The sequence below is a fragment of the Sciurus carolinensis genome (genome assembly GCF_902686445.1).
Source record: "Sciurus carolinensis chromosome 19 unlocalized genomic scaffold, mSciCar1.2 SUPER_34, whole genome shotgun sequence".
NCBI lineage: Eukaryota > Metazoa > Chordata > Mammalia > Rodentia > Sciuridae > Sciurus > Sciurus carolinensis.
In genome coordinates, this window is record NW_025920112.1 from 5,524,713 (window position 1) to 5,596,801 (window position 72,089).

At 38.7% G+C, this 72,089-nt stretch overlaps 3 pseudogenes; all 3 read right to left on the minus strand.

Moving 5' to 3' along the window:
• Positions 1-13,631: 13,631 nt before the first annotated feature.
• Positions 13,632-15,894, minus strand: LOC124973530 (protein FAM3A-like; annotated as a pseudogene).
• Positions 15,895-23,003: 7,109 nt separating this feature from the next.
• LOC124973531 (olfactory receptor 14C36-like) lies at positions 23,004-23,930 on the minus strand (annotated as a pseudogene).
• Positions 23,931-28,711: 4,781 nt separating this feature from the next.
• LOC124973532 (transportin-1-like) lies at positions 28,712-37,596 on the minus strand (annotated as a pseudogene).
• Positions 37,597-72,089: the final 34,493 nt, after the last annotated feature.

The following is a 72,089-nucleotide window of genomic DNA, read 5'->3' on the forward strand; positions in this document are numbered from 1 at the left end:
TCCACATAACTACAGGGTATTGCATTATTTGACATAAAATCTGAGTTGTTATGAGGTACTTATATCATATTTAGTTTTTTTCAACTCCTTTGCTACCAAGTATTTCAATAAGAAAGAGAAATTAAATGTCCAAAACTATGCTCCAGAGAGACACCTCTCAATAGGACTGGGGGTTGCAACTCAATTGCTTTCTAACTTTATCCATTGAATTTAAACTTAATTTACCGGGCTACCTCAACTCCTGAAAAATTCATGAATTAGGATTCAATGAGCTTTACTTGTAGAGGAAATGCATGTCAAGGTGGAGTGTGCAGAACTCACTGGGGTTCTCTGAAGGTCCTTCTGCTCTAGCAGGGAATGTGGAGCAGTGAGAACCAGAAGCCGTGGAACACAGTTGGTGGACGAGACTTGTGTTCTGGGTTGGATTCTATTAAGCAAGCTAAGGCTTCCTGCATCATCTAGCACTGGGTGTTCATTGATTCCTCTTAAACGTGTTCCCTTGTCAGCAAACTTTTTAAGAAATGCATCAATTAATTAATTACATATATTTAAGTTTTCCTAGGTAATAAATACATTCATGCTTTTCACCATTCTTTCCTATTAGTGTACTGATGAACAAAATTATCTTTTATTTTTTCTTCTATTTTATTATTTATTCACTTTTATATGTATAGATCATTTTATTTTTAAAATATATTGTCATAAATAAAAATAAAATGTTTAAGTGCATTACCATCTACAGTAGTGTTAACTGATCTTGTTTTCTTTTTGTTTACTTTTACACACTTGCATTTTGATTCATTGTATACAAGTCAGGTACAAATTTTTGTTTCTACAGTTGTACATGATGTAGAGTCACACCATTCATGTAGTCATACATATACATAGGGTAATGATGTCTGCCTCATTCCATCATCTTTCATACTCCCACCCCATCATTGCTCTCATTTCCCTCTACCTAAAGTTTCACCATTCTTCTCTTGCCTCCCACTTGCTGCATCCCCAATATGTATCATCGTTCACTTATGAGGGAAACATTCAGCTCTTGGTTTTTTGGGATTGGCTTATTTCTCTTAGCATAATATTTTCCAATTCAATCCATTTATTTGCAAATGCCATTATTCTTCTTTATGACTGAATAATATTCCATTTAGTATATATACCACAGTTTCTTTATGCAGTCATCTGTTGAAGGGCATCTAGGTTGGTTCCACAATCTAGCTATTGTGAATTGATCTACTTTAAACATGTATGTGGCTTCATTAGTATAGTATGCTAATTTTAAGTCCTTGGGTATAAATCAAGGAATAGGATAACTGGGTTAAAAGGTGGGTCCATTCCAAGTTTTCTGAGGTATATTCATACTGCTTTCCAGAGTGACTGCACCAATTTGCAACTCCACCAGCAATTTGAAAGTGTGCATTTTCCCCCACAAACACACCTATACCTATTATTGTTTTATTCTTAATAATAGCCATTCTAATTGGGGTAAGATAAAATCTTAGAGTTGTTTTAATTTACATTTCTCTAATTACTATAGATGTTGAACACTTTTTCATATATTTGATAATCACCTGTATATCTTCTTCTGTAAAGTGTCTATCCTGTTTCTTGTCCCTTTTATTGATTTGGTTCTTTGTATTTTGTATAAAGTTTTGTGAGTTCTTTATAAATTTTGGAGATTAGTGCTGTATCTGAAGTGCATGTGGAAAAGATTTTCTCCCACTCTATAAGCTCCCTTTTCAAATTATTAAATGTCTCTTTTGCTGAGAAAAAGTCTTTTAGTTTGAATCCATCTCACTTATTGAGTCTTACTTTGATTATTTGTATTTCAAAAGTCTTGTTAAGGAAGTCTGTCCTAAGGTAACATGATGAAGATTTGGGCCTACTTTGTCTACTATTTGGTGCAGCATCTCTGGTCTAATTCCTAGGTCCTTGATCCATTTCGAGTTGAGTTTTGTTCAGGGTGAGAGGCAGGGTTTTAATTTCATTTTGCTACATATTGATTTCCAGTTTTCCAGCACCATTTGTTGAACAGGCTATCTTTTCTCCATATTATATTTTTGTTACCTTTGTCTACTATAAGATAACTGTACTTATGTGGGTTTGTTTCTGTGTCTTCTATTCTGTACCATTGGTCTGCCTGTTTTTTTTGTGTGTGTGCCAATACCATGTCATTTTTGTTACTATAGCTCTATAGTATAGTTTAACATCTGGTATTGTGATACATCCTTCATCACTATTCTTGCTCAGGATTGCTTTGACTCTTATTCTTCCAGATGAATTTCATGATTGCTTTCTCTATTTCTATGAGGAACGTCATTGGAATTTTAATTGGAATTGCATTGAATCTGTATAATGCCTTTGGAAGTATGGGCATTTTGACAATATTAATTCTGCCTATTCAAGAACATGGAGATCTTTCCATATTCTAAAGTTTTCATTAATTTCTTTCTGTAGGGTTCTGTAGTTCTCATTGTAGAGGTCTTTCACCTCTTTTCCTAGATTAATTCCCAAGTATTTCCTTTTTTTGAAGTGATTGTGAATGAAGTGGTTTTCCTAATTTCTCTTTCAGAGGATCCATCACTTATGAATAGAAATGCATTAGATTTATGTGTATTGATTTTATATCCTGCTACTTTGCTGAATTCATTTATTAGTTCAATAAATTTTCCGTGGAAGTTTTTGGGATCCTCTAAATATAGAATGATGTCATCAGTAAATAGTAATAGCTTGAGTTCTTTATCTATTCAAATCCTTTTATTTTATTTTTTTATTATTGTAAACAAATGGGATACATGTTGTTTCTCTGTCTGTACATGGCGTAAAGGCATACCATTTGTGTAATAAATTTACATAGGGTAATGTTTGACTCATTCTGCCATTTTTTCCCTTCAACCCCACCCCTCCCACCCCTCCCCTCCCTCTATACAGTCCTTCCTTCCTCCATTCCTGCCCCCCTCCCTAAACCCAACTCCAACCCCAACACTAACCCCTCCCACCCCCCATTATGTGTCATCATCCACTTATTAGCAATATCATTCTTCCTTTGGTTTTTTGAGATTGGCTTATTTCACTTAGCATGATATTCTCCAGTTTCATCCATTTGCCTGCAAATGCCATAATTTTATCATTCTTTATGGCTGAGTAATATTCCATTGTGTATATATACCACATTTTCTTTATCCATTCATCAATTGAAGGACATCTAGGTTGGTTCCACAATCTGGCTATTGTGAACTGAGCAGCTATGAATATTGATGTGGCTGTATCTCTGTAATATGCTGATTTTAAGTCCTTTGGGTATAGGCCAAGGAGTGGGATAGCTGGGTCAAATGGTGGTTCCATTCCAAGTTTTCTAAGGAGTCTCCATACTGCTTTCCAGAGTGGCTGCACTAATTTGCAGCCCCACCAGTAATGTATGAGTGTACCTTTTTCCCCACATCTTCGCCAACACCTGTTGTTGCTTGTATTCTTGATAATCACCATTCTAATTGGGGTGAGATGGAATATTAGGGTGGTTTTGATTTGCATTTCTCTTATTACTAGAGATGTTGAACATTTGTCCATATGTTTGTTGATTGCTTGTACATCTTCTTCTGTGAAGTGTCTATTCATTTCCTCAGTCCATTTGTCGATTGGATTATTTGCATTCTTGGTGTAGAGTTTTTTGAGTTCTTTATAGATTCTGGAGATTAGTGCTCTATCTGAATTATGATGATTGGCAAAGATTTTCTCCCACTCTGTAGGCTCTTTCTTCGCATTGCTGATAGTTTCCTTTGCTGAGAGAAAACTTTTTAGTTTGAATCTATCCCAGTTATTAATTCTTGCTTTTATTTCTTGTGCTATGGGAGTCCTGTTGAGGAAGTCTGGTCCTAAGCCGACATGTTGAAGCTCTGGACCTACTTTTTCTTCCATAAGATGCAAGGTCTCTGGTCTGATTCCAAGATCCTTAATCCATTTTGAGTTTAGTTTCGTGCATGGTGAGAGATATGGATTTAGTTTCATTCTGTTGCATATGGATTTCCAATTCTCCCAGCACCATTTGTTGAAGAGGCTATCTTTTCTCCATTGCATATTTTTGGCCCCTTTGTCTAGTATGAGAAAATTGTATTTATTTGGGTTTGTGTCTGTGACCTCTATTCTGTACCATTGATCCACCTTTCTATTTTGGTACCAATACCATGCCGTTTTTGTTACTATTGCTTTGTAGTAGAGTTGAAGATCTGGTATTGCGATACCCCCTGCTTCACTCTTTCTGCCAAGGATTGCTTTAGCTATTCTGGGTTTTTTATTCTTCCAGATGAATTTCATAATTTCTTCCTCTATTTCTGTAAGGTACATCATTGGGATTTTAATTGGAATTGCATTGAATCTGTATAGCACTTCTGGTAGTATGGCCATTTTGACAATATTAATTCTGCCTATCCAAGAACATGGGAGATCTTTCCATCTTCTAAGGTTTTCTTTAATTTCTTTCTTTAGTGTTCTGTAGTTCTCATTGTAGAGGTCTTTCACCTCTTTTGTGAGATTGATTCCCAAATATTTTATTTTTTTCGAAGCTATTGTGAATGGTGTAGTTTTCCTAATTTCTCTTTCTGAAGATTCATCGCTTGTGTATAAAAATGCCTTAGATTTATGTGCATTGATCTTATATCCCGCTACTTTACTGAATTCACTTATGAGATCTAAAAGTTTTCTGGTGGAATTTCCTGATTCCTCTAAGTATACAATCATATCATCAGGAAATAGGGATAGTTTCAGTTCTTCTTTTCCTATTCGTGTCCCTTTAATTTCTTTGGTCTGTCTAATTGCTCTGGCTAGAGTTTCAAGGACGATATTGAATAGAAGTGGTGAAAGAGGGCATCCCTGCCTTGTTCCAGTTTTTAGAGGGAATGCTTTCAGTTTTTCACCATTTAGAATGATATTAGCCATGGGCTTAGCGTAGATGGCCTTTACAATGTTAAGGAATGTTCCCACTATCCCTATTTTTTCTAGTGTTTTGAGCATGAAGGGGTGCTGTATTTTATCAAATGCTTTTTCTGCATCTATCAAAATAATCATGTGATTCTTGACTTTAAGTCTATTGATATGGTGAATGACATTTATTGATTTCCTGATGTTGAACCAACCTTGCATCCCTGGGATGAAACCCACTTGATCATGGTGCACTATCTTTTTAATATGCTTTTGTATGCGATTTTTAATTTCTTTGGCCTCTCTGATTGCTTTGGCTAGTGTTTCAAGGACAATGTTGAACAGAAGTGATGAAAGAGCACATCTCTCTTGTTCCAGTTTTCAGAGGTAATGCTTTCAGTTTTTCTCCATTTAGAGTGATGTTGTCCATGGGTTTAGCATAGATAGCCAGTAAAATGTTGAGGTATGTTCCTACTGTCCTTATTTTTATTAGTGTTTTGAGCATAAAGGGGTGCTGTATTTTATCAATGCTTTCTCAGCCTCTATTGAAATAATCATTTGATTCTTAACTTTAAGTCTGTTGATGTGATGAATTACATTTATTGATTTCCAGATGTTGAATCAACCTTGCATCCTTTGGATAAAACCCACTTGATCATGGCGCATATCTTTTTAATATGTTTTTCTATGTGATTTGCTAGGATTTTGTTAAGGACTTTTTCATCTAGGTTCATCAGGGATATTACTCTAATGTTTTCTTTCCTCAATGTATCTTTGTGTGGTTTGGTATCAGAGTGATAATAGCTTCATAGGATGAGTTTGGAAAGCTTCCCTTCTTTTCTATTTCATGGGATACTTCGCTGAGTACTGGAATGAGTTCTTCCTTGAAGGTATTGTAGAACTTGGCTGAGAATCCAGCTGGTTCTGGGCTTTTCTTGATTGGTAGGCTTTTGATGGCTTCTATTTTGATACTTGAAATTGATATGTTTAAATTGTGTATTTCTCTAGAAATGTGTCGATGTCTTTGAGATTTTCTATTTTGTTGTAGTATAGATTTTCAAAGTAACTTCTAATGATATGTAATTCAATGGTGTCTGTCATGATATTTCCTTTTTCATCACAAATTATAGCAATTTGAGTTTTCTCTCTCCTTCTCTTCATTAGTGTGGCTAAGAGTTTATCACTTTTGTTTGCTTTTTCTAAGAACCAACTATGTGTTTCATCAATATTCTGAATTGATTCACTTGTTTCAATTTCATTGATTTCAGCTCTAATTTTAATTATTTCCTGTCTTCTACTACTTTTAATGTTGATCTGTTCTTCTTTTTCAAGGGCTTTGAGATGTAATATTAGGTCATTTAGTTGCTGGTTTTTTATTCTTTTAATGTATGAACTCAATGCAATGAACTTTCCTCTTAGGACTGCTTTCAGAGTGTCCCAGAGATTTTGATATGTTGTGTCATTGTTCTCATTTATCTCTAAGAATTTTTCTATTTCCTCCCTGATGTATTCTGTTATCATTGTATCATTCAATAGCATATTTAGTCTCCAGGTGTTAGAGATATTTTGTTTTTTATTTTATCATTGAATTCTAATTATATTCTATTATGATCTATTAGAATACAAGGTAGTATCTCTATTTTTTGATACTTACTAATGGCTGCCTTGTGGCATAGCATATTGTCTATTTTGCAGAAGGATAAAAGAGTTGCTGAGAAGAAAGTTTATTCACTTGATGATGAATGAAATACTCTATATATGTCTGTTAATTCTAAATCACTGATTGTATTATTTAATTCTATAGTTTCTTTGTTTAGTTTTTGTTTGAAGGATCTGTCCAGCAGTAACAGTGGTGTGTTAAAGTCACCCAGTATTACTGTGTTGCAGTCTATATTTTCTCTGGAATTGAGAAAGGATTTGTTTGATGTACATGGATGCACCATAGTTTGGGGCATAAATATTTACAATCATTATTTCTTGCTGATTTATGGTTCTCTTAAGCAGTATGAAATGTCCTTCTTTATCCCTTCTGCCTAACTTAGGTTTGATGTCCACTTTATTTGACATGAGGATGGAGACCCCTGCTTTTTTATTGAGTCGTGTGCGTAGGTTTTTTTCCCATCCTTTCACCTTCAGTCTGTGGATCTCTTTTTCTATGAGATGAGTCTCTTGAAGGCAGGCTGTTGTTGGGTCTTTCTTTTTAATTCAATCTGCTAGTCTATGTTTATTAATGAGTTTAGACCATTAATATCCAGTGTTATTATTGAGATATGATTTGGGCTTAATTTTGGTTTTTAACTTGGCTTAGTTTCTCCTTTGAATAGATTTTCCTTTAAGGTAGTTTCTCCCTTTGCTGACTTACATTGTTGTTTACACTTCCTCCTCATAAAATAGTTTGCTGAGAATGTTTTGTAGTGTAGGCTTTCTATTTGTAAATTCTTTCAACTTTTGTTTATTGAGGAAAGATATTATTTCATCTTCAAATCTGAAGGTTAGTTTTTCTGGGATTAAGATTCTTGGTTGGCATCCATGTTCTTTCAGACCCTTCTAGCTTTTAGGGTCTGGGCTGAGAAATCTGCTGATATCAGTATTGGTTTTTCCCTGTATGTAATCTGATGCTTTTCTCTCACAGTCTTTAAAATCTTATATTTATTTCATATGTGAGGTATTTTCTTTATAATGTGCCTTGTTGTGGATCTGTTGTAATTTTGTATATGTGGTATTCTGTAAGCTTCTTGTTTTTGATTTTCCATTTCATTCTTCATGTTTGGGAAATTTTTTGATATTATTTTGTTGAACAGATTGTTCATTCCTTTGATTTGTATCTCTGTGCCTTCTTCAATTCTGATAATTCTTAAATTTCAACTTTTCATGGTATACTTGATTTCTTACAATCTTTTCATTTTGGTCAACTTTATTTTCAAGATTAATTCTTTTGTCTTCATCATCTTAGATTCTGTTTTCCATGAGATTTATTCTTTTCTTGATGCTTTGTATTGAGTTATTTGGTTTATTGTTTTATTCATTTCAAGTATTTCTGTTTTTTTTTCAGAATCTCTATCTTTTTATTGAAATGGTCTTTTGCTTCCTGATTTTGCCTTTTTAAGTGTTTATTGGAGTGATCATGCATTGCCTGCACTTTCTCTTATCTCATTCTTTGCTTCATGGAGCATTTCAATTATATACATTCTAAACTCATTTTCTGTCATTTCTACTGCCATATCATCATTGGATTCTATCACAATAGCATCTTGGTTTTTAAGGGACAATTTCTTCCACTGTTTTTTCATGTTGTTCCTGTATCTTCCCCTCTAGCAGTGAAGATCTGAGGTATTGCAACTTCCTCCCTGTAGGCTTAATGTGACCCTGCAGGTTTCCAACACCTCTACTTAGAGGGGGAGATCAATATTAGCAACACCCAAAGCAGTCAATATAGCCCTTAACCAGAGAGCCCCCATGAAGGCACTAACAGTATTGTAATAAACAGGATGAGTTTGATTTTTATCTACAGTATAACCAATAGGCTTGCAATGAGCACTACAATTTCTAATGAGGGGTGTAGGATGTAACTGTTAATGGAATAAGAAGTGAGTATACAGAAGTACAATATCAAGGGAAGATTGAGAGCGGGATCTAAAGAAGTTGGTCTTTAGCATGAGAAAATGGAGAAAGAGACTCAGAGGAAACAGGTAAATTAAAGAAAAATAGAATGAGAAAAAAATAAAAATTAAAAATTAAAAAAATCTATAGTACACAGTCATCCACCACTCAGACCTCCCAGTCCTCAGTATCTCGATGTGAGCATGGTACCTGTCAAAAAACCGCCAGTCTCTTGCAGGCATCTCAGGGCAGGAACCACCCCTCCAAAAGAGGGTGGCCACACCCTTAGTGATAATTCAAAATGCATGCACCAGCCTCCAAACATGCTGTGGAGCCAGAGTACAGGTGTCGAGTCCATCAGTGGTGGGCAGGCAGTCAAGATCTGACTTGGAAGCCCAAAATTATCTTTTATGATTTGGAATTTACTGTATTGATTGTGATATTGTATAAACATTTTTTTCTCATTTTTTTATACAGGTACTTCTAGTAACTTGACATTGAGCAAATGTCAGTTATAAGTAATGATTAGCATGGCATATGCCAGCAAGGATACTAAAACGTTTTGAGAGAAATAACTTGTGTGAGATGATGAGCTGCCACAAACTGGACACAGGGGTGCATTCCTGCATTTCTAGGGGTTGGGGAGGTTGAAGAATGAGGATCTCACATTGGAAGCCAGGCTCAGCAACTTAGGGAGGTCCTGAGAAACTTGGAAAGACCCTGTTTTCTGTGATAAAACTGAAATAGGGCTGGGGATGCACCCTCCTGTTAAATCTCTGCTAAAAACAACAACAACAAAGATGGTCACAAGTACAGATAGGAGTTTACTTTATGAACTCCAGTCTACTGAGAGAAGTTGTGAAATTGACATATGTCGGATACTGAGACCAGACAATTACAGTCCATCTTGTCATCATTATCAGGCATGATTTTTTAGCATAATCATTGCAGAAGTAAGGTGTGGGGAAGGAAAACACTCAAAAGCTGACTTGTAACTCAGACCCGAGGAATGGTTCCTGACACTGGGTCCCTCCTGGACATAATCAGACCAGCAACCTTAACAGCTGGGAAATGCAGGGTGCTCTTCTCCAGGGGATGGATTTGACTTGTGGGACACAAGGAATGTAAGCTTTGTTTTCTGCTTTCTTCATGGATGAGGAGATTTTTTTCCTTCCTAATATTCCTGAAGGAGAATAATATTGTTGTGATTCTTTCTACATTTTTTAATATATATAGTAATTATTTAATATATAATAATATTGTGATTTTCTACATTTTCTACATTTTTTATAATTTTTAGAAATTATTTAGGATTTGATTTTATATGTTTTTAAGTAATTAAGTGGACTCAATTATGCAGCACAGTGCTTATGAATGACACTGCTCTGAAAAAGAGCAGATTATGTGACTCTATGTTCTCTCCATGTTTTATTTGTAAAGTTTTCCTCTGTGACAGACACAAGAACTGTGATGTATTTGAAGAAACTTTGATATTTATATCCACAAATGAATTACAAAATGCAATGAAATATATTTACACATTTAAATGCAGTGACAAAGTTATACATTTTATGAAGTAACTGTAGCATAATATGGTAAATGACAAAAAATTATTTTATAAAATAAGTGAACTAATAATGTAAATGTAGGGTAGGCAGATAACTTATAAAACCCAGATCAGAAGTGCATTCGATTTCATTTAAATCCACTCACTGAAATTAGGATAATGCCAAAATGAATTTTTATCATTTCCCTGTCTTTGTACTATTGCTCCTCACAGCTTCTTTATCTGTTTGTTTCTGAGACTGTAGATGAGAGAATTCAAGAAGGGAGAAGGCATGGTATTAAAGGCAGAGGGAACCATGTCCTGGAGTGTGTCAGGGTTACTGAAGGCCTCAGTTACACATGTGCGATGGAACTAAGGAAGAGGGACACCATGACATGTGAAGGGTGCAGGTGGCAAAGCCCTTCACTGAGGTTCTCATGGGAAATTTCAGAACAGTAGGAAATATGGGAATATATAACATGGCAATAAAATAATGCAACCACCACACACAAACCCCACAGAAACAAGAACAAGGATCACGTTGCTGGTTGTGGCCGAGCCAAAGAGACTCAGCAGAAAGGGAACATCACAGAAAAACTGTTGGACCACGTTTGACTGGCAGAAGGACAGTCAGAATGTGTTCCCAGTGTGCACACCTGCATACACCAGGCCACTGAGCAGGAAGCCAGGGTCATGTGGACACAAAACTGAGGGTTCATAATGGTAGGGTACTGGAAGGGTTGGCAGATGGCCACATAGTGATCCCAGGCATGATGGTGAGAAACAGAAGTTCAACACATTCACAAAAAATGACCAAGAAGATCTGGGTTGCATATCCTGTCACTGAAATGGCCCTATTGCCAGTGAGAGAGTTGACACAGGCTTTTGGGACAGTGATGGAAATGAAGCACATGTCCAAGATGGACAGGTTCCTGAGGAAGAAGTACATGGGTGTGTGCAGGTTCTGGTCAGCAGAGGTGACAGTGATGATGAGAAGGTTCCCTAACAAGGTACCCAGGCAGGTCAGTGTGAATACCATGAAATAGAGGAAACTCAGTTTCCAGACATGAGGAGAGACCAGGAGGAGAAATTTTGTTACTATGGTGGATTTGGCCATGTTCTGGAATGATAAAGTCATAAAAGAGAGGAAACAAATCATGATTAATGCAATTAGAGTACAAATTCATGTACAGAGTGTTTTCTTGTATTTTGGAATTGCTTTCTCCACAGAGGAAAGGTCATTCTCTGTTTTCTGATTATTTAATCATTTCTAAGCAGAGTGCACCTCCCAGGGCAGGTGTGGAGGTCTGCAGCCCAGGGTCTGGGTGTGACCTGCAGGGTTGTCCTCAGCTGCTCCATCATGCCTCCCGTGACCTCCTGAATCTCCCATGCAGACACTTGCAGGGTCTGCTCAACTCCGCTCCTGCATGACTACATTTTTGATAGTGTGTTCTTCAATGCTCTGTAATTTAGTTACCTTCATTATCTTCCATGGACCACAACTGACATTATATACTATCTAGTCAGTGTTAATACAGTTTTTCCTTACTGTTTTTACTCATGGGATTGGATTCCTTTTTATGTAAGATAATTTGCCTTTGCTTGCTTACACTTTACATTATCATCCATTCTTCTCAAATGCATCATGGCAGCAGCTCAGATCAGCTCATTCCTGAGTCAACTACATTGTCATTTTCTCTGCCGTTTGCAGACCTAGGTTCTGCTCAGCACCTGGTCAGGCTAAACACACTCACCCTTGAAAAAGAGATCTTCCTTTTGAGCCTGCCTGGGCTCCTCTGTAAATGTGTGTCTTCCCCAGGGTCAGGGGTGGGTGACTAATTGGAGGCAGATTGCTGTTAAGTACACAGTGAGGGTGAAGTTCAAGGGGTCCTACAGAGTCTACCTGTAATCTGTTTCTTGTCTCCATCCCCCATTCCTTCCTGACACAAAGCTCTCCATACTCCTGAGTGACATCTTTGTTCACACCTGAAAGACTCCCTTTTCTACTACGACGTAATATTTTATTTTTCCCATAAGCATTTATTGGACCTGAAAGGAGGCTCAAATGCAACTTTTGCTCTGAAACTTTCTTCATTTTTCTAAGTTTTCCACTTTTGTATTTTGATTAAAAATCACCATAGCATAAAAATTGCAGTTCATCAGTACATGTCACCCTCCAAAATACTAGTGCATGTACTTGAATTTTGCACCATGTAATATTCATTTTTTTACAAGTTTAGTAGTAATTACATAACTTCCTGCAAAGTAGTTATTAAACAAATATATGGTAACACTAACTAGTAATGTGGACTGACTTTATTTTACTGATTTACCAATGAATAGCACCCAAGTAGACATTGGACCCCCAGACTTGTAACATACACAGTGAATGCTGATCTGAAATAATTCAAGAAAACATCTCCCACCCCCATGCCTTTGCAAGGCAAGATCTAAAACAGTGGTCACTCAAAAAATATTTAATGTAATTTTTTTTTTAATTCTCTGAGATCGTAGAGTACTGCTCCATCCTAATGTGTACCATGACAAAATAAGTACAGGAACCATCTCCTAATTTCTGTAGAGAACCTCAGTCAATCTCAGTAGGCTTCAGATCTACAGTTTCTTCAGGAAGATAGATTTTTTTAAAGTAACAAACCTGCTTTAGTCCATATATTGGCACCACAATAATTTCAGTGGGACTCGGGACTGCCTCCACATTAGGGGATGAGAAATGCGTACTGAAAATTCCCTTGCACAAACAGTTAGAAGAAGGTAAAACAACACAAAGTTCAGGTGAAAATGGGAGGCAGGGAAATTCATGTGGGGAGAGGTGAGCAAGTCCTAATGCAGGAACATGAGGAGGGACTGCCCAAGGGTTTCCTTCGAGAGAGGAGAAAGCTGAGCCTTTCCACATCTCATATTTTTCTTGATAGTGGTTTTTTTGGTGGGGCATCAATTTATTAAGAAGTCACCTAGAAGATGGGCCCTTTGACAAACCACCCATTGCCATGTGCTGCATTAGGGGCTGTGACCAGGCTCTGGCTCCCTCACTACCCAAGGCCAGTCTGCCCCAAGAGGACCCTCTCCTGCTGAGAGTGAGGCTGGAGGCAGTCAGGCATGTGGAAGTGGGCACTAGGTTTGGCTCACTGAAGCACTCACACTGTAAGCAAGTTTGGACCACAAGATAGTGAGTGGGTCCAGCAGGGAGAGGTTCTGGAAGATGCCCAACCTGTGAAGTGGCTGCTACAGTGAGAAGGATGGGCACCGAGAGCCTCTGCAGCCAGGGCTCTTGGAAATGTGGAAGGAGAGGCCAGGAGTAGAGGAAGAAAGGGCAGAGTGGGAGCTGACTGTGGGGCCAGCTTTAGGAAAAGGACATGGGTACCTGGGCTCCTAGGACAAAGTACGATGGCCAGCTCCACCATCTCCATCACCTTGGGGACTTGTGGTCACTGCCTCAGAGCCCTGCTGTGTTGGGGCTGGGGACACCTCCTGCTTGGGCAGGGGCAAGGCTCGACCCTGTGCTGGCATCAGGCAGCCTCCCTCAGCCTGGTCCTGGTGCATGGCTGTGCTATCTGGCCACGATTCTCTGTGGGATGCAGCCTTCCATCCCCAGTGCCTCAGGCCAGCCCTCGTGCTTGTTGGTGTGCTTACTGTTCTTCACGTGCTGCTTGAAGGGACTGCTGTTCTGCACACCCTGGGCCCCCACAAACACCCAGTTGTCATGGAAAGCTAGCTCCTTGGCATTCCTGCTGCCCAGCTCACTGAAAAGCTTCCTGGTCTCTTCATTCATCTTGGTGACTGGGTCATTACAGGATGCCACACATACCAAGGTGCCTTCATGCAGTGGCCGAATGATCTTCAACAGATCATTGACATCTCCAGTCCACATGTCGGAGGCACGGGCCTCAATGAGCTCACAGCTGACGCCATTCACCAGGGCAATATTCAGCCCAGGGCCCACGTTGTCCTTGACAGGGCTCATGAGCATCCTGTCCTCAAGGCAGATCTTGGGTTCAATGACGTTGGCAGCCCCACTGACCATGCAGAAGGCCAGGTGCTCCTCAGGACATGGCTGGGGCAGGCCACACTTGTACTTGCAGGCCCCTGGTCTGCAGTCACAGAACTTTCTGAGTTGTTGAGGAATTGCTGGATGCAAGGAAATCCACTGCCAGGCCCACCCAGGAGATCCTGACTACCATCCAGGTGAGACACACAGTGACAACTAGGGCCACGATGTGAAGTGGGCCTGCCAACCTTATGTCCACTTCTCCTGCTGGGTTGGGACCACCGGCAGGTGCACTGTTGGAGGCCAGTGTGCTCTGGCTGTGGGGAAATATGGGCCAGGTCAGGGAATGCCTTGTTGGGCTGAAGCCCAGCTCAACCCAGCCAGGAGAGGGAGCTCCACAGAACAACCCAGCAGGTCCCCCAGTGGCCACCGGGGGAGCAGCCAATAGGGTTTAAATAAGGACATGAATGAGAAATAAAGCATTTCAAAACTGCAAAGAATTATTTGGGTTGGAATAAAAAGTATTATTTATTTTTTAAATCACAATTTTTCAGTTTAAAATTTATTAATCACTATAATTAATTACACCACAGAAAAATATTATGGTGACATTCATATATATGTGATATTGAATAATTTATTTTGTACAGTTATTGATATATTTGAATGTGTATCATTTATACAGATAAGTTCCTATCTACCTACATATCACCTATCAAGTATTTTTCATGTTATATTTCTTTCTTAATTTGAGTGTATTTATTTGCCTTCTCTGGAATTTCTGTACAGACTATTTTGTGCATTTTCTACATATATTGTAAGAATAATTTGAAAACAAGAATTTTAAAGCAGTAGGAGGCAGGATGGAGAACTATCACATACTTTATATGCATACACTTCAGATGTCCCCAATGGTCCCTGTGTTCCTATAGTACCCCCGGCTGTCACAGCAATTATCATAAAGCAGTTTTATGGACTCTCTGGTCTTGCTGTGCTCTTCACAGAATTAATCAATCATTTCCTGGGCTAGCTGACTCTTTGGATGAGATTGCAATTTGCTGAGGAGAATAAATGTGAGGCTCAGACATGCTTTTGGACTCTAACTGCCAAGTACTCACTCCTGAGTGTTGCTTGTTCTCAACATGGAACAGAAGTGAGTCTCTCCTTGGTTCTCCCATCTCTGCCTTGGTTTCACTCACCCTGTGTCTGCAGTCAGGGTGGATCTGTCCAGCCAGCACAGTGCCATGTGGGATGTGGGGAGCTCAGTCTCCTCGGCTTTGTGTAAACCTGGTGCCTTGCCAGTGGGAGTAGGACCCCTGGGCACCCAGAGCTCAATCTGCAATGTACTCATTTTAATTTCTGGGTATGCCATTTCAACTTTGGATTCACCTTCACAGTTTTTCCTGTTACCCTGTCAGGACCACAGACCCTGCCAGTTTGCCTGGCCTGTCAGGTCTTTTTTTGAGACAATGGTGGAAAACTCCATGACCCATTAACTTGAGCACCCTGCATTCCTGCAGAGCCAGCACAATGTAAATAATGTTAATATCACCTCTCTGGGAGGCGGGGTGCAGCTGCCCCTGAGCCCGCTATCCCAGAGGTGTTTTCTTGGCTACCACCAGGGGCAAATGCAGATCACTTTTCTGGGCCCTGCTGTCACAGGCACAGCTGCCATGGCCCAGAGGTTTTGTCTTGCAGCTCACCTGTCCCCAGATGCTGCTGCCACAGGTGCCAGAGGTCTTTTTTCCAGGTGCTGCTGCTGATGTTGATGCCAATGCTCAGAGGTCTGCTGCCCTAGACGCTGCCTCAGAAGCCCGGCTGCCATCTACACTGCTGTCACCTCTGCTGCTACTGTTGACACTGCTGCTGCCAAAGCTGTTGCTGCTCCCAGGAGATCTCCTCTCTGGGTGCTGCTGCAGCTGCAGGCACAGCTGACTCTGCTGCCAGGTCTGCCAATCCCCCTACCTGCTGCCAATGCCCCTGCCTATAGCTGCTGCTGAACCCCCCACCAGCTGCCACTGACTCCTGCCACTACCACTTCTACCACTGCCCAGAGGTCTGCTGCCAGGGAGACTCAAGGTTTGGTCACATGTGGCCACATCCACTTTGAGATGTCAGCCAAAGCCTGGGGTTTGTTTGGGGTTCCAATGGGTTTGCTGCCACTGCCATCTTTGGGCACAATTGCCCCTGCATGGGGACACTGGAAAGGACCACGAGACTGAACCGGGGATCTCCTCCTGGGAGTGTGGGTTACCACCATCTAGGTACTGTCTCTCAGGATTGCTCACCCCTGATGGTCTCTCTCCAAACTCCAGTGGCATTGAGATCTTGGAATTGCAACATGACTGAACACAGGACATATGAGGCCCAGATTGGTGAGATAGTGACTGGGTCTGCCAAGACCCTGTCTGGGCCAGGAAGTCTTGTGGGAAGTCAGAGACAGGAGTAAGAAGCTTTTGGATGCTGGTATAGACACTTGCTCAACTTTCCACTGACATTTATTTTATTATTACTTTTTCTTCTCTGCCACCTTTGTTCAAATTTAGAGCACATTTTTTGTGCATCAGTTTGTTTAAGATGGTGATATATGCATAGTCTGTTGCACTTCTGCTGTACATGCTTATATTTTTAATTTTTTCTCTTCACATGTGTTCTTCCTCTCAGTTGTCTGCCTTCCTAGATTCCCCTTCTACCTTTTCTCCACCTAAGAGCCAATGACTGTTGATTCCTCTTCCAATCCTCCTGTGGATTTTTGCTTATGGCTTCTCTCTTTCTCACTCATGAACACCATGTCCTACACTGTTTCTGTTCTTTCTTTGTCCACTATTTGAGATTGCAAATCCATTTAGCAAATTTACTGTTTTTATTGTGAACAGTCAACTCATCAATGCTGTTTATAGCAAAAGGGCAGTGGACACCTTGCTGGAGCTATTAGATTTGAGATGTAAATTGTTTGCACTGGGTGCTGTTGATATTGGTCTCCCTCTTAGAGGCAGGGTACATGACTTCTTCAGTGACAATATAGGTCTACAGGGTAGAAGCTGAATTGCCTCAGATCTATACAACTAGATGGGAAAACACACAGGCAACATAAAAAAACAAGGAAACAAAGGCCACAAACAAATCAAGCTAGCCCCAATAAGAGAAGCCACTGACAAAACAGAAGAAATGTCCAAGAAGGAGTTTAGAATGTACATAGTTAATCTGATCTGTGAAGTAAAGGATGGTATAAAGAGTAAAACTGAAGAGAAAATACAGGAAGTGAAAGATCATTTGAATAAAGAGTTAGAGATTGTGAAAACACAAAACAAGCAGGAATCCTTGAAATGAAGGAATGACTAAATCAAATTATAAATTCAAAGGAAAGAATCACCAACAGGCAAGACCATTTGGAAGAGAGAACCTCAGACCATGAAGACAAAATATTTAATATTGAAAATAATGTTGACCAGGCAGAGAAGATGGTATGAATCCATGAACAGAAATTCCAAGAATTATGGAATAACATAAAAATTTGAAATTTAAGAATTATTGGGATAGAAGAAGGAACAAACAAAAGGAATGCACAATCTTTTCAATGACATATCAAAAAATTTCCTAAACCTAAAGAATGAAATGAAAAATCAAATACAGGAGACTTGCAGGACCCCTAATATCCCAAACTGCAGCAGAACAACACCAAGACACATTATAATGAAAATGACTAAAATACAAAATAAGAATGAAACCTTGAAGGCCATGAGAGAAAAAAGGAAATTACATATAGGGGAAAACCAATTTGGATCTCAACTGATTTCTCAACCCAGACCCTCAAACTAGGAGGTCATGGGACAACATATTTCAAACTTCAAGAGAAAATGGATGCCACCCAAGAATTTTATATCTATCAAAATTAAGCTTCAGATTTGAAGATGAAATAAAAACATTGCATGATGAAGAAAAGTTGAAGGAATTGACAGTTAAAAAACCTGCCCTTTTGAACCTTCTCAACAAAATATTCCATGAGGATGAAGTGAAACAAAAAGTGAAAACCAGCAAAGGGAAGAATTACATGAAAGGTATAGTTAAAGGAGAAACTAAATTAAATTAAAAGCCAGAAATAAACCAAAATGACTTGGTATATGAGTCACATCTCAGTAATAACCTTGGCTATTAATGGCCTAAGCTTATCAACCAAAGGACATACACTGGTAGATTGTATTAAAAAACAAGACCCAACAATATTCTGTCTCCAAGAGTCACCTCATAGGCAAAGACATTCACAGACTGAAGATGAAAGAATGGGAAAACCCTATCACTCATATGGATTGCTTACACACGCAGGGGGTATATCCTCATATAAGATAAAGTGAGCTTCAAGCCAAAGTTAACCAGAAGGGACAAAGAAGGTCATTTCATTCTACTGAAGGGAATTATACAACAGCAAGACATAACAAGTGTAAATTTTTATGCCCCCAAAATGGAGCACCTATGCACATCAAACGAACACTTCTCAGTTTCAAGAATCAAATAGATCACAACACAATAATACTGGGTGACTTTAACATACCTCTCTCACTACTGGACAGCTCCTCTAAACAAAAACTAAATAAAGAAACTATAGAAATATATAACACAATAAATAGTTTAGATTTAACAGACATATACAGAATATTTCATTCATCAAAGAGTGAATAAAGATTGACATAAATCCTTCTCTAAAACAGACCATATCTTATGGCACAAAGCAACACTTGCACTAGAAAAAGAAGAAAAAATAAATGCCAAAAACAGGAAATAATTAAAATAAGAGCTTGAAAACAATGAAATTAAAAGTGTCAATTGAAAAGATTGAGAAAACAAAAGTTGGTTCTTTGAAAAAAAATCAATAAAATTGATAAACCCCTCACAACACTAACAAAGAGAAAAATAGAGAAAACCCAAATTGTTAAAATACATGATGAAAAAGGAAATATCACAACAGACACCATTGAAATACAGAAGATAATTAGAAACTATCATGAAAATTTATGCTTCAACAAAATAGAAAATATTGAAGATATTGACCAATTTCTAGAGTCATATGACCTACCTAAATTGAATAAGGAGGTCATACAAGTTTTAAACAGAACAATTCCAAGTAATGGAATAGAAAGTGCCATTAAGAGCCTACCAGTTAATAAAAACATAGGACCAGACATATTCTCAGTCAAGTTCTACAAGACCTTCAAAGAAGAATTAGCATCAATACTCCTCAAATTATTCCATGAAGTAGAGAAGGAGGGAACCCTTTCGAACTCATACTATGAGGCTAATGTCACTCTGATACCTAAACCAGACAAAGACACATCAAGGAAAGAAACCTTCAGGCCAATATCCATAATGAACATAGATGCTAAAATTCTCAATAAAATTCTGGAAAATTCTATGAAAACATATTAAGAAGAAAGTGCAGGGCTGGACTTGTGACTCAGTGGTATCATGTGCATTCCTATACATCAGTAATGAATCCACCGAAAGAGAAATAAAGAACACTACCACATTCACAACTGCCTCAAAAAAAAAAAAAGTACTCTACAATGAGAACTAAAGAACACTAAAGAAAGAAATGCTCCTGGATAGGCAATATTGATATTGTCAGAATGGCTATAGTACCAAAATTTACACAAACTTAATGCAATTCCTTTTAAAATCCCAATGACATTTTTCATGGAACAAGAGAAAGTAATCAAGAAAATTCATTTGTAAAAATAAGAGAACCAGAATGGCCGAAGAAAAACTTAGCAAGAAGAGTGAAGCAGCAGGAGTTCGTCACAATACCAGACCTCAAACTATGCTACAGAATTATCGTTATTAAAACAGGATGGTATTGGCACAGAAACAGACATGTAGACCAATGGTACAGAATAGACACACAGAGACAAACCCACATAAATACAGGTATCTCACACTAGACAAAGGTGCCAAACACATTCACTGGAGAAAAGATAGCTTATTCAACAAATGGGAGTGGAAGAAAAATAGAAACCCACATGAAATAAAATGAAATTAAACACTTATCTCTCACTCTGCATGAAACTCAGCTCACTGTGGATGAGAGATTTAGGCACTACAACAGAGACCCTGTGACTACTACATGGAAAAGCAGGCCCAAGTCTTCACCATGTGGGCCTAGGTCCTGACTTCCTTAACAAGATCCCTAAAGCCCAAGAGGTTAAATCAAGAATCAATAAATGGGACAGATGCAAACTAAAAAGCTTCTTTTCAGCAAAAGAAACAAAAATAATGTGAAGAAAGATTTTACAGATTGGGAGAAAATCTTTACTTTATGCACTGCAGATAAAGCATTAATCTCTAGGATATATGAAGAACTCAAAAAATTTAACACAAAAAAACCTAAAAACACAATCAATAAATGGGCTAAGGAAATGAACAGACACTTCACAGAAGATACACAATCTATCAATGAATATATGAAAAAATGTTCACCATCTCTAGCAATTAGAGAAATGCAAATTAAAACTATCCTAAGACTTCATCTCACTCCAGTTAGAATGGCAATTATCAAGAATACAAGCAACAATAAATGTTGGTGAGAATGGGTAGAAAAAGGTACACTCATACGTTGCTGGTGGGAATGCAAAAAGGCGCAACCTTTATGGAAAGCAGTGTGGAGATTCCTCAGATCTTGGAATGGAATCATGATTTCACTCATTATTCCACTCCTTAGTTTATACCCAAAGGATTTAAAATCAGCTTACTACAGTAATCCAGTCACATCAATTTTATAGCAGTTCAATTTACAATAGCTAAACCATGGAAACAACCTAGATGCCCTTTGACAAATGAATGGATAAAGAAAATGTGGTATATATATGCAATGGAATATTACTCAGCTCTAAAGAAGAACGAAATTCTGGAATTTGCTGTTAAATGGATGGAGTTAGAGAATATCATGCTAAGTGAAATAAACCAAACTCAAAAAAACCAAAGGTCAAATGTTTACTCTGATATGTGGATGTTAATTCACAATAAAGGAGTGGATAGGGAAGAATAGAGTTACATTATATTAGGTAGTGGGGAGTGAAGGAAGGGGAGGGGGTATGGGGAAGGAATGATAGTACAGGGAAACAGACATTATTACATCATGTGCATGTATGACTGCATGACCAATGTGATCCTGCAATATGTATAATCAGAAAAAAGAGAGATTAGACTCTATTTATGAATAATCTATCAAAATGTATAAATGCATTCTATTGTCATGTACAATTAATTAGAACAAATTAAATTAAATTTAAAAAATAATGTTAATGTCTTCTGCCAGGTGACACCATAGTTTGATCCCTGAAATTACTGCCATGTGGTTTCTGAATGTCTTCATTGCTGAGCATGGTAAAACAACTTCTTGGACCCCTGTGCAAGCAGGGTGGCCCCAAGACACTTCTCAAGAGAATTTTCCCTTCTACATCCTTCAGTGTTTAATAAGTGTGGTCTTTCAAATTCTTTAGCTGTCCTCAATCTCTTTTCTATTGTGTCTTTTTGAAATACTTGGCATCTCTTAAGGGACTAAAGTGGGTTTGTCACCACACCTTTCTTGGCCTCAGTTTTTTAAATGAACACTTTAAAATCTTATCAAATCTGTGTTTTAATTCTACTAATATAAATAACTGCTCTTTTTACAAAGCTATATGTCTCTGTCATTGATATAAATATTCTAAAGTTTTTATTAAACTTGGAAAAGTCTGATGGTTCTGACATAATGTTGTCTATCATGAATATCACCTCGAAACACTTAATAGATTAAGTTACTGTATTGTCTTGTTGGTGGTTAAACTCTCATCAAATTTGTAACTATGGGCTGTGTTAAGTCTTTGTCTTTTGCAATTTTGATTCTACAAAGCACTGACAAACCTAATCACAGAAAAGCTCTAACAAGTACTCTTAAATATAGTTTCCTCATGAGCACAGACCTATTATTCAAAAAGCTGTGTTTCCAATATATATCTTTGATAGAATTGATATTACCATGAAAAAATTGTTTTCTTGGTTCATGACTAATACACAAAGTAAATGTTTTTACTAAATTTTGCAAAAGTTCTATACCACACCCACATACTTTACAGGGCTTTTTTGCATTATTTGACACAAAATGTGAGATACCATGAAGTCCTTACATCTATATTTCCTTTTTTCATCTCCTTTGCCACCATGCTTTCAAAAAAAAATAAGTAAAATGTCTGAAAATATTCATCAAAGTGACTCATCTCCATTGGACTGGTGGTTGTAATTCTCGTCATCATTATCAGGCATGACTCATTATCTTAATCACTAGAGAAGCAAGATATGTGGGAGGAAAAACCGCAGGAAGCTGACCTATAGTTCATCCCAGAAGTTTGGTCCCCCCACAGTGGGTCACTCCTGGACAATAAAAGATTGGCAGCTGTCACAGGTGGGGAAACCCAGGTTGCTCTTCCCCGGGGGATGGATTTGGATGTCAGGACATGAGGGTTGTAACCTGTGTTCTCTCTTTCCTTCATGGACAAGGAGAATCTTCCTTTGTCATGTTCCAAATACAGAGTAATATTACTGTGATTTTTTCTACATTTTTGGATAAAAATTCTTTAGGATTTTTTTGTAAAGTTTTCCTCTCTGACAATATTTGATATAGGAACTGTGAAATATTCAACAGAACATTAATATATATAACTGCAAATGATTTCAGAATATATAATGGATTAGATTTATACATTAGAATGCATTGATAAAATTACACCTTTTATGAAGGATTCATGGGAATAATATGGTAAATCATATAATTATTTAATAAAATAACTGAGTTTCCAATAAAGAGACTTTGTGGTAGGCAGTGTAACTTGTAAACTCCACATAAGAGCACTTGATCTCATCTAACTCCACCCAGTGAAATTAGGATGATGCTGAAATTCATCTTTATCATTTCCCTGAGAACATCTCTCTTCCTATTACTCTCCTCACAGCTTCCTTTACCTGTTGTTCCAGAGGCTGTAGATGATAGGATTCAAGAAGGGAGGAATCATGGTGTAACAGGCAGAGAGAAGCATGTCCTGGTGTATGTCAGAGGTTGCTGAAGGTCTCAGGTACACACCTGTGCCAGAACTGAGGAAGATGGACACCACGAGGATGTGAGGGATGCAGGTGGAGAAGGCTTTGCTCAGGGCTCTGGTGGGAGCTGAAGCACAGTAGAAAATATGCGTATATATGACATGACAATAAAAGTAAAGCAACCACCACACACAAACAGCACAGAAACAAGAAGGACCATGTTGCTGGTGGTGTCAGAGCAGGAGAGCCTCAGCAGAGAGGGGATATCACAGAAGAACTGATGGACCTCATTTGAGTGGCAGAAGGACAGCCAGAAGGTGTTTCCAGTGTGCACACCTGCATACACCAGGCCATTGAGCAGGGAAGCCAGGGTCATGCAAACACAAAACTGAGGGTTCATGATGATGGGGTACTGGATGGGCTGACAGATGGCCACATAGTGGTCAAAGGCCATATGGAGAGAAACAGCATCTCCACACATGCACAAAAAATGACCAAGAAGATCTGGATTACACAACCAGACACTGAAATAGTCCTGTTACCAGTGAGAGAGTTGACACAGGCACTGGGGACAGTGGTGGAAATGTAGCACATGTCCAAGATGGACAGGTTTCTGAGGAAGAAGTACATGGGCATATGCAGGTTCTGGTCAGCAGTGGTGACAGTGACGATGAGCAGGTTCCCTAACAAAGTACTCAGATAGGTCAGTAGGAATACTGTGAAATAGAGGACTCTCATATTCCAGCCATCAGGAGAGCCCAGGAGGAGAAATTCAGTAACCCTGGTGGAATTGGTCATGTACTGGAAGTTCTGGTTGTGTGGAATGATAAAGTCATAAGAGAGAGGAAACAAATCATGATTAATGCAATTAGAGTACAAATTCATGTCCACAGTGTTTCTTGAATTTTTAGTTGCTTTACCTGCATAGGAAAGGTCACTCCTGATTTTCTGATTATTTAGTCATCTCTGAGCAGAGTGCAATCCCTAGGGCAGGTGTGGAGGTCTGAAAGCCCGGAATCTGGGTGTGACCTACAGGGTTGTCCTCAGCTCCTCCATCATGCCTCCCTTGACCTCTTGAGACTCCCATGCAGACACTTGCAGGGGCTGCTCACCTCTTCTCCTGCATGACCACTTTTCTCACAGTGTTCTTTAATGATTTGTGATTTAGTTAACTTCTGTCTCTTCCATAAATACAATTTCACCATTATTTTGCCATTTTCTCCACACTTACATAATTCTAATTATGATTAACAATGCAAATGCATTTTTTTATATTTATGTAGGAATATATCTATTGTTGGAGTATTCATCACAATGATCATGAAAAATTTTACTCATTAGGAAACAGTCTGTAACAATCAACGTTTCCCTTCCCAGGGCTGTAGGTACAGTGTTGAGGAATCAGAGCTGACATGACTGCACCTGGACTGTGCTTCAGGTGCCCACCTTTCCTGTGGTTCTCCCAGGACCTGGGTGGTGCTGCCTCAGGTCACACACTCAGCCCTCCAGTTTCAGCTCCCACTGGGGCTCTCTTTTCATCTCCAATAAATGAATTATATGTCAGAAATCAGCCCAGGTGACATTTTCCTAAACTTTTAATTTTACCTTAATATTTTTACTTTGTGTTCAGCACCATGAAGTGGAAGTTTCCTTTGTTCACACAAGAGTTTGTATTTCCATTGTTGACACATTCCATTATATTTCTTTCTTCTCAATGGCATCATAAATATACAAAAGAGATACTGACTGCATATCATAAAAGGGATTTTTAGCTCATAGGTACAACACTTCTAAAGCAGCTCAGACCAGCTCAATCCCCAGTCACTAAAATCACCTTCAGCTCAGCCCTCTGCAAACCTGGGTCTGCCTCAGCACCTTGCCAGAATAACCACACTAACCTTAGAAAACTGACCTTGCTGAGCCTGCCTAGGCTCCTCTGGGATATGTGCGTGTCTCCCAGGGTTACCTGGGGGCATGAAGAGGTAATGGTAGGTTATTCTTAACTTGTAACTGAGGGTGAAGTTGAAGGGGTCCTACTCTGTCTACCTGCAATCACTTTCTTCGCCATCTATCATTCCACCTCCAAACAAATCTGAAGCTGACACTTGAGTGACATCCTTGTTCGCAGCATCCCTGGAGTTTGCTGATACAGGCCTATTCTACAGTGGTATACCAATTTAATTTTTCCTATTCCTATGAATTGTTTTTTTTTTTTTTAATTTTAGTCATGAATTGGTCTTTAAGAGAGGCTCAAATGACCCTTTTCCTCAGGAAACTGCTTTACAACTCAATTATTTCCCACTTTTCTGTAGTGTTAGATATGGAGATGTCGCATTACTTTCACTAAATCAGTATATTTTTATCACTGAACTCACTGATGGAAATTTGTTGAATTGGGACCTTGTATCATTCACCTTTTTATCCTTTCAGGAGTAAGTACAGGACGTCCTTCACAGTGGTTCATGAACTAATGCGTGGTGGCTTTGTTGACTGACCACTCACCTGAACCCGCATTCTTTACTGATTGACAGATGAAGGGCTCCCCAGCAGATCTCCCCCTTCCAAACTGCTGTGACACACAGTGCAGGCTGGGGTGAGGTCATGCAAGTCCAGGGGGCTGTGCACTTGCCAGGTAAATCTCTTCACAGCAGTAATATCACTTAAATACATTACTGATGACACAAGTATGGCTACAGCTGTTGGAGATTATGAGATTTTGGAAAGAAGAAAAATATTAATGTTTTTAAATAATTTGATTTCCATGACAGAAATAATACAATATGTAAGAAAGTGCATGTGACAAATTCAGAAGGCGATAGGTGCTCAGAAATATCCATATAAAAATCTTGCAGGTTTTTAACCTTCTATACTGACCTCCAGGCACTCCAGGTGTCCTTGCTGACCAACCCTAGACATTTGTCTCAAATATTAGATGGATGATTAAATATGTGTTTGGAATTTGGAAACTGGCATAAAACTACACAGACATATTCTTTGTTTCTATTTTTTCAACCAAATCATGTACTGTTTTTGTTTTTCAAATGGAAAATTCTTCTATAAGTAGTTTGAATCATATGAGCTTAATTAATGTCCTTCATAGCTTAAGAGTTTTAACTACAAAAACTCTTCTCTAGATTTGACTTAATATTTTTATGGATTATACTCATAGGAAACTTCAGATGATGGATATAATACAATAAATATATGAATCACCACTTTATTTCGAGGGTTCTCAGAGCATTCTTACAGATCAACAAAATACGATTACCTTGTTTACCTAGATTTTTATAAATAAGAAATAAGCATTGGTTTCTGTAGTTTAATCTCTAATTTTGGAGTGTTCAGAATTACATTGTCCTTCAAGGTGTCAAAAAGCTTATTGAATTTTCTTCTTAACAAGCAAAAATTAGAAACATAATAAAACACAGCTCAGGTAGCATGAAGTTCAGGAAAAGAAGTAGGAGAAGTTAGCACATATTCAATGCCAGAAGCATGAGGAGGGGCTGCCCAGGTGCTTTCCTCAGTAAGGGGGAACAGCTGGGGGTTTCATTTTGGTCCTTCTCTTGATAGTACTTAATAAGGAAGGGTATGGGAAACAGATTGCATTTAATAATGCACAGAATTGCTTGGGTTGCAAGATACAGGAACTACTTATTTTCTGAATTACTTTTTTCCTATTAGCAATTATGGCTCAGTGCTGTTCATCAGCCATTAAGGAACGCTAAGGGGCACTTTGTCACATCCTGACCTCCATAATGTGCTTCCAAATCTGTGTAACTTCATTTTTATTTTTACCAGTGGACACACACTCTCCTCACACCTGATATACATTTAATATGAAATGGGAAAAATTATTGAAAAGGAGAACATAATTGTGATCAGGAAAAATAGGTGAGGTTGATTAATTCAAAATGCTTCAGTGAAAATTATATATAATGTTAGATGTTTTATTCCCAAAGATGCTGAAAAATAAGAACACATATTATTTACTAAATGAATTCTTTTCTAACTACCTGTCATCTGTCAGCTCTTTGGCATTTTGTGCTTCTTGCCTTAAAAGGAATGTATTCCTTTGTTGCTTCTTGAATCTGGGCAGATAATTCTGTGCATTTTCTAGGTGTGTGGTAAGTAAAAGTAATTTGAAAAGAATAATTTTAAACCCATAAGAGCTAGCATGAAGAACGATCACTTGTCTTACTTGCACATTCTGTGCAGACATCCAGGACACTCCAGGTACATTACTACTGAAGCACAAGAAAGCAAAGCAAATACTACTGTACAAGTCCTCTCTGTACCTGTTTATCTTTACAGAATGAATCATTTCTTTCCTTAACTAGCTGACTTTCTGGATGAGAATGCAATTTGTTGAGCAGAATAAAAATGAGGATTCAGATGCATTTGGATGCTGACTGCCAAATACTTACTCCCAGAAGTTGCCTGTTCTCTACACTTTTGCTGAATGGAGTCTCTCCTTGGCTTCTCCCATCAACTGTGTCTGCAGGCAGGGTGAGCCTGTCCAGCCAGCACAGTGCCATGTGGGATGTGGGCAGCTCAGTCTCCTCTGCTTTATGTGAAACTGGTGCCTTGTCAGTGGGAGCAGGGTACCCCGGAGCCCTGAGCTCAGCCTGCAGAGACAACAGGAGGCCTGAGCACAGCACCAGGCAGCAGCACCTCTGGGCCTAGGAGAGGACCTGGCCATGTGCCAGCATGGACAGTGGATGATAGGACTGCTCTGCTGGGCATCACCCCAAGTCATTCCTGAGAAAGGAGTAACACTGGGGAGACAGTGATGGTCTAACTGGGTGTGTTTTCATCTCCACTCCTTCACCTCAGTGTGAGTTAGGGGAGTGTATGGGGGTCAGTTAACCTTAGGGTGGTGAGCAACTCTCACTCACTCACCAACCTGTTAGTGTAAACATCTAACTCTGTCATCACTTCAGTACAAAATCTCTAATCATTGGTATGAAATCCACATGACATATAGTTAACCTCTGTAACAGTTTATGGTAATCAATTAAGTGTAATTTACTAGATTTTCAAAATTGTACAACTTCCAACTGCATCTTTTTCCCAAATATTTCTATTTCTTGAAATGGACCATTTAATCTGTTACACGTATTGTCCATCCTTATCTTTATCACAGTCACTGGAAACCACTAAGTATAATCACCATGCTAAAGTTTTTTGTTTTAACTTAACAAGGATTTATTCACAGGAATACATGTAAGTAGAGAAAAATAACTGAAAAGCTAAACAAATGAAAAGAACAGGAACCAAACCAACATTCATTCTATAGCTTTCACCTTGCTGTCTGCATGTATCTAGGGCACAGAGGGCCACCAACATGCACCAGTACAGTGTAGAAAGCCTGCATTACATTTATAAAATTAAACATTTCTTTGGATCAAACTTTGAACACATAAAGTAAAGCTTGAAGGCAGTATGTTGAGTGGGAATACACATTGAAGAGAGCAATCATTTTTCATCTTGTACAGTTGTCTTCATGTGCCAACTACTCTCATTGCAGCCCTTTACAGATCTTTTACCATATCATTTAAATTTTGGAAGGTTTGAAGCAATCACTGGTAGTATACAGCCATGTAGAAAGCACAGCACACTGACAGCACGGAGGCAAAGATGTTGCACCGGTTCAGCATCAGCTTTCCACACTATGCAGAATACACACATTACAATACCGATTTTATTCCTAACAGACTCTACAAAGATATTTCAAGATCTAGCTGAAAACTGGAGTGCTTTTACATATCTATTTACTTTTTTAATATCTATTTTCTTGATAAAAATAAAATCCACAAATCTTCCAAAGAAATTTTAAAAGCAGGGATACACCAAACTGATGAAACGCAATGCAAACTGGTGACATATAGGTCAACGAATACCAGTCTTGCTCTATATGATGCAAGATGCTAGCTTCCCACTGATTTACCTTCAATCGCTATGAGCCAGAACGCATGCCTGAACCTTAAACTGCACTTTAATAAAATGCGTTGGTCTTGAAGTTAAATCTAATGAAATACAGTCATTAAATAATATGCACTACATTAATGTTTCAATGTAAATTCAAGGTGTCAACTTCAGTTTTGATATGTCCAACCCCTTTTACTCCCCCTCCCTTCCCACCCTGCAAAGGTACAAGGCTTGACTCGTTTGGATTTCACAGGGTCCTTCATTGTTTGAATTTGTTTTGTTTATTTCCAATATTTTTGGGGGAGTCTTACATTGTAATTTCCAAGATCCTGCTTCTACAGTGGGAAGGGCCAGCTGATTTTTAACTCTATTAGGTTTGTTTGTGTAGCTCTTCATCAGCATGCAAACAAGGCACCATAATGTGGCAACAGTTATATGAAAATATTTACATTAAAAAATAAAACCATTTTGGTGTTTGTAACCCATTCTGAGGTTTCCTTTATTGTGCATTACAGAATTTTTTCTCTTCCTTATCCCTATGCATCATCATGTGGTTCTTGTTTTGGTACAATTCCCCATAATATTCCAGAATGTACTGTTTTGTGAGTACACTGAATAGAGGTCTTTGCTTCTTTACATCCAGTGCAGAGTTATAATTGAAGTTGTAATTTCCACCCACAAAGGTTCCAGATATTAAAAAACATTTCCCAAAATTGACTTAATATAGTAGCCATACATCTGCCACCCACCCCTCCCAGTAGGGTTGGGATCACACTATATTCCCTACTGATATAGTCTTCTCTCTGTGAAGAGTAACAATTTCCCTGGGTGCAGAGGCTCCCTTGTAGTATCTAAGATTAAAGGACCCCTAATTTTTGGGTCTGCAGCTTAAGTGTGCTAGATTAAACACCATAAAAAGCTACAGACACTCTTTAAGGGAAGAGGAAACTGGTCAGAGAAATGCCTCCAATTTTCATCCTCAACTTGATCTTTAAATCCATGAAGGATCTTACAGAACATGTGGCTGAGATCATTTTGGGATTGATCCATGAGGCAACAGCATCACAAAAATATAAAAAATCTTGGATTACACCACTAGGCTTCACACTGATCATGGTAAGAGTCCCATGGAATGCTGAGTCCTTTTCTTCATTGTCTCTTATGTTTCCCAGAGAAGTACACTGGCATCTTATGAACTGCAGTAGAATGGGGGCCACCTCTTGGGACAAGTGTAACAAGACGAGCATTGTTATTGCTGTATTCTCTAACAACATCTCTCGTGTGTTGATCTGTTAATGATCGCTAAAAGCTGGTTCAAGAACAGGAATGTAAGGCTGCATATCTATACCCCTGTGAGTGGAGATTTCTCCAATTGCCTGGGTGCCTTTTTGCAGAATGAAATGAACTCTGGATTTAGGCTGGCTCCCAATATTGGCATGAAATTGACTATGCAAAGTTTAACATGCTGAAAGCAAATTTTAGTCATGAAAACTAATAGGGCAAAGAAACTCTGTTGAATTTTTGACATTTTCACCTGCATGCATTGATACATTAATGTTAGGATGTTACTCCGAGCTACCAACTGTTCAATGTTGCCTCCAAGTCCTTCAGCCAGGTCACTGAGTAAATCAATAGCCACTCTCATAAAATCTTTTTCTGGAGCCTTATACTGATCTGGTTGAGCATCACTCAGAATGGCTTGTGCAAGTGTCTTGTGCAGTTGGTTCACACAATTCTGATACACAGGCTCACAGTACGGAAGGAAGTTGAACTGCAGGGCCATAGGAACTGAAGATAGGCACTCAAAGGAAAGAGATCATTATCTTCATCCTTTAACATTCTCCTTTTCTGGATCAGTGGAGGCATTATCACCTGAATATGTTCTGGTTGGTCTGAATAATATTCTGCAGAATCTGTTAACGTTCCAATGGCATCATAAACAATGAGCAGGTTTTATGTTGGTATTTATTGAATGCCAAGACCAGGGTGTCAAGCATATAAGCAGGGTAAGGAACAGGTTCTGTGTAAGCCTCCTCTTCAAGGGTATCAAAGGCACTGCTGGCAGCTTCTCCCACTCTCTGTTCCCATCCAGGATATGCTTTAGCAACTCTGCCATTAATGGCTCCAGGTATGTGTCTGGTGGCTGGCTGACTACCCAGTGTGCACAATGGCTAAGTGTCCAGCATGTACCAAATGTACAAGGACCTTTTCATCATAGAGGAACTGAATAGGGAGATGGGGAGGGATAAATTCAGGCAGTTATGGAATCATGCATTGCATGCAACCTTCAGCAATTTCTACTAAAACCAAAATGCCTGACTCTTTAACAACCCATACATGATGAAAAAGCAGTTCTTTCAAGAGAGACAAGATATGTGGCACTAGTTCATTGCTATACACATTTGCAAGAACATCTAATGCAGCAGCAGAACATTTTCTTGGATCCCAGTCAGAAATCGTATCATCATCATCATCATCCTCTTCATCGACTTCCTCTTCAATTCCCTCTTCATCATGCTGCTGAGCCACAGTTCTTGATCAGGGAAAATGTACCTCTATACCCTGATCACCATCAGGAATCACTTTAGGTTTTTCAACATCACCAATGAGCATCATCATAACTGTATCTGAATACTTCATGTCTTTCACTAACACAGGAATCAATTTAGGAAGATGCATCATGAGCATCTTTGCATATTGACTGTTCAGTCAAAGTATGCCAAAGTTTACAGGCTTCTAAAGCCACATTTTCATCTTGCTCTTGAGTCCTCTGTAGCATGCTCTCACCTGTATTACATATGTGAGGAAGCAGGCAATCCATTCAAACTTCAATCAGCATCACAAGAGCCTGGCACACATTTCTTTGTACCACTGGTTCCTCATCATCAGAGTTTGAGTCCTACTAAAAATGAACTGATTGACACATGAGACCTTATTTTTGGGCTACTGTGTTTGAAGAACTGTAAACATTTGGGAATCATGGCATTGAGAGGGTGATCTAAAACATCATTATTTGAAATGTCAGCAGAGCCTTCACCTGTCTTCTGAAGGGCCCCAAATGCTCCCTCACAGGTGTCATGATCTTCACAATCAGTAGGTTACAAAGTTTTGGTAAGTGGTCAGACAGGTTCTGCAGTTCTCCCTTGGACATGATGGTTGTAGTCAATATGCCTCCAGGGGCTTTGATAAAGGAGAGGAGTCACCAATAGTATTTAAACATTTACTTCTAATAAAATATGTCACACCACTTAAGAGGTTCTGAAAATATGCTTTCATGTTATTCTTCCAAATGAGGCCACTCAATGATCTTGTGGGTTCATGTTCAGATTTTAATTTTGTAAGAACAACAATCAGGTAGTTGTTAAAATCTGAATATTGATTGGGTTGTTCCAGTTTCTAGAACAAACAGTAGTTAAGGAAACTTCCTTGTGTAATTGAATTCCGTATTAAGTAATTTGCTGCTTATTGACAATAAAAATAAGAGGCTTAAGTTTTCTTTAAAGAATTAAATTCTTTGAGCTTAACAAAACATGGTTAAAAAGTTCATTGTTGCATGATCCTCTGGAGGGTTGTGTCTAGGAACTGGGACTCCTTCAGCAGCAGCAGGATTTGGTGAAGACCTTGCTCCTCAGGTTGATACTCATATTCCATCATGCTTTGCTATCCTGGGTGTCCCAGAAGAAGTTCCTGTAGGTGATGTCCTGTGGCACAACTCTCAGTAGCTCTGCTGCCAAAGACTGCTGCTGCTGCTGGGGCCCCGAGCCCAAGAACCATGTCTGCCTTCATATGTCCTGACAATTTTGTATGATTAGACTCATTCAATATGTGCTCATTTTTATGACTTGGCTCAGCCTGATATTTTCAAAATTAGTCCACATCGTAGTATTTATCACTTTCTTCATTCCTTTAAGGGATGAATGAGATGCCATCATATGTGTCCACCAGCATTTTAAAAATCCACAAGTCCACTCACTGATGGGTGTTTTGCCCTTTGCTTTGTTTACACAATGTGGGATTTGTTGGTGATTGCCTTTCAGGATCCATTGCATAATGGGCAAATATCCGTATGAACATGGTCTATAATCATGTTGATGTGCTCTTGTATTTTTTTGCTAGATATTTTTGAGAATGTTTCCTATGTTCTTATCAGGGATATTGTTCTGTGGTCTTCTTTTCTTGTTCAGTAGTTTTCCATATTATCTTAAGCTAATCATGCCCCACATTGTGCATGTTATAAAGAAAAATAATTATCTGTAGATCCAACCAAAGAGAAAAATAATCAAGAATCTATCTTGACAGTCATCAATAAAGATGGCCACCGTGGTCTTTAGGCCACAAGTTCTGTTAGATTGGAGGACTCCGGGGCAGCTGCAGCAGGGAGCTGATGTGTCACTGCATGGACCCAGAGGGTTCACAGGGTAGTAAAACTGTACAGTGTAAATGACTCCACACAATGGAGACAATGTTAGTTACTATGTCTAAAACTTAATTTGACTTAAGTTCCAAGGTCAATGAAAGAATGAAAATATCCAGGAACAGTGTCAGTAATTGAGCTGGTCCTTGTTGGTCCAAGTAACAAATATAATTTAGCCTATTATACTTGCATGTGTACAGAGCAAACTGCCTTGGTTCCAGAGTCTAGCATAATGAAGGAACACTGATCATGTTGAGCCACAGAGGGAAGCATGCTGAAGGAGGCCACAGAGTGACCTGTGAGCATCCTACACCTGTCTCACTCATGAACTTCAGTAGAGGCCGGGCCAAGGTGAGCAGCCTCCATACTATTATGAATGTTCCACCAGACTCATGGTGAGGAGGACATGGTGCTGGTCATCAGAACTATGTAGCTTCTAAAACCTAGCCCACTCTCATGTGGACTGTTAACTTGTCTAGTAGTCTTCACAAGTATGTGTTTTTTTCTTTTAATTGCCATTTCTAGTATAATTTTCCCCAATATCTGGGGAAAAAGTTAAGAATATAAAAAAGCATTGTGTTCAAAAAAATCAAGTCTGCTGTCTAGAGAGAAGGTTAATGGAGAAAGGGCGGCATGGGTGCATGGGTGGAAACTTTCTCTTCAAGTCCATCAACAGTGTCTCACAGGTTGGGGAGCCAAGCAAGAAGCATTTTTCTATTTCTCATGTTTATAAAAAGGAATGTTTAAAGAATTAGGAAAGAAAGTTAAGAATAATGGAGAAGAGAAATTGTATTCTTGGAGCCCTGGAGGGGTCCAGGGATCACAGTGCTGACTGCACTGCAGGCCATGGAGGGAGAGGATCTCTATCACCTGCAGTGGAATCCTGATTAATCCCGGCCTTGGTGTGTAACTGGACTATTGGAATTGTTGTTCATACCAATCTCTCAACACCCCAGAGAACTCAGCAACATTATCCAGGACCCAGCCAGCAGCAGATTTCTGATCCACACAATACTCATCAAAGCTCTTGCATAACACACTGGCCAGGGTGGTACATGTGAGGTGGGACCCAGACTCCTAGGCAGATGGCCTTTGTGCCCTGTGTACAGGGCTGAAGCAAATCCAATTGTCCAGTTGGCTGCTTTCAAGGAGGGATGCTTTGAGCCTTTGAGCTACAGCAAGCACAGTGTGAAAACAGAGTTTTCTGGAGCACAGACTGGAGAGCTGTCCATCTCAGCAGCCATCAGCAGGCTGTCTGCTTTGAGAACATTCTTGAGCATGTTCAAAGTCATATCCACCATGTACTGCATCCTGCTCAGTGGTAGATGAACAACCTTACTGAGTCAAGAAAGGTTCCCTGGCTTCTCTGCTAAGAGTTTCCATTTGAATTTAAAAATTTGCACCCTCTCACATACAGAGGAATACAGAGACAAAACACCTTTTCCTCAGAATGATTTTTAGTAACTTTACTTGTGACTTGCCAAAATGTATGAAGCTGTTTTCATAGATCAGCATGTTTGCTCACATATTGTGTAAGTTTTAAATATGTTACTCTTTTCTCTTTTTCTACAATTGAATCTATTTTTATTTTATGAAGGATGAATACAAATGATAGTTTACCTCACAGAATTATTATATTGACATTTTACATAACTAGATTTTAATAAGTTGATGTTAGAGTAGGCAGTGTGACTTGTAAAACCCAGATGAAGAGTTTTATTTAATTAGGAACCTGAATGAGTGAAATTAGATTAATACTGAAACCCATCTTTATCATTTCCCTGAGGACTGTCTTTCTATTACTCTCCTCACAGCTTCCTTTACCTGTTTGTCCTGAGACTGCAGATAAGATGATTCAGTAAGGGAGGAATCATAGTGTAAAAGGCAGAGAGAAACACATCCTGGAGTGTGTCAGAGGTTGCTGAAGGTCTCAGGTGCACACCTGTGATGGAACTAAGGAAGATGGACACCACAAGGATGTGAGGGGTTCAGGTGGAAAAGACCTTCCCTTATTCTTTGGTGGAAAATTTAAGCACAGTAGAAAATATACAAATGTATGGCATGAGCCTTATACCAAAGCAGCCACCACCAACTAGTATAATAGAGACAAGAAGAAGGACCATGTTGCTGGTGGTGTCAGAGCAGGAGAGCCTCAGCAGAGAGGGGAGATCACAGAAGATCTGATGGACCATGTTTGACTGACAGAAGGACAGTCAGAAGTTGTTTCCAGTATGCACACCTGCATACACCAGGCCACTGAGCAGGGAAGCCAGGGTCATGTGGGTACAAAACTGAGGGTTCATGATGATGGGGTAGATCTGGAAGCTGTCACAGAACTACAGAGACATTTTCTTGGTTTCTGTTTTTTTATACTAAACTATGTACAGTTTTAGTTTCTCCAATAAAATGTAATAAATTCTCCAGTAAGTGGTTTGAATTATATCAACTTTATTGATATCCTTCTTTGCTTATGGGGGTTTAACTACAACTTGAAAAATTCCTGTCTATATTTGCCTTATTTTCTCATGGATCAGTCTCATAGGAACTTGAGAGTATGGATATAACATAATAAATACATATGTCACACCACAACTTTCATAGGTACTCAGAGCATTCTTGCAGGTCTACAGAATATGATTATTATATGAACGTAGGTTTTTTAAAATAAAATATAAGTTTTAGTTTCTGTAGTTTGACCTCAATGGTTTCAGAGTGTTCAGAACTACATAGTGCTTTAAAGGGTGAAAATGCTTATTAAAAAGTTTCCCCCCAATAACAAAAAATTGGAAAATAAATAGATTAAAGCTCAGGGAGCATGAGTGTCAGGAAAAGAAGTAGGAAGAGAACTTAGCACATATGTGATGTTTATGAAGAGGGACTGTTCCAGGTGCCTTCCTCTCTAGGGGCCATCGAGGAGTTTCCCTTCTGGTTCTTCTCTTGATAGCACAGAACATAAGAAAGTGTACGAGAAACAGAGTTGCATTTAAAAATGCAAAGGATGCTAGGGTTTCTAACACAGAGGTATTAACTATTTTTTAAATTACAATTTTTTCCTATTTGCAATTGTAGCTTTGTGCTATCGATTAGCAATTGAGGAATGCTGACGGGCACTTTATTACCTCCTGACATTCATAATGGGCTTCCAAAGACAGCACAACTCTGGTTTTAAGTTGTACCACTGAACCCAAATCCTTTTCACACCTGACATACCTTTAGTATAGAATGTGAAAAATTATTGAAAAGAAGAACATAATTGTGATCAGGACAAAAAGGTGAGGCTGATAAATTCAAAGTGCTTCAGTGAAAATTTTACACAATATTGGATGTTTTATTCCCACAACTACTGAAAAATAAGAATATATGTAATTTGCTAAATGAATTGTTATCTACCAACCTGTCACCTGTCAGCTATTTGGGAATTTTTCTTTCTTGCCTTCATATGAATGTATTGCTTTGATACCTCTTTAATCTGTACAAATAACTCTGCATTTTTTAAGTGTGTGGTAAGTAAAAGTAATTTAAAAGAATGATTTTAAACCCATAAGAGACAGCCTGAAGAACGACCCCATGGTGTACTTGCAAACACTGTGTAGAGGTTCATGATACTCCAGGAACATTACTAGTGAAGCACTAGGATTCATAGCAAATACCAAAGTGTTTAAAAGAATTCTCAGGACCTGTTATTATTTGCACATTAATCATTTATTTCCTGGGTTAGCTGATTCTTTAGATGATATTGCAATTTGATTAGTAGAATGAAAAAGAGGATGCATTTGGACTCCAATTGCCAAGTACTCACTCCTGAGTGTTGCCCATCTCCAGATGGGAGCAGAACTGACTATCTCCTTGGCTTCTCCCATCAACTGTGTCTGCACCCCAGTGGATCTGTCCAGCCCAGCCCCATGCCATGTGGGATGTGGACAGCTCAATCGCCTCTGTTTTATGTGAACCTGGTGACTTGCCAGTTGGAGCAGATTCCCCAGGAGCCAACTGCTCAGCCTGCAGAGACAGCAGGAGGCCTGAGCACAGCACCAGGCAGCAGCATCTCCAGAGCCCTGCAGGGAGGACCTGGCCTTGTGCCAGCATGGCCAGCAGATGGTAGTGGAACTCCTGTGCTGGCATTGCCCTAAGTCATTGCTGAGAAGTGAGTAGCACTGAGGGACACTGGTGGTGTTCACTGCATGTTCTCATCTCTGCCTCCTTCACTGCAGTGAGAGTGAGGGGTGTTTATGGGGATCATTACACATTCGGGTGGTGAGCAACTCTCACTCACCAACCTGTAAGTGGAAAACTTCCGTCTGCAGTTCAGCAGCAAAATTTCTAATCCTTGAGATGAAATACTCATGACATAAAATTAACCTTTGTAAGAGTTCATGGTTATCAATTCAGTGTATTTATAACATTGCAAACTGTACAACTTGAACTACAACTTGATTCCAAATATTTTTATTATTTCCAGTGAACAATCTAATCTGTTACACTGTCCCTAAAATCTGTACCTTCTTTCACTGGAAAACACTAAGTATGTTCTATATGTCAATTCACATATTTGTGAAATTTCATATAAATAGCATTATTCAACATATGTTTCTTTTTTGGCTTGTCATAGCCTAACTGTTTTAAATTAATTCACCTTGTACCATATATCATTAGTTCATTCCTTACAGATGAATTACATTCCATTATATGTATATGCCAGCAATATTTGATCAACATATCCATTTGTGGACATATTTTTTCATTATGTTAATATAATGTGACTGATTCATTGATTATATTTTTTCCATATTTGATATCTCTGGTATATGCTCCATACCCTGTATGATTATGTTTAATAACTGTGTCAGTCAATTTTACTGACACAGTTTTTTTTTTTTTTTTTTGCCAGGACCAAAATACCTGTTCAAAACCAAAATATGAGAACACAGAAAGCAGAAAATCAAATCAGATGAAGAAAAGCACATTTTTGCTCCTGGGTTCAGAGTTTTACTCTATCATCTGCCAATTCCATGGCTTTGTGTCCATGTTGTGGGCATGTTGAGGAAGTACCCAGCAGAGGGAACCTACTCAGGAGGCTGCTCAGGAAGTTGCTGCCAAGAAGCAAAGACAGGGAAAGGGGCAGGGGATGCAAGGAAGATGACTGCTTCCAGGGCTTCACCCCAGTGGCCTCCTCCTCCAGCAATGACCCCACATACTGAATGCTACCACCTGGTCAATTCATTCAAACCATGATGGACTGGTTATGTTGTAGCTCTCACAATCCAATCATTTTACCATTGAAAATTTTGCCTCAACACAGAAATTTTGGCAGCCATCTCACATCCCATCCATAACAATTCTTGGTGAACCCCCAAACCTATGTCCACTTCACAATGCAAAATGAATTCTGCCCATCTCCAAGAATCCCATAGTCTTAACCATTGCACTATTTCCTCACACTGCAAGACCAAAATCTCACCTGTAACTGAAGGTAAACTCTTGGTTGTGAGCCCCTGTAAAAATCAAAATCAAGTTACACATATCCAGTATTCAGTGGCAGAAAGTAACCTTCCCATATAAAAAGGAACTAATAGGGACATAGAAAAATGGATGGAGTCATGGAAAAACCACAAGGCAGTTGAACAAAGAGTAATGCAACCTCGAATCTAAATCCTCATATAGCATCTAGGATACTTGACTGCAAGGTGTTGTTAAAAGCACTTGGAAATTCCTGCCCTTTGACTTTTTCAGTTGCTGGGCACAAGGGCTCTCTTTTTCTTTGACTCTCTCTCTGCAGGCAGAGGGTTTTCTTGGGTGAGAGTCCATGCTACTTACATCCATTTATTCCTTTAAATTCATTCCAACTTTTCCTTCACTTTCAGACCATGACCTATCACAGATTCCAGGGAAGTCTGCAGGGTCTCACATCCTTCTACAGTTTGCCTAGGAACCCTTGGATATCTTTCATTGAAATGATGGTGGAAGCCTCCATGACTTGAGTACCCTTCATTCTTGCAGAGCAGGAACCATGTAGATGGTACTAAATTCTGCTGCCAGCTCACACCATAGATGGGTCCCTGAAATTATTGCCATGTTAGTTTCTGAATGTTTGCCTGGGTGAGCATGGTAAACCACTTCCATGATCCCCCAAGAAAGTGGGATGTCCCCACAAAATTTGTCAAGGAAATGTTCTGTTCTACATCCTTCCGTATGGAGTGTGTTTGGTCTTGCAAATTCTTAGATGTACTCAGCCTCTTTCCTATTTTGTCTGTTTGAAATGCTTAGCATCTCTTTAGGGGCTGCAATTCCTTTACAACCACAACTTCCTTGGCCACAGTTTTTTAAGTGATTCCTTAAAACTCTGATCAAATCTGTTTTTTTAACTCTATTAATATAAACCACAGCTTTTTAATTTTTTATTTGTTCTAGTTAGTTATACAAGACAGAGGAATGCATTTATGCATTTCTTGCCACTTGCCGCTGACCAGCAGGACAAACGACACGTACTCTTCAGAAGTTCATGAAGCAGCTTCCGCTTTATTCGGATAACACCCTCAATATATAAGCAGTCTCATGCATAAGCAATTGTAATCAGATATGTCCATCCAATCCTATTAAAGGTCAAGCGATCACGAGCTCAAGCACACATGTAAGATATATCTGTCCATGTGCTAGGCAGCTGAACTAATTATCATACAGCCAATGGTAAACACTTCCTGTTTTTCTCAAGGCACTTTCAGCATGCCCTTTGGCTCTCTGCCAGTTGCCATCTTAGATGCATGTGGTGTAACCCTGGGCCCCAGGTCTCACCCGCCACATGTCCCCCTTTCTGTTTATAAAAGAGACTGTGCCTGTCTTAGGTTGTCCATGGCAGAGCAACATCCTTACCCGACATTAGACAATGAGGCTCTAGCCCTCATTTCCTGTCTTAGGTTGGTATGAGCTCCCCATGAATCTTACCCATCTTTGACTACCGGTCCAGCATATTTAACTGTCGGGGTACCCAGGACTCCCAGCCTTGGGCACGGTCAAGATGGCGCCTGGCGCTGAGCCAAAAGCGGTTGGCTATACAGTATTAGCTAGTTAACAATGTGATTAGTGCATGCCTCTCTCGTGTGCCTATTCTATACCTACAGCTGTTCGCCGTTTACCTCGTGTACTCTCCCTTGATTGGTTGAAGTGTATATAAGCTTGGTAACTTCCTGGGAGGAGAGGTAGAAGCGAGGAAGAAGAGTGCGAGCAAGGGTGAGAGCCGAGTGGGAGAAGCGGAGCGGCCGAAGCAGGCGAGAGTTAAGCGGTAGAAGAGTGAAGTGTAGGAGAGGGACTGTGCATAATAAACTTCCAAAGCTTCAGACGTTTGTCGTGTCTCTCTCTGCGGGCAGAGGGAACGCGATAACTGGTGCCGAAACCCGGGAAGATGAAAATTTTATAAAGAAAACAAGGTAAGATATCTAAAAAAATTTTTTAATAAGTTAAACCGGTTATAAAAAGGTCAAAAGTAAACAGGTAAAGGAGAGGCAGCCTCGACGTTCGCGGTATAGCGACTATCGGGACACGCGGAATGCGCTCCGGTTAAAGGAAAATAAGGACACGCGGAAGGCAGTCCGGGGATACGCGGAATGCGGTCCGGTTAAAGTGAAAGTAGCACGCAAAAGGCGGCTACCTGGACTAAGCGAAAGGTGGTCCATATTAAAGGTATTAAAGTGAAAGTAGCACGCTAAAAGCGGTTACAAGCTCTATTTCCCTTTCAACAGTCTCGTTGCTTCTGGCAGCTTGGCTACTGTTTGTCATCGTAACTGCCATAACTGAAGCTGTTCAAATTAGTAACAATGGGGTCTGAAATGTCTAAACTCAGGGTGCAATAGCCCCTCAGGGAGCTATTAAAAAAACCATGGGACACCATTAAAGGCAAAAATAGCTAGAGCATTTCTCGATACTATAGAAAGGTTTTCCCTTGGTTTTTGGATGAGGGCCTTTTAAACACCCCACAGTGGGAACAGCTGGGGGGGGAAAGAAACACTGGGGAAGGACTAGAAAATAAGGAAACCACTGTATGATCATATGTTCAAACCCTAGTAGAAATAAGCCCAGGGTTTATAGAAGAAAAGCTGCTCAGTGTGCCACAAGGGGGATCTTCATGAACAGGATCTAATAGCAACAGAAAAGAACTCTTAAAGAGAATAAAGTGAGGAAAAATTGAGTAGTGGTGACCTAGAAAACAATTGCTCAAAAAAATTAAGAACAAGGGAAAAAGGGGAACTAAGTCTAACACAAAGAACCCCCAAAAGGAATAACCAAGTGGTAGTGAAAACTTAAGAACAAGGGGAAAAGGTAGGAGAAACCTAAGACTAATAGAAAGAGCTTCAAAATTTGTAGAACCTGCCCGTATTTGAGGAGCAAATGGAGATACCATCAACCATTGGAAAAACTTTAAAGAGGCAGTTAAGACTAATTGGAAACAGGTATGCAGAGCAGTGTTATCTGGAGGACAATGTCTAATTGGAGAGCTCAGTGGCAAGAAATAGCTGTTGAAACTGCTTGCAGAAACATAGTGGCAAGGTTTCCCGATAGAAATGTTGAGATGTTAATAGGAGAAGGCCAATACGCTTCAATAGATGCACAAAATCAGCAGCAAGGAGATAATGCCCTAACAAAAGAAAAGAGATAACTATAGTAAAATCTGTTACACCTTATGCCCCAGGACTTTGCCCAAGGCGCAGAAGGGAAACACGTTGGGCTAACGAGTGCAAATTGGTTACTGTTGAGGGAAAGATGTTACCAAATCATTTAAGAAACAGGGCACAGAACTCTTAACTCAAGGCTCTCAAAGTGGAAGCAGCTGTCACAGCCCTTGTAGAGTTTAAGGAGTAACAGATCTTTTTTGCTGATGTTGATTGCATCGCTTGAGCAGTTCCCAGGTTGGAGTTGGTTGGACCCATAGCCCCTCATGAGCTGATTTAACCAAATAGATGATTTCCATCCTTTCTCAGTAAAGCAAGCTGCTTATTTTCATCCTGTGTAACCTTTTAATTCTTCATGTTGGTACCTCACTTTTAAGGAGGGTTTATAAGTAAAGGGAAGTGCACTGATTAGAAGGTTAATGGAGTTAATACTGAAAAATGCAGAGAGGCCATAAAACAAGGGGAAGAGATTTTGGAGGAAATAAAAGAGGAAAGGTCTAAAGCATCAGAAAGGGCGTCAATAAGATCAGAGAAAGACAAGGAAAATGAAACTGGGTGTGAGGAACAACTTGTTAGGAAGAGGGAAATCAGTTTAGGGGAGGATCCCTCATTAGGAGTCTGCCCTACGTTATCTGCCCTTAAGGCCTGCTAACCTCTCCCCTCCCTGTAGGGCCTTCCCGGTAAGGAATGACTACCATAGATATTGGCACACAGCTTCCGCAAGTGAGCAGGCAGATGGATTTCTTATCTTCAAGTCTCTTCTTTCTTGCGCTTCTATGCTAATTCCTTCTCCTCCTCCAACTTCGCCCCACCCAGCCCACCTAGTCCTCTTGCCAAGAGGTCCCACATATGCCGGTGTGGAGGGAGTAACCAGTCCAACCATCAGTGGCATGTCCTAGTAAGGAGTATGATATAGTAGCCCCAGTCCCCACAAATATTGGGAGATAATTGTTTCACAATTTTCTGCGTCCAAACCTGAATTGATTACTAACCAGGATTAAGGGTTAAAATGCCCTAGGCATCAAGTTTCTGCTGGAACATTTTCTCCCCTTTTCAGATCCAAATCTCAGTCAAGGCTTACATTGAAATGTAAATAGAGAAAGCTTGAAGGCTCAGTAGGAGACCGGTCTCAAACCCAAGAAAGGGGAAAAAAAAAAAAAAAAAAAAGAGCAAAAAAGTTTTACCTGAACTCCAACAAAAGTAAATTTTATGGTGCTTTACTAAAGTAATTAACGGCCGTAACATTTTCCCAGGACTCTTGTTTTTTCTGAATTCTACATATTTTTTTTTGAGCTCATGATTTTTTTGATCAGTTCTATTTTTTTATTCAACTAGAGTTTTTTGAACATCTGTTACATTGCAATGGAGATTCACCTATAAAATTTCAAGGCCTTTGATTTTGTGTTATGTGTGTGTCGTGCTGTTTGATGTCATGTTTTGTCTGTATCAAAACTGAGCGCTCCTAAAATTAAAATTTAAAAATGGATCCAGATACTTTTGGTTCACGTGATTTAAAAAGGTTCGATTTAAATTGGGTAAATGAATAGAAGTAAAATGTCTTGAAAATAACTTGCAAGTCTCTAGGTGGTCAAATTAATATAATGTTGATGTTAATAAAATGTCTAATATCAATTGTTTCTAGGATTTTTCTTCAACAGGAAAGAGACAACAAATACTGTTCAGGACACTTGTCTAATATCTTGGTTTTTCTTTTAAGAAAATAAGTGAATTAGAATTGACATGCATGGGATTACTCAAATGTGTTTGTACAGAAAATTGTTTTGTGTCATCACTAAAAACAAGGTTACTAAGAGTTATGTCCTAACAAGTGCAATTCTATATACAAAGAGTCCCAAAAGTTTCAACTGTGTTTCAATTAGAGTACTATAAATAACAAAATATTTAATCTTGTTAAAATAAAGTAATTTATCTAAATTCAGAAATTCATAAGAGTTGTTTCAGAGTGTGAACAAAAAGGGGTCAACAAATAGGAAAGAGAAAATAAAAGGTTCTGGGTATGGAAATATATTTAATAAAAAGGAAAAAGAAATGTTTCTGGGTAAGAAAGTGCTTGTGTGATGCTAAGAAAGTCTAGGTAAGTAAAGGGCAAGTTTCAACAAGTTTGCATGTAACTAAGATGGTTATATGTATGTGAAACATTTAAAGCTATTTAAGGTTTTTCCTAAGGTGAATTACTAATGTTCTAATATAAACCAAAGTTTAATTTATGTGGTAAAATGACATGGTAAAATAACAAGGATTTCTTGGAAACACTAATTTACTCTTAAATTTGTGTCTATTAAGTTTTATTCTTTAGAACAATTAGTCTTAAAAATAGGGGTTTATACAATTATGGTTAAGCAACTGTTAGAGTATTGTACTATGTTATAGAGTCTAAATTTTTCTTTACCCGGTGCTTTACTAGAGCCAAGGCTCAGTTTGTGTGTTTCCACAGGATAAAACATCGCTTTCCTGAGCGATAAGCTTTGTTGGGTACCACAGTGGCCCCTCACTAAGGAAAAACTAGAGGCTGCTCATGAATTAGTACAGGAGCAACTTAATGCAGGTCACCTGCAACCCTCTACCTCTCCCTGGAATACTCCAATATTTGTCATTAAGAAAAAATCAGGAAAATGGAGGTTATTACATGATCTTTGGGCCATTAATAATCAAATGTACCCTATGGGACCTATCCAATGTGGGTTACCAGTAGTCTCAGCTTTACCTAAACACTGGCCCACCGTTATATTAGACTTAAAGGACTGTTTTTTCTCCATTCCCCTCCATAGAAAGGATTGTTGGAGATTTGCTTTCACTCTGCCTGCCATAAATCATTCCCAACCCGATCAAAGATTTGAATGGATAGTGTTGCCTCAGGGCATGGCCAATAGCCCTACAATGTGCCAAATATATGTAGATAAAGCTTTAAAAACCACTCAAAATAACTTTCGGGAATTGCTTATCTATCATTATATAGATGACATATTAATATGTCATAAAGATAGAGACATTCTAACACAGGCATTACAGTTCATGACTGAAAAATTAAGTTTTTAGGGATTAACCATAGCACCAGAAAAATTATAAACAGGAGAACTACAACATTATCTAGGAACAAAACTGTCTGCTACTACAGTCCAACCTTTAAAGCTTACTATCAGAACAGATCAATTAAAAACCCTAAATGATTATCAAAAATTATTAGGAGATGTCAATTGGATCAGACCTTATTTAAAATTATCTACAGGAGAGTTAAAGCCTTTATTTGACATCCTTAAAGGTGACCCTGATTTAAATTCTAGTAGAAGTCTGACCCCTAAAACAAAAGGGGCTATACAATTGGTTCAAGAATGGTTACAATCTTGTCAGATAGTTCGCTGTGATCCGTCACAGCCATTAATGTTGATTATTTTTCCTGAGAGTCATAGCCCCTCAGGTGTTTTATGGCAAGGTGGTCCACTACAAAGCATTCATCTCTCTAGTTCTCCTACAAAAATGTTACAATCCTATCCTACCGCTATGGCTCAGCTAGTACTCAAAGGCATAGAAACATGTATCACCACCTTTGGTGTACAACCAACAACCATTGTTACTCCATATACTGTTAATCAACTATCATGGCTAATAAATAATGATTCAGATTGGACTGTACTCTACTGTACCACTACTGCAACTTTTGATAATCATTACCCCAAACATCCTTGGATCCAATTCTGTAAAAATACTCCCATCATTTTTCCTAAAGTCACTAGATCTAATCCTATAAAAAATTGTACAACCATTTTTACTGATGGATCTAAAAATGGAGTTGGGCTGTTCTCATCAATGACAAAGTCTATACTCTCATTATTCAACCCCACTCCGCTCAAGTTATCGAATTGGCTGCAGTAACTATGGCTTTCAAATTATTAAATAATGTGCCTTTTAACCTATTAACAGACAGCTATTATATTGTCAACTCTTTATCTGTTTTGGAAACAGTACCTTATATCTCTCCACACTCTACTATTGCTCCTTATTTTTCTAGTCTACAAAAAATAATCCTTCAACGTTGTGAACCTTTCTATGTGGGACATATCAGGGCCCACACTAATTTGCCAGGACCTTTATCTAAAGGAAACACTATTGTAGATTTGGCTACTAGATCTTCCTTTGTGTTTTCTGTGGAAGAACAATCAAAACTTTTCCATGACAAATTTCATGTTAATTCTACTACCTTAGTAAGAAAATTTCAAATCCCAAAACACCTTGCTCGACAGATAGTCAAAAACTATCAACACTGTGCACCCCTTATCCCAGTACAGTCAATGGGAGTTAATCCCCGAGGTCTTTTGCCAAATCATATATGGCAAATGGATGTAACTCATATATTAGAATTTGGTAATCTCAGATATGTACATGTGTCTACTGATACTAATTCAGGAGTTATTATGGCTTCTGCATTATCTGGAGAAAAGGTCTCCAATGTCATTCAACATTGTTTACAAGCCTTTGCCTGTTGGGGCATTCCAAAAATCATTAAGACAGACAATGGACCTGCCTATACATCTAAAAGTTTCAAACAGTTTGCAGACACATTAAATATACAATTAATTACCGGAATTCCTTATAATCCACAAGGTCAAGGTATTGTAGAAAGAACCCACTTTACCCTAAAAAATTGTTTAATAAAACAAAAAGGGGGAATAGGGGTCTCCTTTAGATCCCCCAAAGATAAATTAAATCTAGCTCTTTTTATTCTAAATTTTTTCTCCACAGCATTGGGTGCGATGGAAGGACGTGTTAACTGGAGCATGGAAAGGTCCGGATCCCGTTTTACGTTGGGTCCGAAGATCCGTTTGTGTCTTTCCACAGGATCAAGAAACTCCGGTCTGGATTCCCAAGAGACTGACCAGAACAATACAACATGAGAATGACAACAATAAGGACACAACTGGACAGCCAGATTCGGAACTTATGGGCTATAGTTAGAGCTTGGCCATATCCTCTGCCTTTAACTAATACCTCCTCTTTATTCCCTCCCATATTTAATGATAAATTTACAAATAATGATGTTCATTTAGGCATGAGACGTGTCAATCCTTCTGACAGTTGGCTACTCTTCATTTCGACCTCAGGATATACTAACTTACAACCTTTCCTTGCTCTTTTAGGAGGACCAGAAATATTATGTTTCCACATATGCCAGTTTGTGTTTTTTCCCCTTTTATGTTTCTGCTAACAAACAAAAAAGATGTTTCTCTCAATCTCTCTCAATGTTGGAATGCTTCTAGGTTCTCACGGGCAGTCTTAATGTGTGTTCCTACCTTCCTACCAGTCCCAGTCTCTGTTACAGATGCGGAATTGCCAGTGTTGCTATCAAGAAACAGAAGAGAATTTGGCATTACAGCACCTATGGTCACTGCAATAGTGGTTTCTGCAACAGCAGCACTAGCAACTGCCATACCTACAGCAACAGCAGTCAATCACTTGGCCGAAAATACAGCTGCAGCCTTACAGACTAAAGAGACCCTAAACCAGCATCTAACAGTAGGCTTACCTTTTGTAAATCAAAGAATGGACTTACTACAAGAACAAGTGGATATCTTCCAAGAACCTTTAGGACTGGGATGCGTTTATTCCTTAAGAACTGTTTGTGTTACCCCTATTGTATATGATAATTCCAGCACTGCGACTGGGTTATCTAGAAAATTGTCAGCCTATTTTACCAATTTGGTGGTCTTATTTCAAAACCGAGAGCTGAAATTGTCAAAGCTAATTCTACCAGGGTGCATATTGTTTCTGTATCTAATATGGCTAAATAGTTTTTTCTATTTATGGCTTTGTCAAACAATGGGCAGGCTTAGGAGCTATGATAGTGCTCCTCTGCCTTGGCTCCCTTCTCTTCATTTGTTTTGGCATGCACCTACAAGACAGCCAACAGAGAGATCGGATTATCTTTCATCAGGCCATGACCGCCCTAAAGGCCGGCAGCTCCCCACAAGTATGGCTCTCGATGCTGGACCGGTAGTCAGAGACGGGTAATGAAGGAGGTGGCTATGTACCAACCTAAGACAGGAGCTGCAGCATGCTCTGCAGACTCTGATGACGGGTAAGGACATATGCTGACCACTCAACCTAAGACAGACACGGTCCCGAGCCTTAAATTTATAATAAAGAAGGGGGAACTGTCGGGGTACCCGGGACTCCCAGCCTTGGGCACGGTCAAGATGGCGCCTGGCGCTGAGCCAAAAGCGGTTGGCTATACAGTATTAGCTAGTTAACAATGTGATTAGTGCATGCCTCTCTCGTGTGCCTATTCTATACCTACAGCTGTTCGCCGTTTACCTCGTGTACTCTCCCTTGATTGGTTGAAGTGTATATAAGCTTGGTAACTTCCTGGGAGGAGGGGTAGAAGCGAGGAAGAAGAGTGCGAGCAAGGGCGAGAGCCGAGTGGGAGAAGCGGAGCGGCCGAAGCAGGCGAGAGTTAAGCGGTAGAGGAGTGAAGTGTAGGAGAGGGACTGTGCATAATAAACTTCCAAAGCTTCAGACGTTTGTCATGTCTCTCTCTGCGGGCAGAGGGAACACAATATTTAACCAGACTTGGGGGGATGAACCAGCATCAATTGCGATGAGAGCTTGGTGAATAATGGCTGTTTCTCTGCGCCGATGTATACACATTTTGTATAAACACTATATGCACAGAACAGATACAACACACAATAGACCTCCCCTGGACAAAAACCCACACCATTCTTTTCCCCATTGAACAGCGGACTGAAGAAATGTGGCCAATTGTTGTAAAAATAGGAGGATACAGAAGAAAAGAGTTATTAAGGGGTACAGGATAGGGTCACGTCTTTACTATCCCCCATAGTTCACAGGAGTCTCCTCCATTAACTTGGTGAGAAATCACCAACATCATCAGCAGGAGAAGCCTCCTCATCTTCTTCCTGTTTTTGGGTCTCTGTTGAGACCTTAACCAATCTCTCTGGCACCCAAATTGGCGATTGTGCGTCCTGTGGGAAAACACAAACAGATCCTCAGGTCCAGATTAACACCAGATCCGGGCCTTTCCATTGTCCTGATAGAATGTCCTTCCAGATCACTTGAGGTAGATGTTTTTTATTAGGCTCTAAATGACGGTCAGCAGATGATCAGCCCTCAGAATCAAGATTTTAATAATTTAAGATGAACAAGGCAACAGATAATTTGTCTTTTGGGTATCTTTATGATGCCCCTATTCCCCCTTTTTATTTATAAGCATGTTTTTAAGCATGAAATGGGCACGCTCAACAATGCTTTGTCCAGTAGGATTATAGGGAATTTCTGTGACATGTTGAATACCAAAGGTGGGACAAAATTATTTAAAGACCTGGGACCATTATCTGTTTTAATTTGTTTGGGAACCCCCAGGATGGAGAAAGAGTGTAAACAGTGTGTTATTACATCTTTGGTTTTTTCTCCAGTATGAGCAGAGGCCATAATAAATCCTGAAAAGGTATCAATAGACACATGAAATAATTGTAGTTTTCCAAATTCTGAATAATTAGTTACATCCATTTGCCAAATATGATTGGGCTGAAGCCCTTTTGGATTTACTCCTAACTAGGGGTTAGGAATAAGTGTAGCACATTTAGCACAAGACTTGACTATGTCCTGAGCTGTTGCCTTAGTAATTTTATAGTGTATACGTAGAGTGGAAGCATTTACGTGAAATTTGGAATGAAAAGTTTTTGCATTTTCAAGCGTATTAAAGATGTGTGGGTCTCTGGTGGCCGTGTCTGTTAAATCATTGTGTAAACTTAGAGAATCTGGAAGGCCAGTATGAGCCCAAACATGCCCAATAAAAAAAGGATTTTTTCTGTCTCAAATAAGTTTTTGTAAGGATTGTAAATATTTAGCAATAGTGGAGGTGAGGGAAATCAGACCAGTTAATTCTAAATTTTGAACAGCATTAACAACATATTTGCTATCAGAGAATAGGTTAAAAGGCTCATGGTGGGTTTTGAATACTTGTATAGTGACTAATAGTTCTGTTTGTTGTGCAGATAGAGTATTAAACAGCAATGTTTATGTAACATTATCTATAGTAATAGCACCCGTACCATTTTTTGATCCATCAGTAAATATAAGGGTAGCTCCTATAATAGGTTCTTTTTGGGTGACTTTAGGGAAAATTATAGGATGTTGACTCCCAAATTGGAGAAGAGGATCAGATGGCAAATGATTGTCAAACAGCAGAAGTACTAGTAAAGACTATAGCCCATGAATTTGAATTATTAATAAGATATTGTATCTGATCAGTAGTATATGGAGTAGTGATTGTTGAGGGATGTGATCCAAAGGTGGAAAGGGATACTTTTAATGCCCTAAGGATTAATTCTGCCACAGATTCAGTAAACAAGGATAAGAACTTGTTGGGGCATAATTCATGTGAACCCATAGAATAGGACCCTTTTGCCAAAACACTCCTGTGGGTAACTTATTTGTGGCCAAGACAATGAATGATAAAGACTTAGCTAGGTCAATACAATCAAGATGAACCATTTCCATAGCTGTTTCAACAAGCTTGAGAGCTGTTCGAGCCTTAGGGGTAAGCACCTGCTTAGATAGGGGGTCAGAATCACCTTTAAGAATATCAAACAGGGGGCCCAAACTTGAGGTGGGTAAATGAAGGTAAGGTCTAATCCAATTAATATCACCCAAAAGTTTTTGAAAATCATTTAAAGTTCTAAGTTTTTCCACCCAAAAGGTAATTTTTATAGGTTTAACCATAGTTGCATTATGATAGATCCCAGGAAGTTTTTGGTGTCTGTCATTTGTACTTTATCAATGGCAATATGTAAGCCCCATCTTTCCAGCGACTTTAGTAAGGAATTATAACATTGCTCTAAGACAGGTTTTTCCTTATGAGCTAGCAAAATATCATCCATATAATGATAGATTAAAAGTGAGGGTTTGCTAGGCATATGGTTTCAATAAGCTTGCCTACATATATTTGACACATAGTGGGGCTATTGGCCATGCCTTGTGGGAGGACTATCCATTCATATCTTTTATTAGAAGAGCTCTTATTAAGTGAGGGCACAGTAAATATGAACCTTTTGGTGTCTGAGGGATGTAATGGAATGGAAAATAAGCAATCTTCTATGTCAATTACAATGGAGGGCCAATTAACTGGGATAGTCGATAAAGTAGGTAATCCTAATTGAATAGGTCCCCTGGGCTCAATTATAGAATTTACTGCTCTTAGGTCATGTAATAGCCTCCATTTTCCTGATTTCTTTTTTATTATGAATATTGGTGTGTTGAAAGGAGAGGTGGATGGTTTGATGTGTCTGGCCTCTAGTTGTTCTTTAACCAATTGTTGGGCCGCTTCTAATTTGTCTTTTGAGAGGGGCCACTGAGGGACCCAGACAGGTTTATCAGATTTCCATGTTATTTTAATTGCTTCAGTGGCCCTCTAATGAAAATCAATCCCTTTTTATCTTGTTTTGGAGTAACTAAAATAGGTGAAGTAGGTCCTTGACTATTTTTCCCAAGACCTTTTCCCCATATGTGTCCTTGGGCTAACATCATTTGATTAGCTTTTAGATTACTGTATGAGATCTTGGATGTGAGATGTAAATCCATCTGTTCCATGATATCTCTCCCCCACAAGTTTACCAGGAGATGTTCGAGGACATCAGGTTGGATGGTACCACTATGACCTTCTTCATCCTTCCATTTTAATATGGCTGCACTCTTGTTAGGATTGGAAGCTATACCCAATCCCCTTAAAGTCTGATCTGCCTATTGAAGTGGCCAGGCTTTGGGCCATTCTGTAATTTTGATAATACTTTTGTCAGTCCCAGTATCTAATAAGCCCTCTAAACTTTTGCCTTCTATCACTAACTTTGTCATAGGTCTATCTTTTAAATCCAATGTTAACATGACCCTATTTTGGCCACTAGAACCTAATCCTTTATCTCCCCTAATAATATTATTTGATGGATATTGATCATGGCAGCTGGGTAAGACCAACAATTGTGCTATGCAATCACCCTGAGCTATTATTGCTACACCTCTTGGTGAAGAAGCAAGAATTTTTATTTCTCCTGTAAAATAAGGGTCTATAACTCCAGGGACGATATTTAATCCTTTTAAAGCAGAAGAACTCCTCCTCAGAATTAGTCCCACTGTTCCTTTAGGTAATGGGCCGACAACTGAAGTTGGTATTGGTTGTACTCCCATCTCTGGAGATAATACTGCTCTGGCAGAGGCACAGAGGTCCAATCCTGCACTTCCTCTTGTTTGTCTAATTGGGGAGTCAAGGGGTAATTGTTCTTCTTTTACAGTTTCTAATATCTTTTCCCCTTCTCTTAACTGTTCTTGAAATTTTGGTTTTTTGGAAGTCAGACAGAAATGAACTAATGTCCATATCGCCACAACAACAACAAACAGAAACCAAATGAGAAAAGGTAACACAAATAACACCTTACACATATTCATTTACTACAGGATGTCTTGCTGTCTCAGGACAGCCTTCCGTTATGCTCCCTCACTAGGGGAACCTTCCATTACGCTCCCCCACTAAGGGAACCTTCTGTTATGTTCCCTCACTAGGAGAACCTTCTGTTATGTTCCCTCACTAGGGGAACCTGCTAGTTGACTGCTAGTTGACTGTGCTAGTGAAAAATTTTCTCTTTATTGCTTACCTGAGCGCTCAACACTCCCCGTATGGGCCACCACTTGCCGCTTACCGCTTGCCGCTTGCCGCCTGCCGCCGACCAGCGGGACAAATGACACGTACTCTTCAGAGATTCATGAAGCAGCTTCCGCTTTATTCAGATAACACCCTCAATATATAAGCAGTCTCATACATAAGCAATTGTAATCAGATATGTCTATCCAATCCTATTAAAGGTCAATCGATCACGAGCTCAAGCATACATGTAAGATATATCTGTCCATGCGCTAGGCTAATTATGATAACTAATTATCATACAGCCAATGGTAAGTACTTCCTGTTTTTTTCAAGGCGCATTCAGCACACCCTTTGACTCTCTGCCAGTCGCCATCTTGGATGCATGTGGCGTAACCCTGGGCCCCAGGTCTCACCTGCCACACATTTTCATAAATATACAAAAATGGAGTATATTTTATCATTTTTCTGATTGTACATATTATGGAATCACATTGGTCATGCAGTCATATATGTACATGAGGAAATAATGTCTGTTTCACTCTACTATCCTTCCTACCCCATACCCACTCCCCTACCTTTCTTGAAATACTATTTGTCTATAGTATTGACATAAATATTATTAAATCTTTCTAAAAATTGGAAAATTCTGATAGTTCTGGTATAACATACTCAGTCATAAGTATTATCTTAAAATGCTGTGTAGAATAAGCTGCTACTCTGTCTTTTCAATTGTTAAACTCTCATCAAACTTCTAGCCACAGGCTACTCTAAGTCTTTACTCTTTTGAAGTTTCTGTTTTACAAAAATATGACAAACATAATCATGTAAACAACTCTAACAAGCATTCCTAAATATAATTTCCTTATGAGGGTAGAACAGATATTTCTAAAAGTGTCTTCCAAATCTTTAACATAATTCATATTACTATAAAAATCTGTTTCTTGGTTCAAAACTATTACACAATGTAAATGTTTTTGCTAAATTCTGCAGAAGTTCAATACAAAACTACAGGGTTTTGCATTATTGGACATAGAATGTGGCACATCATGAACTCCTTATAGCAACATTTCTTTTTCATAGCCTCTGTAAGTAGGTCTTTCAAATGAAAGCATCTTTTTTTTTCTGTAACAGAGATTGAACTCAGGGGCACTCAATCAATGAGTCACATCCCAACCCTTTTTGTATTGTATTTAGAGGCAGGGTCTCCCTGAATTACTTAGAGCCTTCCTAAGTTGGTGAAGATGACTTTAAACTCACCATCCTCATCCCTCAGCCTCCTGAGGCTCTGGGATTACATGCATGCTCTATTTTCCTGGGCAATTAAAAACATCTTAAAGCATATATTAAACATTCAAAATCTTTTTGAAGATCAATACATATCATTAGGTATGGTATGTGCAATTTAATTTTTTTCTACATTTTATACATTAAATATAAATTAATTTATTCAGCTAACATAACTCATAAAAATTTGATATAAGTCACTTATAGTTGGTAGAGGGAAAAGTCGAGTTTGAAGACTTCTTCTGGAGTTCTCTGAAGGTCATTCTGCTCTGGCAGAGAACTTTGGAACAGGGAGATCCAGAAGTCACAGGATAAAGTTTGTGGATGGAACTTGCGTTCTGGTTGGATCATGTTAGGGGAAGTCAAGGCTTCCTGCTTAAGCCAGCTCTGAGGAATTCTTATAGACTCCTATTATAAGAATTCTTTTACCTAAAATTATTCATTTATTTTTTTAATTTTTTACAGACTGCATTTTGATTCATTGTACACAAATGGGGTATATCATTTCATTTCTATGGTTGTGCATGATATAGATTCATACCATTTGTGTAATCATACATGTATATAAGGATAATGATGTTTGTCTCATTCCACCATCTTTCATACCCCACTCCCTCTCATTTCCCTCTGAGGCCAAACAATTAGTGTCCATCTTTTCCTAATTATCAGGCATGACACATTAGCATAGATATTACAGAATTTAGATGAGTGGGATGAAGACCACCCTTAAGCGGACTTGCAGCTCAGCCTCTGGGATTGTTCAACCACCCTGGGTAACTCATGGACATAATAAAAGACTGGCAGCCCTCACAGTCAAGGAAGTCAGGGTGCTCTTCTCTTGTGTATGGATTTTATTGTCATGATGCGATGGTAACAATGGTGCTGTGTTTATGAAAAAAGGAATATCTTTTTTCATGCTGCAATGGAGAGAAATATTCTTGTGATTTGCTCTACATTTTTGATCATATTTTCTTTAGGATTTGATTTTTGAATATTTTTAAAGAGTTCAATTGAAAAAATTATGCATTTCAGTGCTTAAACATTTCCTTGGCAATGCTTTGTCTAAGAACAGGTTATGTGAGTGTAAGTTATCTCCGGATATGATTGGTAGAATTTTCCCATATGACCATATTTGAATACGGGTATTGCAAAATATACAATGAATCTTCAATACATGTAACCTCAAATGATCTCAACAAATATATTGAATTATATTTACTCATTAAAAGATGCACTGAACCAAGCACAGTGGTGCACATCTGTAATCCCAGTGGCTAGGGAGGCTGAGGCAGCAGGATCTCAACTGATGTATGCAGGTGTGCACACTTTTTCCTGAGAAAAAGAAGTTCAACACATGCACAAAAAATGACCAAGAAGATTTGAGTTGTGCAACCACCCACTGAAATGACCCTGTTGCCAATGATGGAGTTGACACAGGCATTAGGGACAGTGATGGAAATGAAGCAAGTGTCCAAGATGGACAGGTTCCTGAGGAAGAAGTACATGGGTGTGTGCAGGTTCTGGTCAGCAGTGGTGACAGTGACAATGAGCACATTCCCTAATAAGGTACCCAGGTAGGTCACTGTGAATAATGTGAAATAGAGGACTCTAATATTCCAGCCATCAGGAGAGCCCAGGAGGATAAATTCTGTTACCATGGTGGAATTGTCCATTTACAGGAAATTCTGGTTGACTAGGATGATAAAGAGATAATAGGAAGCCAAAAACATAGATTAATACAATTGATCTACATATTCATGTTCAATGTGTTTTCCTGAAATGAAAGGTCACTCCAGGTTTTCTCATGTTTAATCATTTCTGAGCAGAGTGCATCCCCCAGGGCAGGTGTGGAGGTCTGTAGCCCAGGGTCTGGGTGTGACCTGCAGGGTTGCCCTCAGCATCTCCATCATGCCTCCCTTGACCTCCTGAGACTCCCATGCAGAGCTCTTGCAGGGCTTGCTCTCCTCCTCTCCTACATGACCATTGCTCTGAAGGTGCGTTCTTCAATGCTCTGTAATTCAGTTAACATCATTCTCTTCCATGAACTACAGCTGACAACATTATTTACCACTCTGTCCCATGTTAATACTGTTTTTTCCTCAGTGGTTTTACTCCATGAAGTTAGATTCCTTTGTCTCATTGACACTTTCCATTTACTTCATTTCTTCTCAATGGGATCATGATCATTTGAAAAGACACTGATTGTAATCCCTAACAGGGAGATTTTGCTCACAGGTATAACAATTCTGCAGCAGCTCACACAAGCTCAATCCTGAGTCACCTACATTGTCATTTCCTCTTCCCTTTGCCAACCCAGGTCCTACTGAGCACCTTGCCAGGTTAACCACACTCACCCTTAGTAAAGAGACCTTCCTCTGAGCCTGTCTGCACTCCTCTGGAAGTGTGAGTGTCCCCCAGGGTTAGGCTTGGGTGGCCAGACACAGTAGGTTGCTCTTAATTTCATAGTCATGGTGCAGTTCAAGTGGTCCTATTCATGTCTACCCACAATCTTTTCTGATCTCCATCTCCAGTTGCCCCCTGACACAAACGTTAAATTCACACCTGAGTGACTTTCTTGCCATGGCTGGCAGAGCCCCTTTTTGTACTGTCACCTAATGATCTAATTTTCCCACTAGAATGTATGGAAGTGGAAAGGAGGCTCAAATGCAACTTTCTTCTGTAACCTTGTTACTAATCTATTTTTCCACATGTTTGTTTTGTATAAACATTGGCATATCATACTAAATTGCAGGAAATGAGTATGCGTTCATCACCCCCACAACAGTGTCACACATCTTTGACTTTTAGACAATGTACTGTTCATCTTTTTGCACATTTGGTAGAAATGACATGACTTCCTGCTAGTAATTAGTTCCATAATTATATTGTCACATTTATGACTAACCATTAAGGTGGATTGAATTTATTCTACTGATTTACAAATGAGTAGCACCCAAATAGACTTTGGACCATCTTCACTCCTGTAACAGACACAGCTCGGGCTGGTTTGAAATAATGAAAGCCTAATGCCCCATACATTCATAAGATAAAATCTAAAGCAGTAATTGATAAAAAAAAGACATTATTGATGACATAATTATGGCCACAGCTATTCCAAAACCTGGGTTTTAGGGAAATAAGTAAATGATTAGTGTCTTTACATAATGTAATTACTCACTCCTGAGTGTCACATGCTGTCAACATGAACAGAACAGAGTCTCTCCTTGGCTTCTCCCACCAAATTTGTCTTCAGCCAGGGTGGACCTGTCCAGCCAGTATAGTGCCAGGAGGGATGTGGGAATCTCAGCCACCCTATTTTATGTGAACCTTAGTGCCTAGCTAGAGGATGTAGGGCCCTTGGGGGGACCAGATCACAGCCTGCAGAGACAGGAGGAGGCCAAGCACACCAGGAGGCAGTAGGATCTCCAGAGCCCAGGAGAGAGAGCTGGTCACATGCCAGCATGCATAGTGGATGACACAGGGGAGTACTCTGCTGGGCATCACCCTAAGTCATTGCTGAGAAGTGAGTAGCACTGAGGAGAGGCTGGTGGGCTCACTGTGTGTTCTCATCTCTGCCTCCTTCACCTCAGTGTGAGTTAGGGATGTTTATGGGATCTGTTAACATTCAGGTGCTGAGAACTCTCACTCGCTCAGCAATCTGCAAGTGGGAAACCTCTAAAGATGGCTGCAGTTCATCAGTAAAACCTCTTATCATTCAGATGAAATCCACCTGAAAAATCAACCTCTGTAACAGTTTGTGGTTATCAGTTCAGTGCCATTTACCACAGTACAAAACTGTACATCTTCCAAATACCTCTTTTTCCCAAATACTTTTTAAAATTTATTTTTATTGTAAACAAATGGGATATATGTTGTTTCTCTGTTTGTACATGGAGTAAAGGCATATCATTTGTGTAATCATACATTTACATAGGGTAATGTTGTTTGATTCATTCTTTTATTTTTTCTTCCCCCCACCCCTTCCACCCCTCTTTTCCCTCTATACAGTCCCTCCTTCCTCTATTCTTGCCCCCTCCCCCCATTATGTGTCATCGTCCGTTTATCAGCGAGATCATTCTTCCTTTGGATTTTCGAGATTTGCTTATCTCACTTAGCATGATATTCTCCAAATATTTTATTACTTCACATGAACTGTCAAATCCTTTACACATACTGTACATTTTATCTCTAATTGCAGTCACTGGAAAACACTAAAATTTACTCTGTATCTTTACCTGTTTGTGAAATCTCATATAAAAATAATCATTCAATGTATGGTATTTTTTCTGGCTTGACTAAGCCTGGGCTTTTCAAAATTAATTCAACTTGTAGCATGTATCATTAGTTCATTCTCTAAGGATGAAAGATATTCCATGATATGTATATGTCAGAAATATTTTAACACATTCATTGATGAACATATTTTCTTTATTCTGTTAATATAATGTGACTGATTTACTGGTTCTCATATATTTTGGTATCTTCAATATTTCTGGTACACATTCTGTGCACTGTAAGATTATGTTGAGTAATTGTGTGAGCTTTGCATTTTTTTACAAAAACACCTGGTCAAAATCAAAACAAAACAAAACAATAGAAGTTTCATTTAAAAAAAAAAAAAAGCAACTTAGAAGAGGGAAAACACATTTTGGCTTGGGAGTTCAAAGTCTTAATGTCATTGACCAATTCAATGGCATTGTGCCCATGGTGTGGGCACATTGAGCAAGGACCCAGCAGAGGGAAACTGCTCCTGATGTGGCTACAAGGAAGCAAAGAAAGGAAAGGGAAAAGGGAAAACAAGGAAGATGAGTGCCCCAGAGCTTTACTCCAGGGACCACCTCCTCCATCAATACCCCACATGCCTAAAGCTACCACCCAGTCAAGTCATTTGAACCAGGAAGGACTGATTAGATTGCAGCTGTCACAATCCAGTCATTTTGCCTTTGAAAATTCCTGCCTTAACTCAGTTGTTTTAGGGAGACATCTCTTTTCCAATGCGTAACATCCTCTGCTAGTCCCCTGAAACTCTTGTCCATTTAACAATACAGATTTTAGTTCATCTCCAATGGTTCCATAATGTTTAAAATTCCAGCATTTCCCTAATGTCCAAGACCACAGTCTCACCTGAAACTGAAGGTAAACTCTTGTCTGTGAACCCTTGTAAAAACCAAAAGCAAGTCTCATAAATTCAATATCCACTGGTAGAGAGTAAACCTTCCCTCCAAACAGGAATAATAGGGCTATTGAAAGAATGAGTGGGTGGGTTCAGAGGGAAAAAACCCAGATGAGCAAACATGACTCCACCTGCAATTCCTCATACAGTATCTAGGACCTTCAGCTGAAAGACCTTATTTCCAAAGGGATTGGGAATTACTGTACTTTGGTCTTGCTAATTGGAGAGCAAAGGACTCTCTTTTACTTGGCTCTCTGTGTAGGTAGCAGCTTTTCTTGGCAGGCAGTTCATAAACCTTGCATATACAAGTTTTTGTGGATTCCATTCCAACTTTGACTTCACCTTCACAGCTTCACCTATTACCATGTGAGGGGCAGTCTACAGACCTTGGTTCTTGCTACAGTTTGCCTGACATCCAGAACTTTCTTTGATATGCTGGTGGAATCCTCCATGACCCCTTGACTTGATCCACCCAAACTGAATCAAGAGGGTATACACAATTTAAACAGTTCAATTTCAAGCAATGAAATAAAAGAAGCCATGAAGAGCCTACCAATCAAGAAAAGTCTGGGACTAAATAGATTCTCAGCTGAGTTCTGCAAGACCTTCAAAGAAGTGCTTATACCAATACTTCTCAAAGTTTTCCATGAAATAGAAACAGAAGAAACCCTTCCAAACTCATTTTATGAAGCTAGTATAACCCTGATACAAAACAAAAGACATGGGGGAGATCCAAGATGGTGGACTAGAGGGAGACTGCATTCCTTGTTGCTCCATAACTCCAGTTTCAAGCAGAGGATATCTGTTTCTTGGTGAGGTAGATTTTCCTGCTTATTGATCCCCTGCTGTTTACCCCATTTGTCTTCTGTGATCACCTGCAGTCTGCCAGCATATTGACGCCTTTTTTGAGTGCAGATTGCTCACAGTCAGGCGCCTATCATATGCCATTTTCCTGCCTCTCGCCTCTCTATCACCTGCCTTACACCTATCCATTACCCAAAGAAGAAGGTTCACCTCCCGATCTTCTGACAACAGTCAGGGAGCTGATCTCTGACCACCAGTGGAACACCAGGTGCCTGCTGTTGCCTGGAAGTTCACTGTCACAGTACCTCAGGTTTGACTACATGTGACTACGTGAAACAGCCAGGCCCCATAGATCCCTGACCAGACCAACTGAGCCCCATCTCCAGGATCCCTCAGCCCGACTGATCACTCCCTACCTCTGGGGCCCTCACATCGACTGACTGCTCCCTGCTGCCAAGACTCCCAGAACAACTGACTGTGCCCTATCACTGGTACACCAGACCGACCGATTGCACCTGGCCTCCAGGATCCCGCAACCACACCAAACATACCAACTACCAGGAACCCTGCCTGACCAACTGCACCCCACCTCCAGGACCTCCAGCTGACCACGACACACACTGAGCTGCAGCTCCCCATTTGCCAACACATTTGGAAGCCAGAGCAGCCATCTTGTATAATCCTGGAAGCCATATATCTGATTTTTAGGTGGGGAAAATCCCATCCTGAGATGCCTGCTGCAGATTTGAAAGCTCATTGTCAGATACCTCTCATGCATCAGGCTACTGAAGACTGGGAGGTTTCATTAATATATGAGTGTTATAATGTAGATTTTCTTTTTTCTCCTTATTGAAAACTTTCAAGTTTTTATTTCTTTAATTTTCTTGCTCACTTTTCCTTTCATTTACCAGTTCCCTCAGAGTCTCTGTCTCCCTTTGTTGCATGCTAACATCCAATTTCTTTTGATTACACTCTCACCCTTTCTATTATCTAGAACTTCTGTATATTATTTTCTTATGCCAATAACAGCTATATTCTACATCCCTCTGCATCCTCTTCATCCTCCATTAGAAACTGCAAACCTTATTGAAAATCTGTTTCTTTTACTGAAGATAATATTTGAACTCATTCTGTTTACTATGACCATTTTTTTATTGTCCTCATAAGGACTATTTGGTCTAGGATTGCATAGGGTCTGAATTGGGCACAGCTAATATTGATCTCCCCTTAAAGAAAAGGTTTTGGAAACCTATAGGGCCACTATAAGCCTATAGGGGGAAATCTGCAATATCCCAGATCTCCACTGCTACAGGGAAGATACATGAACAACATGAAAAAACAGGGGAAGAAAATGATACAAACAAATTTAGATTCTATATTAATAAAATCCAATGACAGTGTGGTAGAAGAAATGTCAGAAAAAGACTTCAGATTGTACATGATTAAGATGATTCACAAAGCAAAGGAGGAAATAAGAGAGTAAATGCAGGCAATGAATGATAATACCAATAAGCAGTTGAAAGAACAACTGCAGGAAGCAAAAGATCATTTCAACAAAGAGATAGAGATTCTCAAAAAAAAAAAAAAAAATGGAAATCCCTGAAATGAAGGAAACAATAAACCAAATAAAAAACTCAATGGAAACATCACCAAACAACTAGACCACTTGGAAGACAGAACTTCAGACAATGAAGAAAATATAATTAATCTTGAAAATAAAGTTGCCCAAACAGAGAAGATGGTAAGAAATCACGAACAGAATCTCCAAGAACTATGGGATATTATGAAAAGGCCAAATTTAAGAATTATTGGGATTAAGGAAGGCACAGAGATACAAACCAAAAGGAATGAACAACATATTCAATGAAATAATAGCAGAAAATTTCCCAAACCTGAAGAATGAAATGGAAAATCAAAAAGAACCCCAAATGCACAAAATCACAACAGATCCACACCAAGGCACAGTATAATGAAAATGCCTAACATCCAAAATAAAGACACGATTTTGAAGGCCAAGAGAGAAAAGCATCACATTACATATAGGGGGAAACCAATACAGATAGCAGCAGACATCTCAACCCAGACTCTAAAAGCTAGAAGTGCCTGGAACAACATATTTCAAGCTCTGAAAGAACATGGTTGCCAACCAAGAATCCTATACCCAGCAAAACTAACCTTCAGATTTGAAGATGAAATAAAATCCTTCGGTGATAAACAAAAGTTAAAAGAATTTACAAATAGAAAGCCTGTGCTACAGAATGTTCTTAACAAAATATTCCATGAGGAGGAAATAAAAAACAAAAATGTAGGTCAGCAAAGGGAGGAACTACCTTAGAGAAAAATCCACTCAAAGGAGAAACGAAGCCAACTTAAAAACTAAAAATAAGCCCAAATGACTGGGAATACAAATCATATCTCAATAATAACCCTGAACATTAATGGCCTAAATCCATCAATCAAAAGAGATAGACTGGCAGTTTGGATTAAAAAGAAAGACCTAACAATATGCTGCCTGCAAGAGATTCATCTCAGAGAAAAAGACATCCACAGACTAAAGGTGAAAGGATGGAAAAAAACTTAACAGACACATGGACTCAGTAAAAAAGTGGGAATTTCCATCCTTATATCAGATAAAGTGGACTTGAAGCCAAAGTTATTCAGAAGGGATAAAGAAGCACATTTCATACTGCTCAAGGGAACCATAAATCAGAAAGACATAGCAATAGTAAATATGCCCCAAACAATGGTGCATCCCTATACATCAAACAAATTCTTCTCAATTTCAGGAATCACATAAACCATAACACAATAATTCTGGGTCACCTTAAAGCACTGCTGTCACCACTAGATAGATCTTCCAAACAAAAATCAACCAAAGAAACCATAGAACTCAATAACACAATCAATAACCTAGACTTCATAGACATATATAGAATATTCCATCCATCAACGAGCAGATTCACTTTCTTCTCAGCAGCACAAGGAATCCCTCGAATAATAGACCATATGTTACGCCACAAAGCAGCCCTTAGAAAATGCAAATAATTGAGATACTGCCTTGTGTTCTATCAGATCATAATGGACTGAGAGTAGAAATCAATGACAAAATAAAAAACAGAAATTACTCCAACACCTGGAGACTAAAAAATATGCTATTGAATGAAACATGAATAACAGAAAACATGAGGGAGGAGATAAAAAAATTGTTAGATGTCAATGATAGCAACGATAAAACATACCAATATCTCTGGGAAACTATGAAAGTGGTACTAGAAGGAAAATTCATTACATGGAGCACATTTCATAAAAGAATGAAGAGTCAACAACTAAATGACCTAACATTACAGCTCAAAGCCCTAGAAATAAAAGAAGAGAATAACAGCAAAAGTAGTAGAAGACAGGAAATAATTAATATCAGAGATGAAATCAGTGATATTTAAACAAAAGAAACAATTCAAAAAGTTGACAAAACAAAAATTTGGTTCTTTGAAAAAGTAAACAAAATAGACCAAACCTTAGCCACACTAACAAACAGAAGGAGAGAGAAAACTCAAATTACTAAAATTAGTGATTTGAAAGGAAATATCATGACAGACACCACTGAGATACATAACATAATGACAAGTTACTTTGAAAATCTGTATTCCAACAAAATAGAAACCAATAAAGACATTGACAAATTTCTAGAGACATAAGCTCCTCACAAACTGAACCAGGAGGACATACACAATTTAAACACATTGATATCAAGCAATGAAATAGAAGAAAACATTAAACACCTACCATCCAAGAAAAGCCCAGGACCAGAAGGATTCTCAACCGAGTTCTTCAAGACCTTCAAAGAACAATTCATTCCAATACTTCTCAAATTATTTCAGGAAATAGAAAAGGAGGGTACCCTACCAAACTCACTCTATGAAGCTAATATCACCCTCATACCTAAACCAGGAAAAGACACATCAAAGAAAGAATATTTTAGACCAATATCCTTGATGAATATAGATGCAATGATCCTTTACAAAATATTGGCAAACCATATCCAAAAACATATTAAGAAAATTGTGTGCCACGATCAAGTGGGGTTCATCCTGGAATGAAAGGATGATTCCGGAAATCAATAAATGTAATCCATCATGTCAATAGACTTAAGGATAAGAATCATATGGTTATTACAATTGATGCAGAAAAAGCGTTTGACAAAATACAACGCCCCTTCATGCTCAAAACACTAGAAAAATTAGGGATAGTAGGAACATACCTGAACATTTTTAAAGGCTATTTATGCTAAGCCCATGGCCAACATAATTCTTAACGAAAAACTGAAAGCATTCCCTTTAAAAATGGGAAGAAGATAGTGATGTCCTCTTTCACCACTTCTATTCAACATTGTCCTCGAAACTCTACCCAAAACAATTAGACTAAAGAAATTAAAGGGATACCAATAGGAAAAGCGGAACTTAAGCTGTCACTATTTGTGGATGGCATGATGCTATATTTAGAGGATCCAAAAAACTCCTCCAGAAACTTCTAGACCTCATCAATGAATTCAGCAAAATAGCAGGTTATAAAATCAACATGCATAAATCTAAAGCATTTTTATATGCAAGCAATAAAACATATGAAAGGGAAATGAGGAAAACAACTCCATTTGAAATAGCCTCGAAAAAAATAAAATACCTGGGAATCAATCTAACCAAAGAGGTAAAAGATCTCTACAATGAAACCTACAAAACATTGAAGAAAGAAACTGAGGAAGACCTTAGAAGATGGAACGATCTCCCAGTGTTCTTGGATAGGCAGAATTAATATTGTCAAAATGGCCATACTACCAAAAGTGCTATACAGATTCAAAGCAATTCCAATTAAAATCCCAATGATGTACCTTACAGAAATAGAGCAAGCAATCATGAAATTCATCTGGAAGAATAAGAAACCCAGAATAGCTAAAGCAATCCTTCTCAGGAAAAATGAAACAGGGGGTATCACAATACCAGAACTTCAACTATACTACAAAGAAATAGTAACAAAAATGGCATGGTATTGGCATCAAAATAGACAGGTAGATCAATGGTACAGAATAGAGAACACGGACACAAACCCAAATAAATACAGTTTTCTCATACTAGACAAAGGGGCCAAAAATATGCAATGGAGAAAAGATATCCTCTTCAACAAATGGTGCTAGGAAAACTGGAAATCCATATGCAACAGAATGAAAATAAACCCCTATCTCTCACCTTTCACAAAAATCAACTCACAATGGATCAAGGACCTTCAAATGAGACCAGAGACCTTGCATCTTATAGAAGAAAAAATAGGTCCAAATCTTCAACTTGTTGGCTTAGGATCAGACTTCCTTAACAGGACTCCCATAGCACAAGAAAAAAAAAGCAAGAATCAATAACTGGGATAGATTCAAATTTAATAGCTTTCTCTCAGCAAAGGAAACTATCAGCAATGTGAAGAGAGAGCCTACAGAGTGGGAGAAAATCTTTGTCACTCATACTTCAGATAGAGCACTAATTTCCAGAATATATAAAGAACTCAAAAATCTCTACACCAAGAGTACAAATAAACCAATCAACAAAGGGGCTAAGGATATGAACAGACACTTCACAAAGATGATCTACAAGTAATCAACAAACATGTAAAAAAATGTTCACCATCTTTAGTAATTAGAGAAATGCAAATCAAAACTACACTAAGATTCCATCTCACCCCAATTAGAATGGGGAATATCAAGAATACAAGCAAAAGTAGGTGTTGGAGAGGATGTGGGGGAAAAGGCACACGCATACATTGCCACTCTGGAAAGCACTGTGGAGATTCCTTATTTGTTATGGACCCACCATTTGACCCAGCTATCCCATTCCTTGACCTATACCCAAGGGACTTAAAATCAGCAAACTACAAAGATACAGCTACATCAATGTTCATAGCTGCTCAATTCACAATAGCCAGATTGTGGAACCAACCTAGATGTCCTTCAATGGATGAATGGATAAAGAAACTGTGGTATATATATACCATGGAATATTACTCAGCTGTAAAGAATAATAAAATTATGGCATTTTCAGGCAAATGGATGAAATTGGAGCATATCATGCTAAGTGAGATAAACCAATCTCAGAAAACTGAAGGAAGAATGATCTCGCTGATAAGTGGATGATGACACATAATGGGGGGTAGGAGGGGGGCAAGAATAGAGGAATGAGGGACTGTATAGAGGGAAATGAGGGGTGGGAGGGTTGGAGGAGTAGAAAAAAATAACAGAATGAATCAAACTTCATTACCCTATTAAATGTATGAGTATACAAATGGTATGCTGTTACTCCATTTACAAACAGAAACAATATGTACCCCATTTATTTACAATAAAAATAAATTTAAAGAAAATATGCAGATACTAAAACAAAACAAAACAAAACAAAAGACACATCAAGGAAAGAAAACTTTTGACCAATATCCCTGATGAATATATATGCAAAAGTCCTTAACAAAATTGCATACAGAAACATATTAAAAAGACAATGCACCATAATCAAGAGGGGTTCATCCCAGGGATGCAAGGTTAGTTCCACATCTGGAAATCAACAAATGTAATTCATCATATCAATAGACTCAACATTAGGATTCATGATTATTTAACAGATGCAAAACAAACATTTGAGAAAATACATCACCCCTTCATGCTCAAAACCCTAGAGAAAATGAGAGTAGGAGCAAACCTCAAATTGTAAATCTATGATAAGCCCCTGGTCAACATTATTCTAAATGGAGAAAAACTGAGAGAATTTTCTCTAAAATGTGGAACAAGACAGGGATGCCCTCTTTTACAAAGTCTATTAACCATCATCCTTGAAACACTAGCCAGAGTAATTAGACAGACCAATGAATTTAAAGAGATATGATTAAGAATAGAAGAACTCAAGCTATCACTATTTGCCAATGACATGATTCTATATTTAGAGGATCCTAAAAAATCTACCCAAAAACTTCTAGAATTAATACATGAATTCTGCAAAGTAGCAGGATATAAAATCAACACATATAACTAATGCATTTCTATTCATAAGTGATGAATCCTCTGAAAGAGAAATTAGGAAAACTACTACATTCAAAGTAGCCTCAAAAAACTGGGAATCAGTCTAACTAAAGAGGTGAAAGACCTATACAATGAAAGCTACAGAATACTAAAGAAAGATACAAAAGAAAACCTTAGAAGATGGAAAGACATTCTATGTTCTTATATAGGCAGAATTAATATTGTCAAAATGCCCATATTACCAAAGGTGCTATACAGATTCAATGCAATTACAATTAAAATCCAAGTGATGTTCCTCATAGAAATAGAGAAAGCAATCATGAAATTCAAGTGAAAAATGAGACCCAGAATAACCAAAGCAATCCCTAGCAGAAAGAGTGGTGCAGGAGGTATCACAATACCAGAATTTAAACTATAATACAGGCCAATAATAACAAAAATGGCATGGTATTTGCACCAAAATAGACAGACTAATGGTACAGAATAGAAAACACAGAGACAAACCAACACAAATACAGTTATCTCATACTAAACAAAGTTGTCCTGGGGATGGTTGTAAAATTGTTACCCAAAATCAAGGACCTCTAGCCAAAGATTCCTTTGGTTTAATGTTGCCCCACTCCCATGGTACAAAGAAGAAAAATTTGTTAATACTGTAGTAGTTGATTCTGATTATACTTATGTAATGTACATTCAAGATTGGTCTCATATGCCCTTAAATCTCCCCAAAGAATCCCTCATAACTCAGTTAATTGTGATTATTTATATTACTGTTCAATAGCCATGAAATAAAAGAGGGAATGCAGGATTTGGTTCCACTATTATTGGAGTATATTTACCTATTCCTGAAAATAGACCAAAATTAACCCTTTGTTTAAATGAGCAGTCAATCACAGGGTTATCGGACACTGGTGTTGATGTTAGAGTTATACACCTCTCAATGTGGCCTTGTGCATGTCCCTTACAGTGGGCCTCACCAGTTTGGAGCATATAAGACAATAATAAGCAGGTGCTTCAGAGCTCTCTATGGCTGTGATGCTCTACCCTTCCAACTCAGAGCAAGGTTTTACTCATATTTGACCATACATTATGAAATAACCTTTCCTATATGGGAAAGAGACATCTTATACAAGTTATAAACGTCTATGAAATCTCCTTTTTATAGGGGTCTCTGCAGATTTGAACTCTTTGCCATTATAATGGAAGGTCACCACTCCTGTCTGGGTAGATCAATGGTCATGGTCTAAGGAGAATTTGGCAGCCACAGAGGTCCTCATTCAAGAACAGTTTCAATTTGTACATATTGAACATTCTAACAGTCCATGGAATATCCCCATTTTTATCATAAAGAAGAAAACAGGGTAATGGAGATTATTACAAGGTTTAAGAGAAATTAATAAATGTATACAATTAATGGGTCCACTTCAGTGTAGATTTCCTCACTCTAATCTAATTCCTCAGGATTTTTTCTTACATGCTTACATGTAATAGAACTAGAAGTCTGGGTTTTTTGTTTTTTGTTTTTGTTTTGTTTTACCATTCCTCTCTTTCTTCATGATCAAGAAAAATTGCCTTCACAGTTCCTGTTTTGGATGATCATAAGCCTGCTGATAGATATCATTGGAAAGTTCTTCCTTAAGGTATGTTAAATAACCCCACATTATGTCAGCATTTTGTGAATAAGTCTCTTCAGCCTTTCTGACAATTATTCCAACATATTCATGTTTATCATTATATAGATAATACTTTGTTTGCTGGGCCAGTATTTACAGAAGACACTTTACTAAATTGTGATTCTATTACAATCTAGATTCCATGTGGCCACAGAAAAAATTCAATGACAACTCCCTATTAACTATTTAGGATATAAATACTCCAACATTATTCCATTCTTCATATTCCAAAATTGACTCTTCCTTCCAAATTTTCCTTAGCTCATTTGCAAAAATTTTTAGGATATTTAAATTGGGCCCAACCATATATTTCTTTAACTACTGATATGCTGTTGCTTTTTATCAGGTGTTGAAAAAGCAACATAATCCCACCATTTCTTTTCCAGTTAAATTTTGCACTGAATACAGCTCTTCAACACGTTAATGAAAACCTATCTAGAGTGCTAAGGATAGACTCCCAACACTCACTGTTCTTTTATCTCTAATAATATTTATAGGAAAATCTTATGCCTTTGCTGCAGTTATTGCATTTATAATCAAGACATGTTTAATAGAGTTATCACATTATTTTTATTTTTCAGGGAGAAATATTCTCCCTTATGCTGATATGTATGCTTAATGGATCTCAGATGGTCACAACCATATTTTATCTCCTTTAGGAACAGATATAAATATACTTTAACTTACTTATGGGAATACTATGGGCTGATGATATAGCTCAGTTGGTAGAGTGCTTGCTTTGCAAGCATGAAGCCCTGGGTTCAATCCCTAGAACCACAAAAAAAAGGCTTTCCATTCACAATATTTACAATTTTCTTCATAGTATCAAGCTGTCTTGACTGATATTTTAACTTCTATTGCTTTCCGTGCACCTCCAGATGAACAATTTTCCTTATTGTGTCAAGTCTCCTGTGTTCCTTCTTCTATAATCTCCTCCATTCCACTTTCCAGTGGGATTAGTGTCTACACTGATGGAGGAAAACAATGGGACACAGTATCTATATTCACTGATAAAAAATGGACTGATTATTACACATTGCCTCAAGCTTCTCCTCAGTGGGCAATATTAACTGCAATTTTTGACTATTTGTATGCTTCCCACCACCTTAAACATCATGGCAGATTCTCAGTATACAGTCAAACTGATGCCTCATGTTTCCTCTGCAATTCTGTCACCTCATCTGGACTCTAACCTGTTATCCCTGTTTGTCACTCTTCAATCTCTTACAGGATCATACAGCTCCAGCATTTCTTGCTCACATAGGCAGCCATACTAGTATTCCCAGACTGCTCACTGAAGGAAAGGCTCATGCTGATGCTGCTATAAAAACACATTATTTTCACTTTTCATGTGCTGTGGAATCACACAGGTTCTTTTCATCAAAATGCTCGCTCTTTAATGAAAACCTTCTCCCTTTCCACTCAACAGGCCCGTTTCATCACTAATAATTGCTCTCATTGTATACCCCGTTTTTCCCCTACTTGGGAAACTGGAAACCCTTGAGGTTTACATTCTAATGTCCTTTGGCAGATGGATGTGACTCACTTTCCTTCCTTGCACCCTATTCTTTTTTACATGTTAAAAAAGATACATCCCCAGGTCTTATATGGGTCAATGCACATCATTCAGAGAAGGTCTCAGCCTGTATCTCTCATGTGCTCCTTTGCATTGCTGCCATGGTTAAACCTCTTCATTTAAAAAAACTAATCGTGCCCCTGCTTATACTTCTAGTGCTTTTACTCAGTTTTATAATCAATGTAATATAATTCTGAACCATGAAATTCCCCACAATCCTAGTGGACAAATCTTAGGTGAATGTATATATCGCAAGTCTAAAATGTGCCTTTTAAAACAAAAAAGGAAAAAGGGGACCTAGCCTTGCTCATGTTAATAATGCTCTCAATATTGCCTTGTTCACAATGAATGCTTCTAATGTACAATATGAGGATAATGTACAGTGCTGGTTGTCTGCCTTGGACAGACACTTTACCCCTAAGGAATCACTACCAAAAATTTATGTAAAATACCAAGTTTTTATATAAAACTTGTTGGGACCTTGTACCTTTGATTACGTGGAGGAAGGGATATGCTACTGTTCTTACTTCTACAGGTTCTGTCTGGATACCTGCCATGCATTGTGACCTGTCAATCATCAAGAGTTCTCATTAGGAACAACCTGATTCCCAAATTCCATTTGTTCCTGGATGAAGAGGACCCTGATTCAAAGAGGAAACCTCCAAAAATATCAAGAGACCCAAGGTACCTCCAGTCTTCTAATCTTCTAGTGACTTTGGGGGACATAAAAAGTTTAACAACATCTGCCCAAGAATTACTAGCCTATATGGGTTTAGAATGTACCCTAGAAAATTTGATTACAGCTCTGTTTTACCCAAAATTCCACAACTATCTTGAGCCTATTATTGAGTTTTTTCTCTGTTGTTGTATCCCATTTTTGATGGCCCTGTACAAAAAATACTCTTTCATCTTTAGCTTCCTGCACTCATTATAATATTTTGGACCACTTAGTAAAAATTGTTAATTCTTCTGAAATTTGTATCATCAAGGTATTCATTATAATAAGACTGCTATTGATTATTTACTGCTGTTGCATCATAAGGGATGCCAGGAACTAACAATATGTGGCAGTATCAATTTAACTGAAAACAGTAACCCCATACAAAAAGAATTGGGTCATCTTAAAGCATTGTAAAGAAAGTTCAAGAATATGATGGAGTTTGGGATTTATTAGATTGGTTAACCTCATGATTATCAAATTTCACATGGATCTAACAGCTTTTCATTAGAGGAGGTTTACTGATACTTGCCTTATTGTGCTGTGCTTCTTTTTGCCAACCTCTGCCTTGCTTTCTCCCCTCACCTTCCTTAAACAAAAGACAATTCATATCTATTCAAAAGGCCATGCAAAAAAAAAGGTGGGGTTTAGAGGTTTCAGACCAGTCAATGTTCAGAGGAGCATAAGTCCTCCAAGTGAGCAAACTCCTCAGGACAGTAAGACCCTCTGTTTCAATGGCTTAGAAATGCTCTGGAATTCCTCTGTCCTTGAGGCCTGGAGATATTATCTTATTACAAAAACAGTTGGTACTAATGGTTCTGAGAAGCAAGCAAGTTATGTGTCTGCACATGCCCAAGGCTAACTGTACAAACATAAGGTAATGTAACTTGATATAACCCTGGAATAGATAGCAAAACTGAATTGGTTTTATAAGGGATCACTTCTTCCTTTCACCATTTTGTGTACTTCTCACTTTATTTTCTCTCCCCTTAATCTTTAGAGTTGGACACCAA